The sequence below is a fragment of the Elaeis guineensis genome, chromosome 7 (genome assembly GCF_000442705.2).
Source record: "Elaeis guineensis isolate ETL-2024a chromosome 7, EG11, whole genome shotgun sequence".
NCBI classification, from domain to species: Eukaryota; Viridiplantae; Streptophyta; class Magnoliopsida; order Arecales; family Arecaceae; genus Elaeis; species Elaeis guineensis.
The window spans coordinates 8099786-8171874 of record NC_025999.2 but is presented as its reverse complement, the minus strand read 5'-3'; the positions used below and the strand labels follow the sequence as shown (position 1 = coordinate 8171874).

The following is a 72089-nucleotide window of genomic DNA, read 5'->3' as shown; positions in this document are numbered from 1 at the left end:
ATAAATTATATAATTTTATAAATTTATACTACTCTATAAGTATCAAAATTATATACATATCAAAAGAAAAAAAAATCACGTGAGATCCTCCTCATCTTACTCCTACTCCTGTACGTCTTCTTCAGTAAGTGGATGAGAGCTAGATATCCTAGCATTCTGTAATAAAAAAATAAAATATTATTAATAAATTTTGATACGAAAGTGTATATGTCGATATGGAGATGTGTGTTTCGATATACTACTTCGATTCTTGAACAGATTATTCCTACATATTTTATTTGATGATACGAAGCTATAGATATTCCTAGCCTATCAATTGGATGGTTAGATTAAATTTTTATCTTCTAGGTCTCCTTCCTGGACTTAAGTCTAAACATGTGAAGCTTCTAAATATAAAAATTTAAAATAAATAAAAAAAATTATTAATAGATTTATCTGCTGTGATGACTATGACAACGAGCCAACTGATCACATAGATGTAGATCCCGAAGAATCTCAACGACCATATCACGGACAGCGTCTCTAAAGCTCTGAGATCGCTGGCTCCAAATCCTCTGCACGACCTCCTCCACATATGCATCACCCCATGTCTGGATCGTCGAAATCTAAAGGAAGGACATCGAAGAGTATCGAGCTACTGAAGAGTCGAAGCTCTGACCGAATCCTATAACTCGGCTCCTACTCACCCCTTTGGTAGCCCTGAGCCATCCCTCGAGGTCAAGAAGGGGCTGAGAGGATGGATCCTCATCATACCACGATATGAAAAACTCCTCATAATTCGTCTATACAGTTTAAAAATTCATTAGTCCATACATATCCATATATATAAAAATTTAATAAATAATATTTTAAGTTATTACCACGATCTGTCGAGATCTAGGTTTTAAGTAATCACCAGTTCTCCTACACTAGTATATGGCCTTCCATATCTACAGCTATTTTGGTATACGACCTAGCTGCCATATCTATAATAAATAAATAATAAAATTAAATTAATTAATATATATATATTTTTAATTAAATATAAAATTTATTTAAGCATAAAATTTTTATCAATCTATCGGCTACAATATGTGTGTCAATAGATCCGTCGGTGTGTTTGATCGGATCCTACTAGCCAGTTCGATTCTATCGTACCCTCTGTTGCCTATCAAAGTACTCCTCAGTGCTACACCGATCATAGAGGGCCTCCCATGTCTCCTTTCGCATCCAATGATTTGTATAAGACTTCTAATTCGATGATGACTCAGAACTAAAGTGCTCTATGGCAGACTGCCTAAGACTGTACAGCCTGTCCCGAAGCCTACATGTGACCATCTCCTCAAAGGTCCGTTGGTTAGTCTTCTCATCCTGAGGAGTCTCGAATCGATAGTACTCCTACAAGTAGAAATAAGCATATATTAATAAATAGAATATAAATCTATCGAGAATTTAAAAATTAAACACCTTTGACTTACTAGGAACATCTCCTAGGCTGCCTCACGAGCCCCTGACGATCAACTGGAGAACTCATTCACCGACCCTGACATCAATCATCAGATGATCTCGATAATCACACAAGGCACCCCAAGCTCTCTAAATGTATTGCAAAATTAATTTTGAATAATAAATATTAGACTCTAAAATGATTAAATTTTAAATATATTCATTGAAGATATAATACTTACGAGTGACTCTAAATGTGGACGAGCTCTCTATCCTTCGATCGAGTCAGAGATGTCATGAGTTGGATGGATCCTCTACCACACCACTGACTCTGAGAGCCGGATGTTGCTCCATGTGACTATGGGGTCACTGGTGACCCCACATCGTCCGAACCTGAGAGTCTCAAGACATCATAAAGAATGTTATATTAGATAATAAAAAATAAAATAATATAAAAAAAATATCTAAAGTATTAAAATTTATCATATGGTATGTGTGTCGTAGAACCATGAGAGCTGGCTATATGAGAGCTCTCGAGGCGAGAGCTCTCTCCTCAGCTATAACGGCTCTGGCCTCTAGAAGATATGATCTATAATCTCTAAAAATAAAAATAAATAGATTTATATATTAATTATATAATTATGGATGGCAATATAAGATTTAAAGTGATGCAAGATAAGTATTTAAAATGATTCAAAGCAATGCAAGAAATAAAATGATACCTGAAGGTCGTGGTGATTCTGAGTTCGTGAGAGAAATCCTTCAAGACCATTGCTGAGAGGTGCTTGGACTTAGAAGAGAAGTCCAAGAAAGAAGAGATGGGGCTTCGAAGAAGAGTCTCTGAGCTAGAGCAGAAGCTTCACGAGGAGAGGCACAGGAGTGCTTCGCTGGAGGCAAAGTATAGGGAGTTAGGGATCTAAAAGTCCAATCACAAGCGAGGAGCACTACTCATTAGCCTCTTCAAATGTTTGGTATCCTTTAGATTCTTTATTTCATTCATTTTTTTCTTCTACTTCTTCATCTTCTTCCTCTTCTTGGATAGGATTGTCTTTTAAAACAAACTGAGAATGATCCACCTCCTCATGTTGGCCATCACGTAGGAGAAAATCTAGAGCATCCAACTCTACATCTATGAAAGACTGATTAACTCCAGATGTTTCATTCTCCTGAAAGTATTCTGATAAATGGATCTCTTCTTCTTCTTCAAGTGCATAGTGAACAGTTTGAGACTTAATTTTACATGCAGCCCACCATTCTTTCCTTCCTCTTTTTCTTGATGGAAAAGGAGTATAATAAACTTGAACAGCCTGTTGAGCTAGCACAAATGGCTTGTTGACATATGCTTTTGATCCATATTTGATTTCAATAAGCCTGTGCCGTGGATCAACCTTCATACCATGCTTATCAAACCATTGGTACTTAAATAGAATGATACTATTACCTTCAATGTAAGTCAACTTGATTACTTTTTCAAAGATTTCATAGTAGTCACTCTCTGCCTCTTCCCACCAGCTGCCCTTTATACATACACCATTGTTCATTATGCTCTTATGATATCCATATCGCTAGGTATAAAATTTAAAATCATTTATGTTACAGCCATTATAACATATAACATATTTTGTTGGCCCATAACCCAATGGTCTTAACTTCTTAGGTATGGATTCGCTCTCTTGCATGACCTACATATTATAAAAAAAAATAAATTGAAAAAAATTAAAATATATGTAATGATAATGGATGCTTACCAATTTATGAAACCAATCTACAAAGTTCTGTGAGCACTGTGCAAAAATTTCTTCCTCACTTATCCTCGGGTTGTCTCGTTTCAGTATCCCATCATATTGCCTAAATATGCATAAGATAAATATACTATAATAAGTGATTGAATAGTTGGGATTGTGATGGATACTTACCAATATATGCATCGACCTCCTTGTAGTTTAGTAGAATATATGCCTCTGCCTATCGCAATTCAGTATCAGTTAAAACCCAAGGAACCTCGTGCCCAAATTCATGAGCGGGATAGGCAAATATTGATATCTTTTGCTCTGATCCCTCACTACCAGCATCATCATTTTAGCTCACTTGAGTCAGCTTTATCTGCACATTAGGATTAAAGTAGTATTAGCTGAAATTTGAGATTTCTTCTATTATGTAACCCTCCACAATAGAATCTTCGACTCTAACTTTATTTTTCATTTTTTTCTTGAGACTATGCATATATCTTTCAAATGGATATATCCACTTGTACTGTACTGATCCCTCCATTCTAACTTCATACGCTAGTTGAAATACGAGATGCTCCATTGAGTCGAAGAAGCTAGGAGAAAATATCTTCTCCAACTTGTATATGGTCTCTACACTGTTGACCTCAAGATTGAAGATGTAGTCGATGGATAGTTTGGTAGCACAAATGTCTCTAAAGAAAAGACTAAATTTGATCAAAAAACTCTATATGAAGTTAGGAAGAAGATCACGCCAAGTCAATGGAGTAATCGTTGCATAAAGATATAGCAGTCATGACCCTTTAGTCCATAGAACCTGTAATCTTTGACATTGACGCATCCAACTGATTACTTGCATAACCATCTAAAAATTTAAGATTTTTACACCATTCATATATATCTTTTAACTACTCCCTTGTTAAGGTGTAAGATGCTTTTGGTTTCAAAAATTTCTCAAGTGACACCTCAACCAGCTCTGATAGAGGATGCTTGCATATGTTCTTCATATCTGCTCGAGCCTTGAAGTTATCCTTTACTTTATCCTTGACATCCATAATAGTGTAGAAAATATTATTGAATATATTCTTCTTAATATGCATGATGTCAAGGTTATGACGGATCAAATTGGTGGACCAGTATGATAATTTTCAGAATATGCTGCGCTTCACCCAGTTATGAGTTCTATCGAACTCTCGAGATTTCTGCTTGTCAAATAGTATGCTAAACTAAACTTTATCCATTTGGAATACCCTCTGAAATACTTATATACTATTGAGATGCGGGGGTGCACAGTCCTTCTCTATCTTATTTCTTCTAAAACTATCCCGCTGCTTTCGAAAATGATGATTCTCGAGGAGAAATTGATGATGACAATCAATCCAGCAAGGCTTACGACCATGCTCAAGTTGAACTGATTTTATATTCTTCATGCAATAGCAATATGCTAGCTTTCCATGAGTGCTCCATCCCGACAACATCCCATAAGTAAAAAAATCACTAATGATCCACATTAATACAATTTTTATTACAAAATTTTACTTCTTCGATACATCAAATATACATGTGCCATCGGACCATAAGAATTTTAACTCATTAACAAGAGATCTTAGATATGCATCAATGCTTCTATCAGGATGTCGTGGTTCAGGAATGACTAATGTAAGAAAGATTTTATGTTCTTTCATGCACATCCCAGATGGCAAATTGTGTGAAGTAATAAAGATTGATCAATATGAATAAGGGGTCTTTACATGACTGAACGGTGTAAACTTATCCGTAGACAAACTTAGTTGGATATTATGTGATTTTTGAACAAATAAAGGATGGCAAGCATCAAATTTCTTCCATGTCTCACAGTTCGACAAATGACTCATCATATCGGTGTGCTTATGAATTTTTTTTTTGTGCCATCTCATCTGCTCAGTAGTACTTTTGGACAAGTAAAGCCTTTGAAGCCTAAGAGTAAGAGGAAGGTATCGAAGAACCTTATATTGTATGTCCTTTTGAAATTTATCCTCTTGCCTCGACTTAAATTGGCTTTCACCACATACGTCACATGAGCTCTTCAGTTGATCCTCCTTGTAGAAAAGTATACAATCATTACAGCATACATCTATCTTCTTGTATCTCATGTCTATCCCTTTCATCATGTTCTTTGAAGCATAGAAGCTCCCAATAAGCTTCTTATCCTTCAGTAGCATCTTCTTTATGATTGCTCCATCCTATTACAATAGTTAATCGTCATATTAAATTCAATCTTCAAGTTCAATAACTCTGACACAGTCGATAATATAGTATGTGTTTCACATCTCGATCATAGTGGTTCATCAGTATCTTTCAGTATACGATAGAAATCATCACTGTCAGCTTCTGGATCATCCTCCACATCCCAATCAAAGGATCAAAGCATCTATAACCATGTCTATCATTCTATCTGTATCCATATCCTACTGACTTCTAACTCTTACAATTATCTCCCACATCTTCTTATGCAGGTACTAATACTTATAGTGTGGCATAAATCCACTTCTATATAAATGAGCAATTATTGTATCCCTATCAAATATTTCTCTATTGCCACATCTCTTTCAAGGACAACAAATCCATCCTTAATGTAAGAGTACCATATTTTTAAAAATATACTCACAGAATTAGTACTCTACACCTTCCTTATATTTAGTAGAAATCACTCCATCGACTATTCGACAGTCCATCTAACTATGGTTCATGGTGCACTATCTAAGGATTCTGTATATACAAATAAAAGATAATTGCTAAATAATTATTTTAATATTTTGAATGGTTTATATAATAGTTACATCCTACCATCAACTAATAGGTATAGAAGGTCCTATCTTATTCAAGAATTATATTAATTCTATAAGTCAAGCACAGTAATCAAACGATATGCAATATAGGTCGAAAAAAATTTCAACAGCATCTTTCCTTAATTTTCTCTACATAGCATAAGATGTGCGAGGAGAATTAAAGAAAAATACTATATAAAATTTTTTTCAAACCCTCACCATATCATTTGATTACTTTAATGATCTATAGAATTAATTATATTTTTCAAACTATCCATACTAGATAATCTATTGATCAATGTATATAATTATCCCATCCATATAAAAATATATAAATATACAGATACCGTAGAATATGTGCATTAATCAAAAGATGGGTCTATGATTATATACAATATAATATTTTTAAAATTTTTAAATTAGTGGGTTTCAAAGTACAGAGCATCATTACAAATGGAGATAGTCGGGACACGCATCCCATGCATGTGGACTTAAAGCATGCCATATGACTAGATCACATGAGTACACCAGTATGGCATCTAGGCAAATCCTAATTTGAAGTTCTAAGATACCAAGCAGCATTACAAATAGGATTGAAAATAGGTCAAGATGGGCCAGGCCACATCCCTCTTTGAGTCCGATTCAAAATTTTTTTCAGACTTCAGACCGAGCATAAGGTCTAGAATTCGATTGTCGAGCTGTTCCGACCGCTACCAGAATAGATGAGCAAGACAAAGCTGGTTTGATGGTTGTCCGACCTCGAACCCCTACCATCAAAGGTAATAGGACTACTCTCGTCGGAGAGCTTTACAGAGTGGTCCCATCTTTCGAGAATAATATTGATTTGAATAATATTATTAATAATATTATTTAAATTAATAATATTATTTATTTAAATATTTTTAATATTTAAATTAATAATATTTAAATTTAAATATTATTAATTTATGATAATCGAATAAATCTAATTTTAAATATTTAAAATTTAAAAAGATGAAAATGGGGTGTAGCGACGGCGATGGAGCCATCACCGTCACTAATACTCACAATGCGATGGTGGTGCGGGTTCGACAGTGTAGATCTGGCGGTGCGGTGCTTCGATGGCTGGGTGCTCCAAAGGAGGGAGGTGGGGCCACAGGTCCGATCTGATAAGGAGAGGGATGGGGGGAGAAGGGGGAGATTGCGGAGAGTCCGATCCAACAAAGGGAGGGGTGAGGGGAGAAGGGAGGACCATCACAGGTTCGGTCCAGCAAGGGGAGGGGTGGGGGGAGAAAGGGGAGGTGGCAGAGGGTTCGATCCAACAAGAAGAAGGGTGCGGGGAGAACAGGGAGGCGACAGGTGGTCCAATCCGACAAAGAGAGCGACGGGGAGAAAACGGGGAGGTAGTAGGGGTCTAATCCAACAAGGGGAGGGGCGGGGAAGGAAAAGGGAGATCGGGTGGCAGAACGTCGACTCCGGGAGGCGATCGGGAAGAAGGGGGGAGCTCAGGGACGTAGGCTCGGGACCACATGATCTAGCGGGGGACGTCGGATCTGAGGTTGCTCCAATGGTGTGGGGGCTGGTGGGAGGAGTTTGGGGGCTTCGATAATGGGGTAGGGGAGAATGGGAACCGGAGGCAGCAGATGAGGAACAGAGCGATTGGGGATCCAAGGGGTTTTTATGGCACATTATTAACGACGGCTAGCTTTCATCGCTAAAGTTGTCGCTAATAGCTATAAATTTATAGTGACGGCTTTACCGTTGCTAATAAGTATTAAAAACGTCGCTCATAATTCATCGACCTTTTAACGATAAAAAACTTTTTTTATCATAACATTCAGTTGGTAAAGTATGGTATTAGCGACAGCGGGATTGCCGTCACTAATACTTGATTTTCATAGTGGATGGTGAGGATAAGACGAATAGAGGCAAACCTAACTACTGGAGAACCCAGGGTCATAAATTACTTAGGTTCGGTTTCTTAACTGTCCATAGTACATAAAGTGTGAAAGGGACCGATTTGAAGGGTACAGGATTAAGTATATAGACAACAGTCAAAAGAGCATCTCTCCAATATAAAATAGGAAGATTTGCTTGCACCATCATTGACCTCACCATCTCTAGAAGTGTTCTATTCCTTCTTTTTGCAGCACCATTTTGTTACGGAGTTTAAGAAATAGTCAATTGTCGATGTATCCCTTTCTCATCATAGAGCATCCTAAACTGCTCAGACAGATATTCACGTCTACGGTCAGTTCTTAGTATTTTAACTGTTTTAGCTAATTGATTCTCAACCAAACTTAAATATCGTCTAAAACAATCTAATACTTCTGACTTATGGGAGATCAAATAAATATGACCAAAGCTCATAAAGTCATCTATAAATGTGATGAAATATGAGGTCTCATGCCTCACCCTCACATTTATTGGATCACAAATATCAGAGTGGATTAATTGCAATGGAGTTTCTGCTCTGGTTTCTTTATGAAATGATTTTCTAGTTATTTTTTCTGCTAGATAATGCTCCCAAGTAGATAATTCTATTTTAAGTAGATAATTCTATTTTAGCGAGTGAGCCTAATAGGCCTTCTTGAGCAAATATGTTCATTCTCTCATTCACATTGCTTAAAGAAGCAATCAATTTGAGAAAAACAACTATCATCATAATTAATATGAGTACTATATGTAATCAACATCCTGTACCAAATTTATTCACATCATCATTCACATTGCTTGAAGAAGCAATCAATGAAAAATAACTATCATCATAATTAATACAAATACTGTAATCAACATCCAATACCATAAAACTATCTAATAAATATCCTGAGCCATAATAAGTTATTCTTAAATACACATCAACACGAATACTATGAAAATTCAAGCTATATCCTAAGCCAAAAAGAACAATAATAAAAATCAAGTTCCATCGAATATCTGGTGCATATAAGACCGCCATTTAGCATTAACTTGCAGGTGCCAATACCTCTCATTCCAACTTTAGAATTATCCCCTACATATATCCATCTGGTGCTAGGATTGATTCGATGATACTCCACAAAAACTCCTCTATCTCTAGCTATATGATCTATGGCTTCTGAGTCTACAATCTAGATAGGACGATATTTAGTAAGCAAACAACAACTAGAAACATAAGTATAATTTAACATAATGGAGTAAGGGCATACTTTCTTCGGCTCAGTGCACTCACGAGCGAAGTGACCCTGTTTGCCATAGTTGTAGTAGCACATTTTGATCTTGTCCTTCTTTTTACTACCGTGCTTACCTCTCTTGCGCTGGTTAGCCTTACCAAGTTTGAATACTTGCCTTTTTTTCTTATCCATTTTGGAGAATTTCCAATCCTTTTTACGCTTGAAGTCAGGAGCCTTGTGTGAGTTAGATTCAGCCACGTAAGCAAATCTAGAAGATTTAGCTACCTCGAGGCGCTTATCTTCTAGTTTTAAATGACGTGCTATATTATCAAAATTCTTTACATTATCATTATGTGTCATAGTTATTATCATATGCTCCTAGCTCTTAGGTAAGGATCTGATTACAGCCTGAACCTGTTATTTATCTGTAAGGGTATGGCCAACTGCCTTCAACTCCCTTATCATATTCGACATTTCCCTAAGATGCTGCCTCATAGTGTTATTTGGGAGCTTCTTATAAGAGTCAAACTTGATAGTTAGTCTTCTCAGCTTTGTAACTGAAGTACTCCCAAACTTCTCTTTCAAAGCAAACCATATTTTCTGAGCTATATCATATTCCTCGAACTCACACATATGATCATCTTGTATATTGCTCAGCAACGAGCAATGCTGTTCTTCCTTTTTCAAGCTAAGTAAGCCTCCTGATCTCTCTTATATTAAGCTGAAGTATCCTGCTCAGGCTCAGCAATGGTATGGTTGAGTGTCTCTAGAACCTCTTATTCCTCAAGGATGTACTGAATTTTTTTGTGCCAAATATCATAATTGTCATCGTTCAACTTATCACCCTTGTTTAACTCAGCCACAATATTTTTTTATGCAGATGCCATATTGAATACTACTACATAGATATAAGTACACAATAAATACTAGCACAAAATTTCTAACATAATAGATGCACACACAAATATATTATGATCAAGCAAAAATGAACTAAATTAATGATAACTTAACATAAAACACAAAATTAAAAGTTTGCTAGGCTCCCAATAATCTTCTATGTTTAAATGTCTAGTTATCATTGACTTAGAACTATTTGCTCAAAAAATTTTAAGTTCTAGATGAGAACTTTCTTCAAGTTCTACTAACCTTAGAACTCCCACTCCACAATATATTTAAATATGTTATAACAGCAATGAATAAACAAATTAACAAAAAATACATAGCATGGCATTAATGAACAACAAATTAAGATCATATAATGTCAAATACATAAGAGATTATCTACTTGAGCAGGAATCTGAATAAACAAGTTTAAGATACATAGTTTACAATCAAACAAGGCATAATACTAGTAAAGCCTTCTTTTCAAAATATAATTCCTGCTAAATCTTTTATGCTCTAGGTATGACAAAGCATTCCCTATGTCGAAAATAAATTGATCTAGGATAATATTCGGTCCCACTCTACCTAACCATGGATCCCCAGGATCCTTATTGTGTCCGCAATAGCCCAAGTGCCTTGCACTGTGAAGATTTGGAAACTGAGATAATAGTATAATTCATCTAATTCCAGATAATATATAGCGTTCTTCAGCTAACTCAAGCTCACAAGCTATTTTGTAGAAAGATTTAATTTCACCCTTCTTACATTTTTTCCACAGAGCGAAAGCTACAGTTTCTCATTCTGCTGGTAGAGAGTTGAGTAGAGTAACAATTTATTCTTGAACAGACGCATTGATCCCATGACATCTAAAAGATCTAATTAAATGATCCAAAATTTCTATATTCATTTGTATAGTATATTTGAAATCCATCTTATAATTTTTGAATTCTTCATAAAAGGTTTGTGACCCATCACCCATTTTGCACTACATGCATAAAAAGATATATAGTGATAAAGAATAATACATGATGAATATTATATTAACATCAATATAAATCACACTACAACAAAACAGGTTATTAGTGATGAAAAATTTTCGTCGCTAATAATCGATTTTCGTCGCTAATAATATTAGCGATAATTTTTTTATCGCTAATATTTCATCGCAAATAATCTCGTTGTTCATAATATTTTATGAAGAAAAAAAATTTATCGCTAATAAAAGATTTTTGTGATGAATATTTTTTATCATTAAAAAAAATTGATGAAAAAATTTAATCTAAAAAAAGATATTTACGATGAAAAATTTTCATCGCTATTATTTGCTAAAGTTTTAGCGACAAAAATTTTCATCGCAAAAAATTATTTTTACAATGAAAATAATTCATCGCTATTAATTTAATAAAAAAAATTATTTAAAAAAATTAAATAATATTAGTGATGAAAAAAATTTATCATAAATAATATTATTTGTGATGAATTTTTTTTCATCATTGTTAATTATATATGTATTGATAAATTAAATTGTGTTAGTAAAATATTTTTAGCGATGAATATTTCATCAAGAATAATTCTGTCGTTAATAATTTAATCATATTTTTTAAAAAAATTTATGAATATATATTTTACATTTATATATATAATATTTTTTTCATAAATTAAAATAAAAATTTACACAATAAATTGATAAATAAATTTTATTATTTTATTATATTAAATTAAAATTATAAGATATTTAAAATTAAAAAAAAGTACATCAGTACGCCGTCAAATATTGGCATCTGGAGAACAAGCTGGGGATGGAGAGTGCTCAACGGAGCTCAGACCGACAATGGAGCTCGGATCGACCTGCTGCTGCCTCATCAGCTATATTGTCTACTCCATCTGCACCATCCACTCCATCATCTAGATTTGAAAGCACTGATAATCGTCGACGCGTGCAGCCAACTCCTGAGCTCGCTATCAATCCTCGACAGTCTGCTGTCGATCCTCGGCAGCCTGCCTCTGCACCTCTATCAGTCGAGCTTCGCACGCAGAATGGATGTCTGTCCTAGATGTACGTGAGGATGAAGGAGCAATGATCCTATACCCTAAACCCCTAACATAACAGGATCTTGTACCGAGCACCCGATCACAAATCTCATCATCTGTGGGTGCAGTCGAGCCCTCAGGGGGATGCTGGGATCTATTCTCTGTCATACAATCCTAAAAATTAAAATTATAGTTATTTTAATTTTATAATAAAAATCAGATTGTGAATGAAAAATAATTGAAAAAACTTACAAAGATCTCCTGACTCTCCGTCATCCATTTCTCCGACCGTCGCTGGTGGGTCCGCTGGTAGATATCGATCCTACCAGGAAGCTTGCCACTCTCAGCATCTCTCTGCAATTTGAGAATTAATTTAAAAAAATTTAAATAACTAAAAAATTATATGCTAATTAAAAATTAAAAATTACTTATAATGTGCTCCATATGATGAGCAAACGATCTCGAACCCCCACAATGCGGCACGGTCTGTCTCGTCCGGTTCGCCGCATTCTGGGCACATCATCTCTGTAAAATTATCTGAAAAATTAGTAGATAAAAAAATTAATTTAAGAATAAATGATTAAGTCATTAAACTATAAAAAAAAATTTAGATGTGTAACCTGATATGCCGAATCCTTGTACTGCCGACATATAGTAGTCCAATCATCTATGGTGATGCTGTCATAAAGCTGCTGCCGTGCTAGCTCCTCTCCATGATCCTATGCCATCCGATACCAATGCTGATGCATGTGATGGCGATAGTTCTTGAAATGCAACGATAACTGAATGTCGATGGCTCGCCTCACACGATCCTCCTCAAAATCAACGATATCAAATACACCCTGCCAATAACAAATATTAAAAGAATACTATGCAAATTAAATATTTATAATATAATTTATTTTATCTATAAGTAGGTATAGAAAATCTCTCTCTGAGCTGGTAGAACGTGACGCCAATCGAAGAGCGTCACGGGGGCATAACTGCGGCATATGATGCCCAGCTCAGTCTGCCATGGGTCACACCATCCCCTAATGGGTCTGGTGTAGCCGGCTGGTATCTCGATCCGGAGATGCTGTCCCGAATGCTCGCATCTCCAATGCTCCAAAGCGAGGTTCTTCAATGGACCTCGCCTTCACCTCACCACCGATGAGGACTCACCTGAAACAATAATAAATATATGATCCAAATAAAATAATCAAATTTTATTATATATAAAATGTAATAGTTAATACCACTGGAACCCACCTCATTGGGACTTGTCGGTGCAGGACCCTCTGACAGTGAAGCCAGTGCGGCATCGAAGATCGGTGGAGGTGCCTCAACCTCTGAGGCATCTGCAGGGAGCTGTGAATGCGAACGTCGTCATCTGTTTCCTGGTGCCATATCTGCAGGAATTGAGATATAAATAAATATAATATTGAATAATAATAGTAGAAATCAAAAAAATAATAATTTTATTATTGTTATTAGTGGATATTTCATCTCATTTTTCTAAAAATTTCGACAGCATCTCCCCATGGTTCTTCAAGTATATGATGTGGATATGGTGCCTACGCACCCTATTCACCATATACCCAGAGAACAATGGACAGATAACTACTGAATACCACATAATAAAATAAAATATCAATGATTAACAATAATAATATTATTATTTTTTCAAAAAGCTCGAATACGGACATTCAAGTTTCGATCTCGATGAAGATCGAAACTTGAATGAGAATCTACGGCTCAATATAATTTAAGTACCATCTTTGAACGTGCATTCGAAGATGTATTTTTAATTTATCAAAAAGAATAACTTCATATTGAAATTTTTTTATTAAAAATTTCAATAAATTTTTTTCTAAAATAAAAATATTTTTTTATTTATAATTTCAGTAGCATACAGAATAGCACATAAAATAATTTAATTATAACAAATAACAGTAATGTGCATTGTATTAGTGAAAAATAATTAGTTAAATAATTAAATAATTTCAGCAGTAACACTAAAAAATAATATGCAATAATTATTATAATTTCAGTCCGGCCCGACCAGGCCCGACCCGACCTACTCCATCTCGGCCCCATCCCCAGACACATCCCCGAAGGCCCCGGCCCGAACCCTACCAGACCCGACCCACCCCATCCCGGCCCGACCCAGACCCGACCTGCCCCGGCTCCACCCGACCCGCCCCAACCTGACCCGACCCGACCCGCACCAATCAGGCCCGGCCCAACCAGCCCCAAAAACGACCAGGCCCGGCCCGTCCCTGTCACGGACATAGCCCAGATAGGCCCGGACCCGACCCGACCCGACCCATACCGAACCCGACCCTACCCGGCCCGATCGCCCCGCCCCGACCCGACCCGACCCGGCCCAGTCACGAACCCGACCCACCCCAGCCCAACCCGACCCGACCCGGCCCGTACCCGACCTAACCCGAACCCGACCCGGCCCAGCCCAGCCTACCCTGCCCTGACCCGGCCTCAACCCGACCCGGACTGGACCCGACCCAATCCGGCTCAGTCACGAACCCGACCCACTCCAGCCCGACCCGACCCGAGCCACACCAACCCAGCCCAGCCCAGCACGACCCAAAAATGACCAGTCCCGGCCCGGCCCCATCACGGACCCTGCTCGATCGAGTCACGGACCCGACCCGGCCCCACCCCACCCCAAACCCGGACCCAGCCACGGCCACGGCCCGACCCTGCAGAACCCCATCTCCATCCCACCGACGTCAGACCGCCGTCCCCGTCCCCGTCCCCGGCCCTGGCCCGCAGTCCTAGCTAGTAGGCCTCGCGGCCCAGGCTAGCAGGCCCCGCTGCCTTGGACCATAGGCCCCGCGACCCCGGACCGCCGCCCTCAGCCCCAGCCAGCCGTCCCCGACCTCGACTCGCAAGCCCCGTCCCCGGTCCGATCACCGTCCCAATCCCCAACCCCAACCCGAATCCCCCCCAAAAAAAGGAAAAAGCTCACCTCGATGGTGGCGCTGGCGACAGCTCTGCGGACAGTGACGGCGGAGCAAATGGTGACGGCGGTTGGACACGGGGAGAGATGCGGGATGCCAGGGGGGAACGCGTGAGAGAGAATGTCGAATGAGGACGGGGGAAAAATGGGTTTTAGATGGGACATAACGGGACGCAGGATATTAGCGACGAAAATTTTCGTCGCTAATAATTTATTTTCATCGTAAATAATTTAAATGAAAAAAAATTTTGCAATGAAAATCAGCTTTTCGTCGCTAATAACCTACTAGCGATAAATAACTTTTCATCGCTAATATTTTCTATCAAAAAAAAAATCTTGCTGAAAAATTTTTTTTTTCAAAAATTATCATCGCTAATAATTTATTTTCATGATAAATAATTTAAACGGTAAAAAAATTTTGTGACAAAAATAAGCTTTTCGTCACTAATAACAACGTTTCGTCGCTAATATTTTTCGACAAAAAAAATTTTTGCTGAAAATTTTTTTTTCAAATATATTATTTACGATGAAAATATATTATTTCGTCACTAATAGTGCCAAAGTTTTATTTACAATGATTATTTTCATCACTAATTACGTTATTAGCGATGAAAATTTTCTTCCGTCGCTAATAATTACTAAAAAGAAGTTTCTCATTTATAAATTTTTAATAAGTAATTATATGATGCTCGCATGATAAAATTTTTTCAGATCCAACTGACAAGATAGACGGCAAGACCATATTGATTCACTGAAAGCAAGTTCAAAGATTTAACTGTAAATTTTTTAACTCAGAACTTTCTGCGAAAAATAATAATATTTGAGAGATCAAAAAATAGAAATAGGCCTCTTTAGCACCAGAGCCCAGATATGAGGTGCAAAATTTTCCCTTGATCTACTGCCATATCATCTTTTTTATTTTTTTTCTTTTATTTATTAAGTAAAATGGATAGAAGACTAACCAAAATCGAGCAAAAGCATGATTCAAACTAGGGGTGTCAATGGATTAAATTATGTTTGGTTTACATATAGGTTGAAGTAGGTTCGACCCATACCCCACATATACTTTTCCTTCATCCATATCAGCTCATCAACTTTTTCAAATTTTTATTCATTACTTATGTGTATAACTAAGAAATAAAACAAAATGAGATTTTCAAAGATCACAAACAACAAAATCAAGATCTTTAAATATATCATTATCAATATAATAAATATAAAATTTAGTATATATGATAATTATGAACTAACTAATGATAAAATTAGATAAAATAGATATTCTAAAATATTAGCGATGAAATTTTTTTTATCGTAAATAGTAATTATTTATGACAGAAATATACTTTTCATCGTAAATACATATTATTTACGATGGCAATAGAGCCTTCGTCGTAAATAATTTATAATTTTTGAATTTTTAAATTTTTAAATTTTTTTATTTATTAGCGATGAAAGGATTACATCATAAATACTGAAGTATTTGTGACAGAAAATTAATTTTCATCATAAATATATAAGTATTTATGACGTAATATTTTCATCGCAAATAATTTATAATTTTTAAATTTTTAAATTTTTTTTTGCATATATTAACGACGAAAAATTTTCATCGTAAATAAAATATATTTATGATGAAAATTTTATTTTCATCGTAAATAATGATCATTTACAATGTATTATTTTTATCATCAATAATCTATAATTTTTGAATTTTTAAAATTTTTTATTTTTTTTAAATATTAACGACAAAATTTTTTTATCGTAAATACTTAAGTGTTTGCAACAGAAAATAAATTTTCGTCAGAAATACGCCTGTATTTGTGACGTAATATATTCGTTACAAATAATCTATAATTTTAAAATTTTTAAAATTTTTTATTTTTTCACATATTAACGATGAAAAATTTTTATTGTAAATAATATTAATTTACGACAAAAATTTAGTTTTCATCATCAATATTCTATTATTTACGACGTATTATTTCATCGCAAATAATATTTAATTGTTGAATTTTTTAAATTTTTTATTTTTTTTCAAATATTAGTGACGAAAAATTTTCATCGTAAATAACATATATTTGCGATGAAAATTTAATTTTTGTTGTAAATACTTTCATTATTTTTGATGAAACTATTTTCGTAGCTAATATTTAAAAATTTAAAACTAAAATAAATATTTTATTATTTATGATGATTAATTTCATCGTAAATAATTTTTTTTTACGATATTTTTTTTTAATCATAAATATAAAGATATTTATGATAAAAAATTAATTTCATCGTAAATAAATAATTATTAGCGATGAATTCTGATTTTCATCGTAAATATCATTATTTGTGATGAAATATATTTTCATCGTAAATAAATTCGTTACAAAAAAAATGATATTTTTTTATAATATTTAATATTATTTATTTTTTATTATTAAAATAATAAATATTTGGGCTACATGCGTCATGCGCATGCTCAGCACTCAGGCACGCATGCGCCCCGTCGCATACGATTGGAGCATCTAGCCTACTGCTCCATGACCACAGTCTGCACCGAACCGGATGCATGCAATCTCATGTACGGATATACTATTGCACACCTTCTCTTTTATATTTTAATTTTGGGAGACATGGACTACTAGACTTCATGCTCCCACCAGCAAGCATGCGGAAAACATGGAAACATGATGTGCCACAGAGCAAGCCCTTCTGCTTGGGAGACGTACGTGCTTAACCATCCCATCCAAAACAAGGCAGTTTCCCATTTAAACAAAACAGCATCAGTTTTCAAGGAAAAAGACACGGTTATATTTATTTCAAAAAAAAAAAAAAACTTACATGCAGGACAAAGACATGTGGCAACGCAATTCCCCCTTCTTCAATGATTTTTGAACAACAGAGTTTTTTTTTTTTTTTTTTTAAGGGAGAAAACTCTTCATAAATAACACCAAAAATTACATATAGTATATCATTTATATTTTAAAACTTATCCCGAGAGCTTTCAACAAAAACTAATATTCAAATAAAATATCGACCATATGAGAGGATATATCTTGAACTCATGAAAACTATAAACTCACCAATTCAATCTTCAAGGACTCTGATACCAATGTTAAATTAAACTCAATGTAAATTTAAATTTCAAAAATTATTTTTGAAAATCTATAAAAATTTAAAGATTTAAGATCCGTAAGTTAAATCATGCATTTTTCACTTTTAAAAAATCTTTCAGATCGTATGTACAATCACAGTGGAAAGCACACAAACAAATCTACAATTCAAACGCTTTGATACAAGAATGAGATGAAAATAAATAGAGAGTTATTTTTTTCAATTTTTTTTTAATTTTTTAATGTCTAACTCTCTCGGAGAAAAAATTAGATAATACGAGGGAGGGAAACGATCCCATAGTTTTTTTCTCCTCTAACTAATTTTTTTAATATTTAAATTTAGATCTTGGTTGGACCAGCCCATCATGAGTGGCCCAACTACATCAAAAAAACCCAATATGCACCATCAACTATTTAAATGATCCGTTATTATCAAAAAATATATTTAAATAAATTAAATAGATTTTAAATAGGATCTTGAACAAATTAAATAGGTTGGATTGTTGACCACTAAAAAAGTGGCGGTGTTTGGCTGAAAATTTGTATTGCTACGAGACTCCAATCGAGTGATGATTTGATTAGAGTCGGACACCATCCAAGATCTTAGATTCCGAAGGAAATTTATAAGAGAAGTCCATATTTATCCAGGGTTTTTGATGGAGGACCTTCTAATGCCTAGGTTAACCTAGAGCTCGAGAACAATAGAGGGAAAAGAGGAGAATAGTGAGAGAGAGGTAGCTTTTTCATTTGAAGGTTGTCTCTTCCTTGAGAATCCCTTTTATACCTCTTTTATAAAGAGGTGGAGTAGTAGATTATTAGCCAAAATCTATAAGTTATTAGGTCTGATTTTTTAGACTGTTACACCATACTTTGATAGTTTATTAGGGAGAAAAATCTGTTTATTAATTTTTGAATCAAGATTGTTAGTCGTGGATGTCAACCATGGACTTTATCCATATGGACAATTATATTGGCGGCCTGAAATGGATATAAAGTTGAAGTTTCGAGCCTGATGTGATTTCGTTGAGTTACTCTGGATGCACCCCAAATAGAGGGGTTATTCCAACGTGCAGGATATCTTCGCAACAAGTTGCATTTTTATATAATGCGAGCTCTTGTTACATTATGCAAAGGGTATGTCTAACCATGTTCATTTCCCCATCGCACCTTTCCCATCCGCTTGTTTCCTATCCTCCGTTGTCTTACACCTTAACTACAAGGTCGAATAATTCAAATATTTCTTGTAGCATTATTTATTATTTTTATAAAAAATATATTTAAATAAGAAATAATATAATATGTGTGTCGCACATGTCACATTCTTGCGTGCATGGTATCTGGTATTTAAAACACGGCCTAAAAGAAGCCCCGAAATAGTGGGCCCAGTCCGTCAGTCTCGGCCCGGCCTCTCTCCATTTGCGGGCCGGCCCGTGAACAACTCAAGCGGAGGCATCAGCTCAGTAGCGTGTCACATCCTCATTGGTCGGAAGAATACGGACGGAGTCAAAACCGGGCCATTCCCAGGATCCGTGTCGCGGGAAGGGGGAAACTGGCGAACTTTGGATCGAGAGCTAGGGTTTCTCCCAGAATGGGATCGATCGATCTCCGCCGGATGATGCTTTTTTCCGCCGCGCTGAGGCTCCTCCTGGTGGTCTACGGGGAATGGCAGGACGCCCACATGAAGGTCCGCTACACCGACATCGACTACCTCGTCTTCTCCGATGCTGCCGCAATGGTGGCCGCCGGGAGGTCGCCGTTCGAGCGCTCGACGTACCGCTACTCTCCTCTCCTGGCCTTCTTGCTCGTCCCCAATTCCACCTTCCATCGATCCTGGGGGAAGCTTCTCTTCTCGGCTGCAGGCATGGAAGAAAAGTGCTATCTTTCTTCGTTCTTCGTCTTCTTTCTTATCCTTGCTGCCTTTTGATCCTCTCTGCTTTCGAGTTTGATTTATCAAGAAAATTATTATTAACTTCATATTTATTTGTTTATGGATCTAGAAGAAGCATGACAGGTGCTGCCACTATGAAAAGTTGATTTCTTTAAGTAACACTCTGATATATAGCTTTTCAAATTGCACTGAATGTTGGGAACTGGATTCAGGTTCTAAGTTTGATCTAATGTTGATAATGGCGAATTGATATTGGGATTTGGCGCTCGATTAAGCAAGAATTAGGTTGTTCGAGATCGTGAATCTAGGTTATGACTTAAAAAGTAGTGAACTTACCACAAAGGAATGTGCAGAAACTAAGAAATGCATGTACACTGCTTATTAATTTTTTTAAAAAAATTACTTTTGAGGTAAATTTCTTTTTTTTTTTCGTTGTGATATATAATAACAGTACCTATAAAATTAAAAAAAAAATTCTACTGTTAGCATGCGATGTTGTTTTTGCTGTTATAGGTGATGCAATCGTTTGCTTTGGGGCCTTGTCTGGGTGGCAATTTGAAGCCTTGGTATCTGATAGCTTCATCTGCTTTGATTAGCTTCATGTTGGCACCTTTCATTGGAAGGAAGCTTCTATGTGAGTGAGTGAGTGAGTGAGAGAGAGAGAGAGAGAGAGAGAGAGAGAGAGTAGGGGTTAATTTATATAGTGCATTTTCAAGCATCTTGCCATGTGCACTCTATGGGTATTGCAATCTGATGTCAATTCAGGTTTATAAATAAGACTGTATGGTTAGACGAATACTTAGATTTTCTTGGATTAGATGACTTCACCATCCAGAGGGAGGGAGGGGGAGGGAGGTGGAATCAATTTAGTGATTAATTTCTATTGGCAGTTTCAACTATCTTACCACATTCACTTTATGGGTATTGAAATTTGATGTCAATTCAGGTTAATAAATAAGAATAGTTCTCAACAATGCTTTCTGTATGGTTAAGAAACACTTAAATTTTTTTTTGGCTGGATGAAGTTTTGTCTGGCAGGTTCACTTGTGGTCTTTTTGGTCGAGGATATTCAAAAGCCAAATAATGTGCCTGAAAGGAGGAGAGAAGATTGATGATAACAGGAATGGTAGTTCTTAGCACTTAAAAAGCTCAAAGTAACATCTAACATGAGAGGTTGCTCTTAACAGGAATCATTGGTGAATGAGGATTCATCAAGTGAGCCCCACATAGTTAGGTCATTGCTTGATGGTTATGGTTTTAGTTATAGAAGTGCAGACTCCGTAGTTGGAAAATGCATTTATTAAAATTAATATGCAGTTAAACTTTAAAAAGTTGCTGCTTTGCCTTATGATCGGTAACTACTATAACCTTGAAAGGTCCGAAAATTCCAAGAGAACTTTATTTTCATCTAAATTTTTTTAAAAATGTGACCATATGAAAATACAGTTACAATAGGTAGAATATTTGGATTATTAAAAGTCACTTGGTTTGTTATCTGTGACATTTGACAGTAAACTACCTGAAATGAACCGTTTTCTGTTTTCTAGATTTGCTTGTGGGATTATTTATAGATACTATTCTGAAGCTGCGTGGTGTGCCTGAGAATCTGCGTCTTTGGTCTGTGGCTGCTTGGCTCTTCAATCCATTCACTTTCACCATTGGCACCAGAGGAAACTGTGAGCCTGTTGTTTGTGTGATTATTCTGTGGATAATCCTTTGTCTTATGAATGGTGTAAGTTCTGCCTCCTTATGCATGTGATTAGTTTTATGTGCAAAAATTGTTTGGGATATAACTTTAAAGATTTGGCGGGCCTAAATCTGTAATTCCTTTATGATGAATATAAACCTTGGTTTTGAAACTAAGTGATAAGCAGTTTTACCATTGTTGAAACTAAAACTTTTGCATTTTATCGTAAGCATCTTTGTTGATACTGGCTGCTCTCATTTACAGGTAAGGTGGTTCAAGCAGCATTCTGGTATGGGCTTATCGTCCATTTCAGGATCTACCCTATCATATATTCCCTTCCTTTAGTTCTTGTTCTCAGTAAACAAAATATAAGTCCTGCTGGGAAACCTTACCTTTGGCAGTGGAGTTTTAGTCAAACCACATCTAGTCAAAGTTCTGATATTAGAGCTGCAAAAACATCTGTATCTTGGACTGGTCCTTGGGTTTTCATCAGGGGCATTATAACAAGGGACACAGTACTGTTTGGTTTTTTGTCTGGATGCATGTTCTTCCTCTGGACTGCTATTTTCTTTCTTCTCTATGGATGGGACTTTTTAAATGAAGCACTGCTCTATCATCTCACACGTACCGATCCAAGGCACAACTTCTCGATATATTTCTATCACATCTATCTTCATCACCAGCAGGGGTTCTCAGCAATAGAGAAGCTCATTTCTTTTCTTCCTCAGCTGATGGTGCAATTTGCGTTGATCTTGTTCTTCGCAGGAGACCTTCCATTTTGCCTTTTCCTGCAGACAGTTGCATTTGTTGCTTTCAACAAGGTTAGTGTGTTGATCCCTTTGATTTTACAATTAAGGAAGCCTGAATCATGAAGCCATAGAAAATGCTATTGGCCCTAATGTAAACTGATTAGCATAGGAATTGATAATGAGTTTCTAACAAGTTCTTATTACTTTAATGTGTTCCCTTTCTCAATGAAAACTCATGGATATTTTCTAGATTAGTCTCTGATCCCTTTTCTTGTCCAGTGTGATTTCCCATTTGTGTTGACTGCTGTTCTGTTAATTGGACAGGTTATGACTGCACAGTATTTTGTGTGGTTTTTCTGCTTGTTGCCTTTGATTCTTCCATGGAGCAATATGAGACTGAAATGGAAAGGTTTGATCTGTATTTCTGTGTGGATGGGGTCTCAACTTCATTGGTTAATGTGGGGTTACCTGCTGGAGTTCAAGGGGTGGAGCGTCTTCATACAATTGTGGTTGGCAAGCTTACTCTTCCTGGTTGCAAACACCTTTGTTCTACTTATGGTAATTAAACATCATAGGTACTCTCCAATTTTCATGCCGTTAGCGAAATCTGGTATGGCTCATGCTAGGAAACTGGAGTGATGTTTTTTATCCTATTGTTTCATTAAGGTTTATGTTAATGTTGCAAGTTCTGTTTCTGCTAATTCTAGAAAAATGTTAGATTTTTCTTTTCTTTTTTCCTGGTCTCATGGAGATCATATTTATGTTTCCGTTTTCCTTTTAAATAGGAAGCCAGCACATCTATTTATTAAAATTGGCACATTCAGTATTTGTTTCACTGTGAGTGCAGATCACATGTTTACTCCTAAAATACATTCCACTATTGGACAAACAATTTTAAGGTAAGTTGTAGCAGCTGACACCGTAAACATCTAAAAAACTTGTGTGGGGTCATCTCCTGTTTGTGAGAAGTGGAAAGAACCAGTATCCAATGACCAGCCCTTAATGTAATACAAAAGAGAGTGATTTGAATGGATCCAATGTTGCTATAATCTAGCTCCATGGAACTCAGCTTAATCAATTGGTTGCAGTCCAAGTAGTGTTTGAATAATTTGCTTTTTTTATTTTCTGTTCTCATTTCTTTTCTTGGCATGAAAAAGAACATAGTGCTGGAGTATACTCGGTGGATAACTTAACTGGGCATCCAAAAAACATCCTTACCCTTGTTATAACACAAACTTATGAAGGTCCTTCTTTCCTTTTTTTTCTTTTTATAAGTACTTGGACAGCAAATCTCTGGCTGAAATTGATGTAAGGATACTTGGTGCCAACCTTCAAAAATTTTACCATTCACACTAGTTGATACTGTCCTGTCGTACATAGCATGGCGCATTGCCAATTATCTTCATGCCAACTTATTTATTGCTTTTGTTTTCTATTCTTGTTTTCAAATTTTAAGAAGAAAATTGTGATAAAGCGAAAAAGATAGAGTAATATGGAACCCACTTGTTTTTCGAATAATCTATAAAACCTTTAAAGCTTTGGGCAGCAAAGACTTATCGCTTTCAGAAAAATTGAAAATGTAAGGAATAACATAAGCAAGCATAAGAAATATGTACTTTTTATTGATTTAAAAAAATTAGACAATGTAAATAAGGAATGACACAAGCAAGCATAACAAACGCATTTGTTATTCAGATCACCAAAAAAAAAAAAAAAATTTAAAGCTTTTGACCGCAAAACTTTACCACTTTCAGAAAATTTGAAAATATAAGTAAAGAATGGCACAAGGTCCCGGCAAATGTGGTCCCAATCCCAATCACCAATTTTTTTTTTAAAACTTGTTTAGAGGGAACAGGAACACAAAAACTTCAATAATGTCAACCAGGCCTAATGTTTTATGATTCTTTCTATGCCATCTATCTTATGTAAATGCAGTTTTTTTTTAAGAATTCAAATTCCAACAAAACGTTCCGTAAGATATCAGGATGGGTATCATCCCATATATTGAGACAGGACATTTCGTTAGTGTCTCAACGTCCTGATTGGGATGGCTTAGGATATCATCTATCCAAAGTGTTGAGATTAGGTGGGATGTTCATTTGCATAAAAAAATCGAGACAATCTTTTTTCATAAGATTTAAAATTTTGATTTTTTTACTAATTTATATATTTTTCTTTCATATTGGCTGGGTCCACCTACTCTTATGAGGTTCTAAGTTCATCTTATTTATGTTCCTACATCTCCTTTCGTTGGACGTCCATATAAATTCTACACAGCGTAAAAAGTGATCGTGAAACACTTTGTTTATGACAAGGTCATTTTATTATCCATGGATGGGGGATTACATATACATAAGTAGTTAAACTTTCCTAGTGCAAGAGGTGGTAATCCCTTTATTCATCTGAAACATTCAGCGTCTCCTACGTTCCACATGCTCCCTGGTTCAATTGATCCTGCATGACAAAAATAAACATATACAAATGATCAGCAAGCATAAAATAAAAAAGCCCTTTCAGAGACAGCTGAAAACTAAATAAATAATTAATTTTTCATTGGGATGTTTAGTTTTCTTAAGGATTGCCTGGATATCCTTTGATGTATTCTTTAGTTTTCTTAAGGGTGTTTTTGGTGCTTAAAAATGCTTTTTAAAGCAAAAAGGTACTTCATCAAAAAAAAATAAGTATTTGGAGCATTGCCTTGAAAGTACTCTACAAGAAGAAAAAGATGCAAAAACAGTTGTAGGAGAAGCTACAAAAACTATCTTCTGGCTTTGCTCTTCTTATGTATCCAAAGCAACACCAAATGCACCTCACTCCTTGTATTGCTTCTTCAGAGAAATATAAAAAAAAGCTAGAAGCTGGGCTTCATAGCTCTGACTTTTTTCTTGTAGAAGTACTTTTTAGATGATGCTACGAAACACTTATTTCTATTGGAAAGTGTTTTTTAGCTTGAGAAGTTACAAAATTACTTTATTTAGACAATATCGAACAGGTTTGGCTTTTACTAATTCTCTGACTTTATGTTGATGAAATGATAGAAGTGGATCGCTCAGCATATGAAGCAGTAGGAAAAGAGAAATTCTTTATGCACTACATGCACCAAGAAGCATTAGGAAAATATAAATTCTTTATGCACGGCATGCGGTTCAATAACAGTGCACCATCCCTTTCTATTGATCTATGTAGCTACTATTTTTAATACTCATTAAATACATTCATTAAATACTTGCAGATTTTTAATTTTTAATGAAAAAAATATTTCTTCACAAAAATTATGACACTCATATAAAAAATATTAAATTTATCAGGAGTGTCATAATTTATGCGAAAAGATGTCATAATTTTTGGAAAGGATATTTTTATCATTCAAATTTCAAACGAAAAAATGGAACCGTGGACATTAAATATACGTTGGAAAGCGGTGGCTACGTGGATCAATCGGGTAATACGGTGCGATTCACATCGAATTTTCTACATTGCAAGTTTGTTACCCATGCAAATTTGCTACTCATAGTCAGCAGTTTTGTTGGATCACAAAGTATGCTACATGTTATAAAAGATGGTTAAATTAAAGAAAGGGAAAGATTCTCACTTCACCTTCTCCTCAATAGGAAATTAACCAGGCAAGCCAATCCACCGAATAAGAATGGCCACGTAATAAAGAAAATGAAATAAGCCACCATGGCTATGCCAAGGACTTTCTGTGACGATATATATATAGAGAGAGAGAGGACGATCATGTGTTTGACACTGTTCTCGTTTAAAAATATAAATTTGATTTTTATTTTCTTTAGATTTCTGGCAACAAAAAATATGTTTGGTTCTCCTTCGCTCGTGGTTGAAGATAAGGAAGAGTCCGATGTCGAGCTAAAAGGTAGTCGAGAAAATGGTAGAGGGAAAGAAAATGAAGATGGTGCCAACATTGTGGCTGAGGATGAGAGATAGTTCAGAATTGGCAAAGAGATGGTTGGCAAGACTTGAAGAGCCGGTGTAATTGAGTAGGGGCTGAGGGTGAGATTGGACAGAAAAAAGAAGTTGGGAGGAGAAGAATGGAGATCCACTTTTAAAAAAAGTGGAAGTAAAAATTATATGTTTTCACCTTTTTTTTTTTTTTTCATAACTAATAAAAGTTGTTTAAAAAACCTAGCAACAGCAAGATAATTCTGGTTTGGATTCCATATTTCTGTTAAAAAAAGGTAATTGGAAAAGAAAATACAATACAAAACAAGCCTTAAAATGTATATAAAAATTGTACAGTGTACTAAAGTTAATTATCCACAAAATAAAAACTCAAGCTCCTGTTTCTTGCGCTCACCTATCACAATTGGTGTTGAGGGAAACTGGAAAGCTAAGTTTGATGTGGCAGGCGGTGGGGATTTGGCTGAGCAGCCTGTCTTGGACGCCGGAGAATCGCTTCACACTGTTCTCCAAGCAATGGCAAGTGGCCCTCCGGTCGGCGACCGTGACCGCCTGACGGGCAAGCTGCTGCAGCCCACCGCAGCATGCCGCAGGAGGCCCCGGGACTTTGCCCGTCACGAAGCTTAGGCATGGAGCTGCCTTGGCTGCAACAACAGCACAGTTCACGGTGGCCGTTGCCTCCCTTGGGAGGAGGAGGAGGAGGAGGGAGGAGAGGAGGAGGAGGGAGCACAAGGTGGTGGTGGCCTTCATCATGTGTTGTCAATGTAACTGGACGTTGTTGCAGGACAAGGCTGTATGGTATTGTTGTTGAGTTGGGGCTTATATCAGGTGGTAGGGTGGAATGGGCTTTATATAGAGGCGGACATGCGCTTTGGGCTTTGTACTTTTTATCGTTCCAATGTTAAATCTTGGCTGCGCTTGTGAGATCGAGTCTCTTGCATTGAGAGGGCCTTGGGAAAGATGAATGGATATGTTGGGAAATGTTTGAAGGAAGCAGGCGTTGGCATTGGGAAAAGTGAATGGATAACGCCAGCATTATGCATAATATAGCAAATTTGTGGGATTTTTTCTTAAATTTTATTTTTTTTAAATTTAATTTTAAATCTATCTCAAATTTCTACTTATTTTTCAAAATACAGCTAACTGGACTGCTCCGTGACGAAATCACATATGAGCTAGGCTTGAAATCACATGTTTAACATATAAAATTTTAAAATTCAAAATTTAAATTAAAATTATATATCGGGCATGCGGTTTCAAGTTGAAATCACATTGAAACTGCATATTGAACATGCGATTTCAACTTGAAATGCATGTTGCGGTTTCATTCTTTTTTTTTTTTTTTCTCTCCTAAATATATGGTTTTAAGTTGAAATCACATTTAAATCACATGTTGGACATGCAATTTTAACTTGAAATCGCATGTTGTGGTTCCATTCTACTTTTTTTTTTTTTTCTCCCTTTGTACCGAGGGACGAGGGCAGAAGATGCAAGGGGGTGCAAGGTGGGGGGTGGGGAGGGACTGCGAGGGGCATGGAGTGTGACCACCGGGTTCGAAGGAGGGCAGGAGGGTCGCACGGAGCTGCAGGGGGTGTAGGGTGCGGGCTTTGCCTGAGCTGAAGGGAGGAAGGGGGGTTGGTTGGGGGGTGTTGCGTGGAGCCGGGGGGCATGGGATGCGGCACGGGGAAACCGCAAGGGGGTGTAGGGGGCTGCGGAGGAACGATGGACGGGGGCCTGCGGGGGTGTGGCGCAGACGGTGACGACGATGGCCTGGACATCGTGTGGGGAGAGGGAGGCAGCGAGGAGGGGAGGTCCATGGCAGACGGGAGGTCTGGGCATGGGGCCGAGGAGGGAGAGCGCGGAGGATGGGCAACCGAGCGGAGGAGCCGCGGGTGGCTCGTCGGAGGGGATGGGTGCGGGTCGGTCATAGGCAGAGGAAGGCAGAGGATCAGGGGAGAAAGAAAAAATGAAGTGATATTATTTTATTAATGATAAAATATTATTATTATTAAAAATAAAAATAAAAATAGAAGGTATTAATAATAAAAATATTATTTTATTATGAAAATTTATGTTGAGGATTTTTTGTAATTTAGAAATAGAACGTATTTATGTAATATAATATAATGTATTAAAATTAATAAAAGTGGTGTATTAATAAAATAAAATTTATATTGATAAAATAATATATTAATGCATTAATAATATAATATTTTATTAAAAAGTAAGAAATATATTTATCACTAAAATAAATATTTTATATAATAATAAAATATATATTATTTTAAATAATTATATAATAAATAAAAATATTATTTTAAAATGATATATTTACTAAATAAAAAAATATATATTTATTAAATAAAAAAGTATCCTATGCATCGTGTGAGTGATATGCTAGTAGTAATAATAATAATAATACAACACGGCATTGAAGGGGGTATGGAGCAGCGGTAGATGGGTGGAGGAGCCGCAAATGATGCCGGAGGGGGCTAACCGTAGAAAACAAAAATTTTATTTGAATATATTCTATATTTTAATATTTGATTAGGTTTGATTTGAATCATAATTATATTCAAAAGTCTATTTTAGATAATATCATTCATTTCAGATCCAACAAAACTCACACAATAATGATGGAGTGGTTATAGTTGTTTTATCTATTTCATAGTCAGCTATGTGGAGCGGTTATCGAATTTTAAAAGATTTTCATATCAGGCTAAGTCTAGCAGGTGAGCTTCAGATCAGCAGACATAAAGATCGGTGAAGATAGATTATCGAAGTAAAGATCGGTGAAAATAGATTATCGAAGTAAAGATCGAGAATCGGATTGGTAGTAGGGATAGGATCGGATCGATAATGATATATTTTTTTATTTAGTAAATATATCATTTTAAAATAATATTTTTATTTATTATATAATTATTTTAAAATAATATATATTTTATTATATAAAATATTTATTTTAGTGATAAATATATTTATTAATTTTTAATAAAATATTATATTATTAATGTATTAATATATTATTTTATCAATATAAATTTTATTTTATTAATATATTATTAATATATCACTTTTATTAATTTTAATATATTATATCTGTTGGTGTAGAATTTCGTCGAAGTCGGAGTTGCTGGAGTCGAGATGACCGCGGCCACCGTCGGGACCTGCAAGGGAAGTCTAAATCGGAGTTGGGGGTGCTCCGGCAAGACCCTCCGACGCTCAAGTCAGTATTCTGCTTCAACAGAAATGGAATGCTCGAGTGAAAATTTTAGCAGAGTTTCGAGATAGAGTTAGAGCTTAGAGAAAAACGTATCTAGGGATCCCTTTTTATAGACGGAGAGCGTAACTGATTGACAGCGACGTCTGTAACCGCTTGGCAGTGGGCCGTTCAGAGCCGCACGGAGTTTGTTACGGAGAGTAGTGGCGTCGGAGGTCGTTCAGGGCCATGTGGAGTTTGTTACGGAGAGTAGAGTGATGTCCGTTGTTGCGACTTGCCAGAGAGTGGTAGAGCCCGGAGAGTGGAGTGGTGTCCGTTGTCATGACTTGCCAGAGAGTGGTGGAGCCACGCGGAATTCGTTGCAGAGAGTGGAGTAGGGTAGTGGCCATTGTCGTGATTTGTCAGAGATTTTGGATCTATCGACTGGAGCTCGACTGGGATGTCTGATGAAGCGGAATGGCTCTCTATCCCATCGATCTAGGAGAAGCTCGGATATTTTCGAGGTTGCTGACGAGTCTACTGTCGTCGGATGCCTCAGGCGCTGATGCTACAGACGGGAGTCATCTGCTATAGAAGCTCGGATGGAGACTTTCTATTGGTGAAGTCCGGTAGGAGTCCGATTGCTAGAGAAGTCCGTCTGTGATTTACCTGATGCGGAAGCTCGTCTGAAGATTATCCGCTGGAGAAGTCCGATTTCATGGAGAATCTGGCAGAGGGTTGGCCGATGGTGGGCCTCAGATGGCGTTGGGGAGGTTCGGCAGACACTGGAGGCGATCGGCCGTTGTAGAGATCCAGCTGCTGGAGCCCGTCCATTGTAGAAGCTCGTCCGATATCCATCCACTATGAAAGTTCAGACGGAGTCTGGTTCTTGTAGAAGGCTGAAAGGAGACTGTTTATTGTAGAAGCTCGGTCGAAGATCGGTTGTCGTGGGAGCTCGAAGTAGTGACCTCGCCGGTGGAATCCGGAAGACGGTCGACCACCGTAGAAACTTGGATGGAGTCCAGTTACTGTAGAAATCTCGCTGTCAGAGAAGCTCGGATATTGACGAAGTCCGAAAGAAGTTCGGAGTAGGGTCGTCCGTGGCCGGAAGAAGTCCGGAAGGGATTCGGAGAATAGTCGATCACTGTAGAGGGTCGGCTGATAGTGAGGCCCAGAGAGCCCTTGGAGCGGCCCGATAGATGAATGGAGAAGCTCATTGTCGGAGAAGTTCGGAGGTCGAGGGGGCTCAGAGAGACGACACACAAGGTCGGAAGCTAGAAAAGTCCTGGAAGGATGGGTCTTTTACAAACTTCGGCCGAGGGGTATTTTATACCCAACACCAGTCCCCCTACTTTCGAGTTCGGGTTTCGAATGAAGGAAGTACAGAGAAATTCTCACGGCCGAAGTTGCCCCCTTCGATTTTCGCACTCGATGGTTGCCAGATATTTTGACGCTTGGCGTGCTGGTGCCGGGGTCTTTTCAAATCAAAGCGATCCGAAAAGATTTTTTTGGAATTCCCGCTGGGGCATGGCTCTAGGTATAGCGCAATAATGATTTTGTTAGCTGTCAGTCGTTTTCAGCCGCCTGTCATGGTGAGTGGGACACGCGACGAGCGTAGGTCGGCCAGAGAAGATCCGCAATCATTATTGCGTCGGACCCCGGGGTCTATTTAAACACGTCCTCTTCCTTCAGGGGTTTCACTTTGCCTGAGAGAATCCCCCGGTCCCCTCCTCTTCCCCGAGAGCTTCAGCCTCCTTTAGCATCCTTCTCGGCCTTAGGCATCCTCCGGGTCGACTTCCATCATCCTTGCCGTCTTCCTGCACTCCTCGGACCAACCTAGGTTAGTTCCGGAACTTCTTGCCGTTTTTCTGTTCTTTCTTTTTCGTATTTCGTTAGTTTAGCTTCCTCGAGAGCCTGTTTGCTGTTTTTCCCAATTTTTTTTTTTGAAATTTCTTGTGGCTTCCATTTGATCCAAAATGTCTTCCGATATCTCCTCTTCTAGCGGTTTTAGGAGTTCGTCAGCCCCAGTTCCTCAAAATCCTTGTACCGTAGATGAACCCGTAGTTAGGACCGAACCTCGTCTGGTCTTTGCGCCGGACACCATCCCCAACTCCTTGACTCCGGATGAACTCTCACTGATAAGGATTCAGTATGGAGTTCCTCCGGAGTACAAACTGGAGCTTTCCGGGTCAACTGATCGGGCTAGCGCCCCTCCTCCCAGCCGCTTCTGTCTGTACCAGGAGGCCTTCCGTGCCAGACTTCGGCTTCCACTTCCACCTTTTGTCGTCACTCTCTTTCGTTTTCTGAACATTTTTCTAGTCTCAGTAGCGTCGAACTCTTTTAGGTTTTTGATAGGATTTCTTTCTCTTTATAGTTTAGCTGAAGTTCGACCGACTCTTCCTTTGTTTAGGAACTTCTACACCTTCAAACGTCATCCCTCGGCAAAGGACTGGTGGTACTTCTTCCCTCAGTTCGGTAAAAAGGGATTGCTGAAAGATGCCCCCTCTTCTATCCACAACTGGAAGGAGAGGTTCTTCTATGTCCGATGCCCGATCTTGGAGCTAGGATTACCCCCTTGGGGTTCTCTGAGGGATTCCGTCCATCGGGCTTCTAGCCTGGAAAGGGACGACCTCGAAGCCTTCAAAAAGCTCGAGGCCTATCAAGCCCCCCTCCGCTGTATGATCTTGAAAAAGTTTCAAGATCTAACCCAGAAACCCTAGATCGGGTTCCTACAATTGGTATCAGAGCCAGGTTCTTTATTACATGATTATTTATACATGATCAGATCTATTACCTTGCAAGTTAGATGCTCTAACCTCGCTGATCCGGGCTTAAGGATGATGTTGCAAGCCGCACACGCGTCCGGCCTCTAGGAGTCGTCCACACGAGCCCACGAATCTCGATCAGAAGTCCTGCTTCAGGAAATCAGCACAGTATGCTAGTACTGCGCTGATCCTTCTTTGATGGTTGATCAGGTGCCTCCTTCTTCTTGATTTGGACTCTTCCAAAGATGGAAAGTAGAAGGAGGAGTTTCAGATCTGAGACGCTCTCAGGAAACTCAAGATGGAAGGAGGAAAGATATGAAAATAAAAAAAACTAGAAGAAGACCCTCTTCTTCTTCACGTTTTTCTCTCTAAACGCCCAAACTTTCGTCTTTTATATCTCCACGACCCAAAGGTATTTCTCTCTAATTTTTGGATGGCAGAAAGGTATCTCAAATATCTATCTTTTCTTAAAATTTCACGAAGAAACTCATCTTATATAGAGAGATATGATAGAGTCCTTGTCTAGGTCAAACACCTAGTCAAGGCTTATCCAAACATGGCAAGTAAAGGGACGCCCAACTCTTGAGCACCTCCTCCATATTTTCGTGGATGGATCAACAGAAAAGGGTGCACAATATAAACCCTAAAAGCCACAAAAATTCCAAAATAAATTTGGATAAATTCGGTGCAAAATTGAAAGAGTTTTGGATTTCTAAAACTCTATCTCATAGAATTCGAAATCCAAACTTATTCCTTATAGATTTGATCCAAATCACCTTCCATGTAAGAAAGAAGAGAGGAGACCTTTTGTGAACGTGGGAGAGATCTGGGAGAGGACTTTTGTCGCACAAAATAAGTGGAGATTGGCGTTGAATAAGAGAGAGGGCGTGGAGAAGGTTTATGTGGTGCAAGGTGGAATCCTAGTCCTACTAGGATTCTGTCTCATAACTTGTTTTAATTTGGTTTTCCAAACCAAATCAAATCAAAATTAGATCAACCCAATTAAAATAGGTCTTAACCTAATTAAGAACCTAATTTAATCAGATTAAATTAGATTTAAATCTGATTTAATTTTTTAATCAAATTAGAAATTAGATTGACCCAAGTCCTAGTTGAACTAGGACTAGTCTTTCCTTGCACTTGGCTTATCCAATAAACCAATTGGACTTGATCCAATCAAGCCCAAATCAAATCTAATTAAATCATATTTAATTAGACTTAATCTCAGCCCATTGGCTTAATCAAATTAAGCTAATTAGCAATCGAATTGCTAATCGATCCTCCTGCAACACTTGCACTGGGTTAAATATCAATCGTATTGATTATTTAACCCTATAATGATTCTTAATCGTTGATCAACCATCCGATCGGATCATGAACTCTAATGTGTGTGACCTCATAGGTCCGAACCTAAGCCGGTAGTATAGGAACAAATTCCTATACCAATCGAAGTGACCATCTAGCAATGATACCCGACGACCGGATAGGTCGAATGTGTAGAACAACATCCTTAGAACCCATGCGGATATAGTTTTCATATAATTCATCCCCTTGACCAAAATGATCATAGGACACCCCAGAGCTCAACTGTCAACTCTGATCAGGTTGTCCACATTGTATTTCAAAATATCAAATCCATCTGATGGATTACCCTGGCCAAGGTTTTGCTAAATTGAAATACAGCGACTCATTCTTCTCCAACTCTTGGAGTGGTCAATCCCATCTCGATCACACTCTGACTTCGCAAGTACTTGACTGTGCTCAGAAGCCTTCCGTCCCTGAATTAGAAATTCAGTTAGTCCAGTACCAAAGCACAGTGAGTTGCTTGCAAGTCACTGAGGCGATCTCAAGTCTAAGGGACACTTATACCTATATCCCATCAGAGACATTCTCGACAGCAGAATGCTCTGGAGTTGGTCACGTTCAATGACGATGTACCCTTACATCTCACCTGTATGCCATACCAGTGTCTCCACACTCCTTGGTTAAGAGGACAACCAACCCATATGGCCTACAGCGACCTATGCTCGATAGAAGCTGTCGTCCTTATTAACAGCCTATCATTTGGTCGTGAACAGTTTTAAGGACTAATCGATAAATCCTCTCTTTATCGAACTTAAATAGTCCTAAGGACTTCATCATAACAACGGAGTTCATTAGAAGATGAAAGCTTATGATGAAGATGCCAAATATATTTTATTTATTAACAAATCAATTACAATACTTGGTCGCTCAACCGTCAACAACTTGACGATTGGCTTTTTGGGACACATTTTCCAACAACTCCCACTTGTCCTAAAGCCACTCGGCACAGTATCTAATACCCACCTTCGACTTATGGTTGTCGAACTCCTTTATTGCCAGGGCCTTAGTGAAGGGGTCGGCTAGGTTCTCTTTTCTGTCGATCTTCTGAAGGTCGACGTCACCTCGATCCACGATCTCTCAGATTGAGTGGAAGCGGTGTAAAATATGCTTCATCCGCTGGTGTACTTTAGATTCCTTCACCTGAGTTATGGCACCAGTGCTGTCGCAGTAGAGCAGGACTGGACCATCGAGGGAGGGTGCTACTCCGAGCTCAGTGATGGATTTTCTCAGCCACACAGCTTCTTTCGCGGCATCCGATGCTGCGATGTACTCCGCTTCACAAACAGAGTCCGCCACAGTATGCTGCTTGGAACTCTTCCAGCAGATGGCTCCACCATTCAGAGTAAAGATATAACCCGACACACTCCTGCTATCATCATGGTCAGATTGAAAGCTGGAGTCTGTGAACCCCACAAGTTTCAGATCTGACTCGCCATAAACCAACCATTGGTCCTTAGTATTTCTCAAATACTTAAGGATGGCTTTAACCACTTTCCAGTGATCTTCTCCAGGATCAGATTGGTATCTACTCACTACTCCTAGTGAGTATGCCACATCTGGTCTTGTACATATCATGGTGTACATGATAGATCCCACGGCTGAAGCATATGGGACTCTACTCATACGCTCTCTCTCTTCAGGAGTTGTCGGACAATCCTTCTTAGAGAGAGAAATTCCATGGCCTATCGGTAGATAGCCCTTCTTGGAATTTTCCATGCTGAACTTCTTCAGCACAGTGTCTATGTACATGGACTGAGATAACCCAAGCATCCTTTTAGATCTATCTCTATAGATCTTCATCCCTAGGATGTAGGATGCTTCACCCAAGTCCTTCATGGAGAACTGTGATGACAACCAAACTTTTATTCCCTGTAGTACGGGGATGTCATTCTCGATTAAGAGAATGTCATCCACGTACAAGACAAGGAATACCACAACTGGACCATTTGCCCATTTATAGATGCAGGGCTCTTCTCCATTCTTAATGAAGCCATACATTTTGATCACCTTATCAAAATGCATGTTCCAACTCCGAGAAGCTTGCTTCAATCCATAAATGGATCTCTGAAGCTTGCACACCTTGGACTCATCTGTGGATGTAAACCCCTCAGGTTGTATCATATACACCTCTTCAGTCAGCTCTCCATTCAGAAAAGCTGTCTTTACATCCATCTGCCAGATCTCATAATCCAGATGGGCAGCTATTGCAAGCATTATCCGAATGGATTTGAGTATTGCCACAGGAGAAAACATCTCGTCATAGTCAATACCATAACATTGACGATACCCCTTGGCAACCAGACGGACTTTATAGGTCTCCACCTTTCCGTCTGCGCCCCTCTTCCTTTTGAAGACCTATTTACACCCAATGGGTTTAACCCCTTTAGGTGGGTCAACCAATGTCCATACATCGTTGACCTTCATGGACTCCATTTCGGATTTCATGGCTTCAAGCCATTTCTCGGAATCAGATCTCTACATAGCATCCATATAGGTGATCGGATCCTCATTATTCTCATCAAGTTCGATGGGATCACCGTCCCGGACTAAGAAACCGTAGTATCTGTCCGGCTGACGCGGTACTCTACCGGATCGCCTTAATGGTACAGGTATATTGGGCTCCGGATCTGATCTAATCATATCCGACTCAGGTTCAGCTATTGGTGTCGGTCCTTCTACCTGTTGAACTTCATCAAGTTCAACCTTAGAGGCAATGGTTCCTTCACCAAGGAACTCCTTTTCTAAAAAGATTGCCTTAAGGCTGACGAACACCTTTTGTTCATCAGCATGGTAGAAAAAATATCTTTTTGTCTCTTTGGGGTACCCTATGAATGAGCATTTGTCAGACCTAGGTCCAAGTTTGTCTGTGACTAATCGTTTGACATAGGCCGGGCACCCCCAGACCCTAAGGTGTGAAAGTGCTGGCTTACATCCCGTCCATATCTCATATGGAGTCTTAATTACAGACTTACTTGGAATCCTATTTAACAGATAACAGGCCGATTTGAGTACATATCCCCAGAAGGATATCAGCAAGCTAGCAAAAAATCCATCATGGATCGGACTATGTCTAACAGAGTCCGATTCCTCCTTTCAAACACACCATTATGCTGTGGTGTTCCTAGAGGAGTCCATTGGGAGAGAATCTCATTCTCTCTTAGATATGTGAGAAACTCACTAGAAAGGTATTCTCCTCCTCGATCAAATCGAAGAGTTTTAATACTCTTTCCAGTTTATTTTTCTACTTCACTTCAGAATCGTTTGAACATTTCAAATGAATCCGACTTATGTTTCATCAGATAGACATATCCATATAGGTATAGGTCATCCGTGAAAGCTATGAAGTAGAAATATCCACCTCTAGCACTGGTGCTCATGGGCCCACATACATCAGTATGTACTAGGCCCAAGAGCTCAATAGCTCTCTCACCTTTTCAGTAAAAGGTGACTTGGTCATTTTACCAAGAAGACAGAACTCACAGGTTGGAAGTGATTCACAATCACTGACTTTGAGGATTCCCTCTTGAGTCAACCTGTTTATTCTGTTCTTATTTATATGACCTAGCCTCCAATGCCATAAGTAGATATTTGACACACTATCTAATCTAGGGTGCTTGCCAGTAGAATAGACTCTTATCAGGCTTGATCTTTTTGGTCTGGCTCTGCACAGATGTCCCAGCCTGAACTTGCACCTTCTTGACTTTCTTCTTCTTGTTCTTCTTTCCTTTCTCAAAGGGTCGAGAACCAGAAGATGAACCTCCCACTGAGTTCACTGAGTTCACCGACTCCTTGAGGAGTTGGTGATCCTTCTCAAAGTTCTGAAGCAACCCCATTAACCCATGGTAGTTTACTTCAGGCTTTGTCATTCTATAATGAGTGAGGAATGGGAGACAAGACTTGGGCAGCGAGTTCAGTATTGCATCTTTCCCAAACTGCTCATGCAAGAAAAAGCCGAGCTTGCTCAATTGTTCCATCAGCTCGATCATGTACAATACATGATCAGTGATAGAGACTCCATCCCGTATTTTGGCGTTGAAGATGGCACAACTAGTCTTGTGCCTCTCTACGTCATCGGGTGTGCCAAAGGTATCCTCCAACACTTGAAGCATGTCCTTTGGCTGAGCCATCTCGAATCTGCGACTGAACTCGTCGCTCATGATAGCAGCCAGCATGATACAGCGCACCGTGGTCCGGTCACTGAGCCACTTCTGGTAAGTGTCTCTAACTGTTCCACGTGCATTGACAGCTGGCTCCTCAGGTGCAGGATCCATTATCACATATAGGATCCGTTCATGCTCCAGGACTATCTTCAACTTTCGGTACCAGCTACCGAAGTTGGGTCCCACCAACTTATCATTGTCCAACAATGATCGGAGCGATAGGGAAGTGACCATATTTGCACAAAGGAGAACCATAACCTAATTAGTAATTGATTCATTAAACCTAAAGATTTGGACTTTAATCAAAAGGTTTCTCCCACTATTTTATTCGAATTGGTAGCCTCTACCTCCAATTCGAGGAATTAACCTAATTCCTTAGCGGGTACTAGAATCCACTTAGACTGCACACAAGCCCAACTTTGGTTGGCCAACCCATGTACATCTAAGGGTAGGTTCATAACCAATTGTTTCTCTAAACAATTTCTAGTAATTTTAATTTTGCCCCAGAAACCTAATCAGTAGGCTTTGGCCTCCACTGTAAGGATCCGGTTAGGTCCAACCATTAACATGATCATACTTGGTGTATCCAACCAACGAATGATTAAGCCCAACTTTGGTTGGCTCACCTAACCACCATTAGAGAGACACTTCCAAGTCATCATATGATGAGTGATAATTCCATTAGTCAACAAGCACCAGGCCTTTGGGTCTGCAATGATTATTAAGTTCATGGACTCATTATCAAACACCTTAATGGGAGGCTATGACTCAGTTATCTCCATAACTTTATCATTTTAAGGACCTAATAATTTTAGAGGATTTAATTAATATAGAGGATGAGGTTAGATGAACCAGCTTATCATGATCCTCCCACTGGCTTCACCAAGTCAGCTTAAGGGAGACCAGGGCTGGTCTAGGAGCATCTAAATCAGTCACACTGATTTACCTAGCTGACATGGGTCAGCTCGAATAGTCAAGTGATCCGATCAAAACATAATTTCACCAAGAGGCCAGGTAAGTTCGATCAGTGAGAGGGTCTGCCAAAGCTTGCCTTAGACACCATCATGAATGGCCAGGTAAGCGGGCTCCCAATTAAAAACCACCGGTCTGGTTTACCTTAGACACCAACTGGTTTAATTAGTTTCGATTAGATCAACCTAACAGTTCGTGCTAGACCGCTTAGCCAAGAATCAAGTCCATTTGGTTCTCGTTAAAGACATGGACTTGACCAACTACAACTATTGTAATTGATCTAGAAAATCCTTGACCTAATCTAAGACAACAATTGATTAGATTTAGTTAATTTTCTAATTAAGTCCATCTTTAATCTAACCATAGGTCTAACCCAATTAATGGACCTAATTTCCACTAACCCATTAACCCAATGTGTTATGATTTGTGTCTTAGGTTCTTCAATTCACAATCCTAGAACCTAATCAAACAACTTCTTAATTCTTAATTAAGTTTTGGGCTGAGGGTTGGGTTCGGCTTTTCAAAAAAAATTTATTTTCATATTTGTAAAATAATTTTACAATATGATTCTACCAATCATATTGCATGTTTGATTCATAATCAAGATGCAAGTGAAATAAACATGAAACTACTTTAGATCTAATCTGAACAGGTTCACGTAATTGAAACAATTTCAACTTTAAATAATTTCTTTGCATAAAAATTATTAACAAAGAGATTTTATTTCAGATTTAAACATCTTTTAAATCTAATAAATCATAAATTTAATCTAGATCATATCTAACAAATTTATGATTAAAGATAGATCTACACAAACTAGGACAACCTTTGCACTGTAAGGGGTAAACCTTACAGCAGGACAACCTTGCAGTTTGTGATTGATCTAAAATTTTAATTTCAGATTTAATAATCAGATTATAAATTAGATATAATCTAAAAAATAATCTAAGCATGTATAAATAATCATGTAATAAAGAACCTGGCTCTGATACCAATTGTAGGAACCAGATCTAGGGTTTCAGGGTTAGATCTTGAAACTTTTTCAAGATCATACAGCGGAAGACTAAAATAAATCAAAATTTATTTTCTAAGATCAGAAAATCCCTAGATCTAAGATCCTATTACATGATTATTACATAGCATTAAATCAAAAATTAAAATATATATAAATATAGTATGAACTACATGTTGATCATATCAACATGTTTCTATACTAGCTACATCTAATGTATGTATTAAATAATAGATCAGATCTATTACCTTGCAAGTTAGATGCTCTAACCTCGCTGATCCGGGCTTAAGGATGATGTTGCAAGCCGCACATGCGTCCGGCCTCTAGGAGTCGTCCACACGAGCCCACGAATCTCGATCAGAAGTCCTGCTTCAGGAAATCAGCACAGTATGCTAGTACTGTGCTGATCCTTCTTTGATGGTTGATCAGGTGCCTCCTTCTTCTTGATTTGGACTCTTCCAAAGATGGAAAGTAGAAGGAGGAGTTTCAGATCTAAGACGCTCTCAGGAAACTCAAGATGGAAGGAGGAAAGATATGAAAATAAAAAAAACTAGAAGAAGACCCTCTTCTTCTTCACGTTTTTCTCTCTAAACGCCCAAACTTTCGTCTTTTAAATCTCCACGACCCAAAGGTATTTCTCTCTAATTTTTGGATGGCAGAAAGGTATCTCAAATATCTATCTTCCCTTAAAATTTCACGAAGAAACTCATCTTATATAGAGAGATATGATAGAGTCCTTGTCTAGGTCAAACACCTAGTCAAGGCTTATCCAAACATGGCAAGTAAAGGGACGCCCAACTCTTGAGCACCTCCTCCATATTTTCGTGGATGGATCAACAGAAAAGGGTGCACAATGTAAACCCTAAAAGCCACGAAAATTTCAAAACAAATTTGGATAAATTCGGTGCAAAATTGAAAGAGTTTTGGATTTCTAAAACTCTATCTCATAGAATTCGAAATCCAAACTTATTCCTTATAGATTTGATCCAAATCACCTTCCATGTAAGAAAGAAGAGAGGAGACCTTTTGTGAACGTGGGAGAGATCTGGGAGAGGGCTTTTGTCGCACAAAATAAGTGGAGATTGGCGTTGAATAAGAGAGAGGGCGTGGAGAAGGTTTATGTGGTGCAAGGTGGAATCCTAGTCCTACTAGGATTCTGTCTCATAACTTGTTTTAATTTGGTTTTCCAAACCAAATCAAATCAAAATTAGATCAATCTAATTAAAATAGGTCTTAACCTAATTAAGAACCTAATTTAATCAGATTAAATTAGATTTAAATCTGATTTAATTTTCTAATCAAATTAGAAATTAGATTGATCCAAGTCCTAGTTGAACTAGGACTAGTCTTTCCTTGCACTTGGCTTATCCAATAAACCAATTGGACTTGATCCAATCAAGCCCAAATCAAATCTAATTAAATCATATTTAATTAGACTTAATCTCAGCCCATTGGCTTAATCAAATTAAGCTAATTAGCAATCGAATTGTTAATCGATCCTCCTGCAACACTTGCACTGGGTTAAATGTCAATCGTATTGATTATTTAACCCTATAATGATTCTTAATCGTTGATCAACCATCCGATCGGATCATGAACTCTAATGTGTGTGACCTCATAGGTCCGAACCTAAGCCGGTAGTATAGGAACAAATTCCTATACCAATCGAAGTGACCATCTAGCAATGATACCCGACGACCGGATAGGTCGAATGTGTAGAACAACATCCTTAGAACCCATGCGGATATAGTTTTCATATAATTCATCCCCTTGACCAAAATGATCATAGGACACCCCAGAGCTCAACTGTCAACTCTGATCAGGTTGTCCACATTGTATTTCAAAATATCAAATCCATCTGATGGATTACCCTGGCCAAAGTTTTGCTAAATTGAAATACAGCGACTCATTCTTCTCCAACTCTTGGAGTGGTCAATCCCATCTCGATCACACTCTGACTTCGCAAGTACTTGACTGTGCCCAGAAGCCTTCCGTCCCTGAATTAGAAATTCAGTTAGTCCAGTACCAAAGCACAGTGAGTTGCTTGCAAGTCATTGAGGCGATCTCAAGTCTAAGGGACACTTATACCTATATCCCATCAGAGACATTCTCGACAGCAGAATGCTCTGGAGTTGGTCACGTTCAATGACGATGTACCCTTACATCTCACCTGTATGCCATACCAGTGTCTCCACACTCCTTGGTTAAGAGGACAACCAACCCATATGGCCTACAGCGACCTATGCTCGATAGAAGCTGTCGTCCTTATTAACAGCCTATCATTTGGTCGTGAACAGTTTTAAGGACTAATCGATAAATCCTCTCTTTATCGAACTTAAATAGTCCTAAGGACTTCATCATAACAACGGAGTTCATTAGAAGATGAAAGCTTATGATGAAGATGCCAAATATATTTTATTTATTAACAAATCAATTACAATACTTGGTCGCTCAACCGTCAACAACTTGACGATTGGCTTTTTGGGACACATTTCCCAACAGAAGCTCGGATGGAGATTTTCTGTTGGTGAAGTCCGGTAGGAGTCCGATTGCTAGAGAAGTTCGTTTGGGATTTGCCTGATGCGGAAGCTCGTCTGAAGATTATCCGCTGGAGAAGTCCGATTTCATGGAGAATCTGGCGGAGGGTCGGCCAACGGTGGACCTCGAATGGCGTTAGGGAGGTTCGGCAGACACCAGAGGCGATCGACCGTTGTAGAGATCCGACTGCTGGAGTCCGTCCGTTGTAGAAGTTCGTTCGATATCCATCTGCTATGGAAGTTCAGACGGAGTCTGGTTCTTATAGAAGGCTGAAAAGAGACCGCCTATTGTAGAAGCTCGATCGAAGATCGACTATCGTGGGAGCTCGGAGTAGTGACCTGGCCAGTGGAATCCGAAAGACGGTTGACCGCCGTAGAAACTTGGATGGAGTCCGGTTACTGTAGAAATCACGCTGTCGGAGAAGCTCGGATATTGACGAAGTCCGAAAGAAGTTCGAAGTAGGGTCGTCCGCGGTCGGAAGAAGTCCGGAAGGGATTCGGAGAATAGTCGATCACTGTAGAGGGTCGGCTAATAGTGAGGCCCAAAGAGCCCTTGGAGCGGCCCGGTAGATGAATGGAGAAGCTCATTGTCGGAGAAGTCTGGACAGTCGAGGGGGCTCAGAGAGACGACACACAGGGTCGGAAGCTGGAAAAGTCCTGGAAGGGTCGGTCTTTTACAAACTTCGATCGGGGGGTATTTTATACCCAACAATATCATATTGCATAAATACCTTCTACCTTCTATTTCTAAATTGCAAAAAGATCCTCAACATAAATTTTCACAATAAAATAATATTTTATCATTAATATCTTCTACTTCTATTTTTAATAATAATAATAATATTTTATCATTAATAAAATAATATCACTTCATTTCTCCCTTCCTCTCAGATCCTCCACCTTTCTTTATCCATGGCTGACTCGCACCCACCCCCTTCGACGCGCCACTCGCAGCTCCTCTTGGCCATCGATCCTCCACACCCTCCCTCTGGGTCCCACGCCCAGACCTCCCCTCCTTGCCGCCTCCCTCTCCCCACATGATGTCAAGGCCGCCTCCATCCACGCCGCACCCACCCGCAGCCCCCGCCCGTCATTCCTCCACGGCCCCCGCCCATCGTTCCTTCACAACCCCTCATGCCCCCCCCACGACTCCCCTGCGCCGCACCTCATACCCCCTCGGCTCCATGCAACACCCCCCACCTAATGCCCCCCTCCTCCCCCCAGCCCCGGTGAAGCTTGCGCCCCTTATGGCTCCATGCAACCCCTCTTGCCCTCCCCCGACCCCAACACTCACACTCCATGCCCACCGCGGTTCCTCTCCATTCCCCACCCCACCCCCCCTTACATCTTCCGTCCTCACCCCACGGTATGAAGGGAGAAAAAAAAGCAGAATGAAACGGCATGTTGAACATGCGATTTCAAATTGAAATTGCATGTCCCATGTGCGATTTTAATTCAAAATTTAAATTTTAAAATTTTAATTGTGGCAGGCCATGACGACTTGAAATCACATGTTGAGCTCATTTTGAAATCGCATGTTGAACATGCGATTTCGCCATGTCACAGCTCAGTCAGCCCATGTGCTGTATTTTGAGAAATAAGTTGGGATGAGGGTTAGATTTGGAATTAAGTTTTTAAAAAAATAATATTAAAAAAAATCCCAAATTTGTGCTTGATAATTCTCATGCACCATTTTGATCCCCCAAAATGTTGGAGATTATTATATGCTATTGAGGAAAATGTTTACTATAGTTAGAACCGGCCTAGTAACTTGGAAATCTTGTTGGGAAAAAAATGACTTGATTAAGGGCTTGTTTAGGAATATCTTGCCGTGTCTACTAGATTCAATAATAGGAGTTGTTGCAGCATATCTCCGACGAGATAGTCAGTCGGGAGCCGAGCTATTGCGTCTGAACAGTGAATGATAGAAAATCTGCAAAAAAAGTTCACTTATCGAAAGTTGTCCGATGAGGAATCCTCCGATGCTTAAGTTTATATCAAAAAAGCTTACCAGATCCTTCATTGCTTATTGGTATTTACAGGATAGGTGATGTTGTTACTGTGTAACTCTTGTTTTTGAATGTTCGGAACGTGAGAGTTATGGTATTTAGTGAGCAGTTATCTCATTAACGGTCATTAAGGATGAGTAATGGACCACTCATAGACGACAATTATGCTACACATTTGTGTGTAGTTAATATCCATGTTGAATAACTATCGTCGATTCAGATCATCAGTACAGAATCGAGGAAGTAGTCGGTTAGATGTCGAATATCATCAACTAGTCATAGGTTGCATATCGAACCAAGTCGATTAGGTGCTGACTTGATTATATCCATCGTCCTTAGTCAGACGAATGTCGATTAGGTCCAGACTCGTTGATCCAAGTCAGGTTGAATTATAGCAACTTAGTCGATACAGAGATGAGAAAAAATCAATAGTAGCACACTTGATCGGTTGGAAGATGAGGAAGAGAGATAGTCGGCTAAGTGACGAGAATCTACCCCAACACTTGCCCCTCAACTCCTGAGTCCGATTATTCAGTCTTAATCAGATGAAAGGAGATAAGTTGTCGTGCCAATCTGAGTTGCTTTATTTTACAATTCTTCATTTAATGTTGCCCTGAAAGATGTATATCACCATCCTATTATTTTAGGGTATGAGTCGTCACTTTGTCATTTCGTGAAATGTGTGGCAGCTCTATCGCATCACAGGTCATGCAGCAATTACTGCTGTGAATCGCTCGAGACAATCTTTCATAATGATTATGGAAGATCGGACGATTGAGTAATAATTTGTTGAGCAGTCTGAGTCATCCATATGTTAGTCGTCCATTAGCCTGACTTGTTGTCATGTGGATTTGGCTGATTTGGCACGATCTCAGTGGTGGTGCGTTAAAAAATCGAGAAAATGGTCAGTTGAGACTACTGCCATATGTCGAAATCTCCAAAGATGTTATAGTTTTCTGCATCAATTATGATCGTCGAAGGAGTCTATAAATAGGGGTCATCTCCCTATCAGTTCTTCTTTCGATTCCAGTGCCTTCATTCTCCAGCCCCTGAGTTTCTATCCTTCAATAGAGTTTAGGATCCCTGGGTGGTTTAGGCTCCATCACCATCGGCCATCTCCTTCCCCATCAGTCTTCATCATCGTCGGTCTTTCTTCTTCCTCGTCGGTCTTCCCATCATTGTTCCCCTCTTGAGGTTATACTTCTCTATCTTCTCTTTTTGAGTTTTTGCCTTGATTTTTAATAGCTTCTTCTAGTAAAGAGTTTGGAGACAAGAACCTAGTGGGAGACAAAGTTCTTGGACTCCAACTGTATGAAGGGAGACCGAGGAAGTTCCTCGGAATGATCATGAAGATGCTTCTTCTCGACAGAGTCATCCTAATCTTAAAGAGTCAGATGAACAGTCGGCTCTTGAGAATCATTTTAGGCCTCTTGTCGAGAGGTCCAAATTATCTGAGGTCGATATTGAACGGCTAAGGGATCACTATCATATCCCTAGTTAATATCGACTGATGGCACTTGCCGAAGAAGGCCGGATTGTTCGTCCTCTTGTCAACTATATTACCGTCTATGAGGAGTTCCTCTGTTTGGGACTTTGATTCTCTCTTCATCCCTTTTCGTCAATATTTTTAACTTGTATGATGTAGTTCCTATCCAACTGACCACCAATTCTTTTAGGATTTTATCTTCTTTTGTAATTCTTTATCATCTTCTCCATTTTGAGCGATAAATTTCACTCTTTTGGGCTCTTTTTATGTTGAAAAGACATCCATGGGAATGAAGATGGTGGTTCTTCAGTCTCTAGCATAAACGCAAGTTTATCATTGGACTTCCCTTTTTTATCCATGGATGAAAGAATAAGTTTTTCTTTCTAACTACCGACCATCCCTGGAAGAAGATCGAAAACTGTACGATCGATTGTTTGGCATCCAGGTTCCTCTGCAATGGGAGCTCCTCGAGGAGCAATTATTGTATGATGTCGGGTAAGCCCGACTAGCCACTTGGGTAGCTTTCCTTTCATAGATTTTCGTGGTTCTTTTTTTCATTATTTTCTTTTTGTAGACTAACTCATTTTTTTATTGTTGTCTTGCAGGCATGTGGATCTCGGCTGAATCCCTCCGACATGCTATCAAGAAGCCAGGATCTGGACCTGACAGACCTTCTAGGCCATCGAAGAAGTCGACAGAAGGGTCTCCTCCTCGGGTCCCGAGGAGTACACAGCCTCCGTTGCAGCCCCAACCACCATCGGAGCAACCCTTATTGCCACCTCTTGTCAAAGTCATCCCTGTCGATGATGACGTCATCATTGTTGAGGCCCCGACTAGGCCAACCAGTGCGGTCCAAGCCCTACTGGCCCAAGTCGGAATGGATGGTGATCGAGTATCTGGTCGGGGGGATGCCAACAAGGAGAAGGCTCTGATGCCCCCGCTTCACCGCCAACTACGGTCCAGATACTTCTTTCGAGGAGGCCACCATCACTCTTGGGATGCGCATCAAGGCCACCAACCAAATACTCCAAGATTGTCGACTCATCGAGGAGTTGATGAAGATGGTGATGCTGTCCACAAACTGAAAAGTTAGGAAGGCCCGCATAGTCCGAAGATCATATCGGGCTCCTACTCATCGTTGTTGTCGGTAAGTCTTCGACCTTTCCTCCTTTGATATTGAATCAGTAATTGTCGAATAGTTGTTGGTCGAGTAAATGACTTAACCAATTTTTTGATTCTTTTTTATGGTTGGCACATGACACAACAGTTTTGTATGAAGGGTTGATCACCTTTGTACGACTCAACTCCCAGCTTGAAGACAAGGCCCAGACTGCTCATACTCGGATCGAAGTCACCAAGAAACTTCTCCATACTGTCAAGAAGCAGGAGAAGAAGTATCAAGAGATGATCGCTCTACTGGAGGCCGAGTTGGCATCTTCAGAGACCTAACAGAAGAAAGACAAAGAAAAGTTTGGAAAGCTGAGGGCCGACTACCACAAGGAGATGGAGTTGGTAGAATCCGCCCTCAATGACGAAAGAGGCAAGCGGTAGGAAGCCGAAAAGTTTGTCCAAGGTTGAATGGCAAACTATCAATGACAGAAACTCGGGCTCAGAGGGTAGCTTCGCAGACACTAATTGAATTTCAAAAGTCGAAGGAGTATGAAGATGAGCTTGTCGAAGGCTCTGCTGATGCGTACCAACTCGAATTCGAGGACTGCAAGCAGATGATCAACCGGCTGCAGCCCAAGTTGGATCTAAGCGGGCTTCGAGTGGACAACATCCTAGATGAGGAAGGCTTTAAGAATGATAGGAAAGCAGACGTCGCAGAAGATCATCCACCATCTTCTTAGATTTTTTGCTTTTTGTACTTTTCTCTTGTACTTTTCTTTTCTCGATTTTGTAATGGACTTTTCCTTGTAATGAACTTCTTTGTTAATGAAATGATCTTCCTTTCAATTCCAATTATGTTTATTTCTACGTTTGCATATCTTCCTTGCTGATTTACTTGTCTTTCTACAAAATGACTAAGTAATATAGTTGGTAAGGCTAAGATAGTCGGTAGGAAGTTGCAATCACATAATCGAGTAGTTAGACTTAAAACATTTTTTAAGTCAAATAGTTGATTTTTATAAAGAACTTAATCCGACTCAAGTCATAGTCGTAGATCACTTCATCAAAGAGGAACATAGTCGAAGATTGTTCTATAGAATGCCTCATCAAGCTAGGATGTAGTCGATTTTAGAGAAATTTTTTTCTAATTTATTTTGGATCAATCGATCCTTAGTCGGTCGAGAGAAAGCCGACTAACTATATTTTTATCTGCTTTGGCCTACATACATACCGTAACTTATACGCTTGCGTTTTTAGACCGTAGCTGATATGCTTGCGGTTGTCGGACCCTATTGCTTATTATTTTGCTTTTTCATTAATTGGATGTCTGTCAAATAATGTTTCATCGGGTACTAACCAACGGTGCAATTGTTTGGTCAGATGTCAAGCAACCATTTTATTTGGTAAATTATCGAGTATTTGAACTATTCGGTATAGAATTATAGAAAAAAATAATTTTATTTATAAGATATTTTTATTGATAGTACATCCATGGATTATCAATATTTTAGGTCCAAAAATTTTTTGTACTATCTAAGTTCTCAATTTTATATGCCCCTGATCGTAGAACAGTCGAAATTTTTTAGGGGCCCTCCCAATTCGAAGATAATTTTTTTTTACTCAGTCAGTTTGGAGATTTCGACTCTTCTAAGGACTAAGTCTCTTACTTAGAAGATTTAGGCTTGACTTAGAAGTTATAGTACCGAACTATCCTTATTGATAGGAAGCCATCCTTAGTTGAGCTTGTCTCCGTGTTTTATTGAGTAAATTCAGATCAGCTCATCATTTGTCTGAGTTGATCGATTCATCATAATGCTCCATCCGAGTCAAAATAAGCTAATTTCTACTAAGATCATGCCTTCTATCCTGAATGCCAATTTGAAAGGAGTCTCTCCAGTCGAGATCTGAAGAGTTGTTCGATAAGATTATAGGATACTGTAGAGTTCGTCGGCCCAATTTTCTTTGGCTTGATCAATTCTTGCTTTTAGGCCTTGTAGTATTATCCTATTGATCACCTCAGCTTCTCCATTAGATTACAGGTGTCCGACCAAAGTGGGTTTGTGGATGATATGATATTTAGCACAAAACTTTTCAAACTTGGCGTTGTTGAATTATGACCGTTGTCAATGATGATCATTCAGAGCAAACCAAATCGACGGATAATTGATTCCCATAAGAAGTTAGTAGTCTTCCTTTCTATTATTTGTGCCAATGGTTCAATCTCCACCCACTTTATGAAGTAGTCGATGGCTATGATGATAAACTTTATTTGTCTACTGGCAGGCAGGAAAGGACCGAGTATGTCAACCCCCTATTGATCAAATGACCAAGATATTGAAATGGTTATAAGATGACTTGACGGAAGTCTCCGAATATTAGCAAACATCTGACACTGGTCACACTTCTGTACTAAATCAATAACATCCTTCTGCATGGTTGGCCAATAAAATTTTTGTTGGAGATCTTGTAGGATAGCAACTTACCCCCCAAGTGATTACCATAGATGCCCTCGTGCATCTTCCGAAGAGCATAGTCAATGTCAGAAGGTCGAAGATACTTGAGCAGGGGTAAAGACGTCGATCTCTGATAAAGCTGATCGTCAATGATCATGTACTGAGCCACCAGTCTCTTCATTTGCATGCCTCAGAGGGATCAGTTGGCAAGATTCCATTAGTCAAAAATTAATGAATGGATCGATCCAGCTTGGTTCATGACCGACCTGGATCGGATGCATTTCTTCTTCAGAGTCAATGCTAGGATTCTCAAGATACTCGATGAAGATCCTTCCTAATTCGTCACAGCCAGAAGTGGCAAGTTGAGACAAAGAATTAACTCGTACATTCTTCGAGCGAGGGACATGGAAGATCTCAAAATAGTCAAAATTTGTTTGCAGAGGTCTAATCTTCTTTAAATATCTGAGAAGAGTAGGATGTCGAGCCTCATATTCTCCTTAAGATTGGCCGACAATGAGTGAGAACTGGTGAACACCTTTAGGCATTTTCATTAAGATCTTTAACGATCTTCAATCCAACTATCAGAGCTTCATACTCAGCTTGATTGTTTGAAGCTTTAAAATAAATCGAAGAGCATACTTAGTCACCATCCCGTCAATATTGGTTAAAATGAGACCCACACCACATCTTTAGATGTTGAAGCTCCATCCACATGTAGAATCCATGCAGACTCCGAAGTCTCTTCTTGCATTGATCTTCAACTTGACTATCGTTAGTTAGCATGCACTTGATAATAAAGTCGCGAGTATTTGAGCCTTCATCGAAAATCGAAGAATATAAGAAAGATCAAATTCACTGAGTTCACCACCTATTTGGTCATTTTTTTTGAAGTGTCTAACTATTAAAGTAGAGTTCTCAAGGGAAAATCGATCAAAATTTTTACTGAGTGAGCTTGAAAATAAGGTCGTAGTCGTCGCGTGATGATCATGAAGATAATCTTTTCGATCTGAGAGTATCTTATTTCGGCCCCATGCAACACCCGACTTACATAGTAAATAAGTTTTTGCACTTTATTTTCTTTCCGAATCAGTACCAAACTGACAGCTTCAGAAGTCATAGCCAAATACTAAACAATTCATTGTCGATATTTGGCTTCGTTAGAAGTGGAGAGTTTAGGTACTGCTTCAGGTCATCGAAAGTCTTCTGGCACTCTTTCACCAAGTGAAATCTTTCATTTGCCCAAGGATTTTGAAGAAGGGGAGGCACCGCTCTGCAGACTTGGAGATGAATCAGCTCAAAGATGCAATACGTCCTACCAATTTTTAAATATCCCACCAAAAAGTTGGAGGCTTCATGTCAAGAACAGTCTTGATCTTTTCGAGGTTGGCCTCGATGCCTCTCTTGTCACCATGAAATCAAAAAAAATTTCTGACGTGATGCTGAAGGCACACTTAATTGGGTTCAGTTTCATCTGATGTTGCCTCAAAGTATTAAAGTTTCTGCAGGTCATCGATATGGAGAGAAGCTTCATTGCTTTTTACGAGCATATCATCGGCGTAGACTCTATGTTACAGTCGATCTGATTCTTGAAGATTTTGTTGACCAGTCTCTGATATGTAGCCTCAATATTTTTGAGATCGAAAGGTATGACTTTGTAGCAGTGCAAGCCTTTGTCGGTAATGAATGCCGTCTTCTCTTCATCTTCAAATGCCATCTGGATCTGATTGTAGCCAAAGAAGACGTCCATAAAATTGAGTAGCTGATAGCCTGATATAGCATCAACTAACTGATCAATCTGAGAAAATGAAAAGCTATCCTTTGGACAGACTTTATTCAAATTAGTGTAGTCAATGTATATCCGTTATTTGTCATTAGCTTTTTTTACCACCACAATATTCGCGAGCCAATTAGGGTAGGTTGCCTCATGAATGAAGTCGACTATCAGTAACTTATCGACTTCTTCATCGATGGCCTTTTATCACTCGAGAATAAATTTTTTTTTTATCTCATCGACTTGTGCTTGGTGTCGACATTTAGTCGATGGACAATCACATCAAGAGGGATGCCCGAGATGTCTGAGGCAGATCAGGCGAAGATATCTGCATTTTTCCTCAGAAAGGTGACAAGCTTCTCTCGTAGTTTATCGCTCATTGAAGATCCGACCTGCATGGTTTTAGTCAAGTCTTCATCATTGAGAGGTACTGAGATGAGTTGCTCTATGGGTTCTCCTCAACTTTCTTCTTTTCTCTGGTCCAGTTCGTTGATGGAAAGAGCTTCAATTGGCTTCTTTCCTTTAATTATAATTAAGTAATATTCTTGAGCTATCTATTGATCTTCTCTCATTTCATCTGTCTCATTTCTCGTCGGGAAGTATACGAGCAAGTGGTAAGTTGAGCCGTTGCTTGGAGTGCATTCAATCTAGGTCATCCTAAAATAACATTGTAGGCAGAAGGAACTCGGACTACGAGGAAGTTGAGTTGCATGGTCGATTGTCGAGGTGATTGTTCGATAGTAATAGGGAGTTCAATCTCTCCTTCTATTTTGATTAAGTCACCAATGAATCCAATTAGAGGAATGTTGACTGATTTTAGTTAGTTGGTAGAAAGCCGCATTTGCAAGAAACAGTCATAGAAAATCACATTAGCGGTGCTTCCATTATCAACAAGATATCATTTTACATTATAATTAACTATTATCATAGATACAACAACAACATTATTATGAGAAGTTTGGACTCCTCGTAGATCTTTCTCAAAGAAAATATATTGTCGTTTGCCCGTTGACGTTTGGACGAGCTTTTCGAGTCATTTGCCCTCCATTATCTCGGTGCTGTTGAGATCATATTGATCACGCCCACCATAGGTTAAGCGTGAGGTTCTTCCTTGGGACACGGCTATGGTGGAGGATCGACAGGCAGTTGTACAGGTTAATCCTGCAAGTATTTCTCGAGATATCCCTTATCAAGATTTCTATCTCGTCCTTCAACTGGATGCACTATTCGGTATCATGACCGTGATCATGATAGAACCGATAGTAAGACTTCGTGTTGCGAGATGTCGGCTATGATTTTATCGACTAGGGTCATGGAAGGTAACTCTCTTCTTCTATCTCCATGAGAATCTACACACAAGAAGTACTTGGAGGGGTGTAAGATTCATGCATGCCATCGAAGTTTTTGGGCTTCAAACTCAGTCGAAAAGATGGAGCCTTCCTTTCAATGTGCGTTCGATTGGATCCTGTGGAGGTTCTTTCCTTCTTTGTCATTTTCTTCTGACCTTTGCTCTCGGATTGACGTCGCTCAGTTGCACCCTCCTCGATGCGAATATACTTCTGTGCGTGTTTAAGGAGTTTGGCAAAAGATCGGAGAAGGGTCTTGTGCAGGGAGTAGGTGAATCTGGAGCTTCACAATCCCCGCTTAATGGCTGTGATGGTCGTTGACTCATTGAGGTCTCGGACCTCTAAAGTGGTAGTATTGAAATGCACCATAAAGTCTCGTAAAGATTCTCTATCTTGCTTCCTGATGAAGAAAATACTGCCAGAGATTCGTGGCATCCTTCAGTTGATGCCAAAGTGCGCCATGAAGAGCTATTCGAACTCCTCAAATGAATGGATACTCTTCAATTAAAGTTTGAAGTACCATATTTGGGCAGTTTTTTGGAGAGTAACTGGAAAGACTATACAAAGAAGGGCATGGGATGTCCTCTGAAGAAGTATGAGAGCTTTGTAGCTCTCAAATTAGTCGAGTGGGTCAGTAGAGCCATCATACAGCTCCATCTATGGCATCTTGAACTGACTAAGAATCGATTCATCAAGAATCTATCGAGAGAAAGATGGATAGGTGCTAATGTCGAGCTCGTCGGTGGGATCCCAATTACTTATTTGAAACTGATCCAGACGGTGATCAAGCTTCCTCAACTTACGATCGTATTCATCCAACCATCACTGAGACTCTTTAGGATGTTGAGAATATCTTAGGGTTGAACCTTTCCTAAAAGAATTTGACAGAGATTGTGGCCTCTTCTCCTTGTGTAAAACTTGTCGAGGGGAAGGAGACCAATGATCACCGAAATCGATATGCGAGGCAAGTCAGGAGTCAGGATGAGAAGAATGTCGGATGGATCGATGACTCATCCAATGAGAGTGTCAAGTCAAGTGGCAGGATGGAGAACGAGGCAAGCGGCTATGCCTGGAGGGCACATCCCGCGGCATCGGATCCTCCTGCCACCGTTGCTGTTGCTGCTGCTACTCCGCAGTCTGCTGGAGACTATAAACAGCCTCCGTCAAAATTTTTACCTACTGTATTAAGGCAGCAAATTGATATTGGCCTACAGTCACCATCGATCATGAAGCACTGGACTCTCCAAGGGTCACTGGAGGTGTATCATGCTGCAATGAGCATCGAGCGAAACTTGTAGAAGCATTTTACGCTCTTGTTTTGGCCATTGAGGTTTTTGGAAGAATACTTCTTTTCTTCTCTTTCTTGACGTGCCAAACAGTTGCAGCCTATCTTCGACGAGATAGTGGATCTAGAGCCGAGCTATTGCACCTGAACAGTGGACGACAGAAAACTTGCAAAAAAAATCTACTTACCAGAAGTCCGATGGGGGATCTCCAATGTTTAAGTTAATCAAAGAAAGGGAACAATCAGAGAGCAAAAATCGAGAGCAAAAGCTTATATCAAGGAAGCTTACGAGGTCTCCCATTGCTTATCGATATTTATAGGATAGGTGATGCCATTGCTGTGTAACTTTCGTCTCTAAATGTTCGAAACATGGGAGTTATAGTATTTAGTGGGTGATTACCTCATTAACGATCATTAAGGATAAGTAATGGACCACTCGTGGGCGACAATTACGCTACATGTTCATATGTAGTTAATGTCCATATCGAATAATCATCATTGATTCAGATCGTCGGTACAGAATCAAGGAAGTAGTCGGCTAGATGCTGAATATCATCAGCTAGTCGTAGGTTGCATGTCGAACCCTTAATATAAGATTTATATATATTTACAAGTATGGAAATCAATCAATCAATCGTGTACACATGGTAGGTCCTTAATTTTTCTAATTATATTTAGAGGATTCTTCATAATCAACCAATCTTCAATTAAGCCTTCAATCATCATCAATTATCAATTCTATCTTCCTAATATATCTTAGAGAAGTTACCAAATATTCAATGGTTTTTCCAAAGAGCCTTTCTATTGTTGCTTCTAAATGTGTATCACATAATGCAAGAGAAATTTAAGCATGGAAAAACTGACACAAAAACCGACACAGCTATGCACGTAGGTGGATACACAGTAATAAAGTAGAGCTTGTAAATTATGAATCAATTACAATGACCAGTGAAGAAATTTTAAGTTGTTGCAATTTTCTTATATCTGTATTCTATATAGATTAGTTACATATTAAATCATAAGAGGGAAGAAAAGTTTGCATACTTTCTGGATAATAGCATTGTTCGAAAGCACCCATGATATGTTATATAGTTACGTTAACTGTTTAAAATGAATGAAAAGGGAGGGAAGTGGAAGTAGTGGTACTAGTTGGCAAAACTATCTCTAACTTCCTAGCATCATAAATATGCAGAAAAGGAAACTACCAAATGGGAGAATCTTTGCAGCTTCTTCTTTCCTTTATATGTGGGCATTAGTAAAAAAAAAAAAAAAACTAATAAAATGTAAGAGAATTCTTATTGTGATATTGCAAGATATTTAGATTGTAAAAATTACGTATTTTCCTCTATAATTACACACTTGACCAGCAATTAATTGTAGTACAAATCACTTTGGTCCAAGCAAATCTACTGAAAATTCTGTCTTCATCATTTCGAAGTATTTTAATTGATCCTTCCTATTTAATTTATATTGGTATCAGAGCATGTATGATTTAAATCCTAGTGAATTAGAATGGTTTAAGTTAATTTGAACAAAGCCGGGATGATGAATTTATGATTATTTTGCAATTTTGACCATGGAGTGTTTTTTTTTTTTATTCTCTGCATATACTGCATTTTGAGGCATGATTTTACTACATTACATAGACATGGATGAGTATATATGATCTGAAAAATTTGGTGTTAATCGGACTTGAGAATGTTGAGTTATTAATGTTTGAATTTTAAAAAAATATGGCGATGTAGTGTATTTTGTGTCTGATTACTTTGAGTATGGTGACTGTTACTATTCAGTGGTTCCATCTTTGAAAAATAGACTTCTCATGCTTTCAATTGATATATTATATATTGGATTTGGTGTTATATGATGAAATTTTAATCCACTGAAATTGATCAGATAAGCAAGTATTGTGATTCTGTATTTTGGTTCTCTTAAAATACTGTTCATACGTTAAGTTGGAGAAGAAAAAGATTGGAACAGTCTACGGTGCCTTTGGGTATGGGTACCATACTGTTAAGAATTTTCAGATTGGTTTTCTTTTTGAAATTCATAAAAAATCATGTATAACTTCAAAAATTATGAATTTTTTATTTTAAATTTCAGTCTACTGAAATAGAATATTAGAATATGTGTTTCAGAGTATATTGATCATTACATGATTTTATTTGAGAGAATAATTTGTAAATAGACATAATAATGCATGTTGTATGCCATTGTTGGATAATGTGCTACATATGTATTATGTAATAGCATATGATTTTATGAGATTAAATAATTTGGGTTATGGCATATTTTGATATATATCTTGGAATTAGAAATATGGTCATAATCATCCATACAAAAGGAAAATTATCACGTGACAAACTTCAGTGTATAGTAAAGGAGAGGAAGCCAATTTTTTGATCTATGCAAAAACATATCTTCTGGTTAGACATGTTATTTCAAGATTTAGAGGATGAGTTTGCCATTCTAAGATAGGGAGAGAGCTCAAGTCCTAAGGCATACAATTCTAGAATATTGAGCTCATGTTTGATATAATATACATAGAACTAACACCTTGCAGATTGGCTATAAGATATTGCTAATGAGGTTCGGATGTGTATACAACCATCACTATATGATGAGACATATGAGAATGATTGGCACTAAGGTTGCAAGCATTGATGTTAGTACCCTAGATGGTATTGCTCCCTTTAAGTTTGATGGCGCTCCAGAGCCGTGGGCTTTCCTGTATTGAGTTGGCATCTTTGTTTAGTCGTGGATGTGTTTAGGATATTAAATGTTAAGACCATGCATTGTTTTATGATTAGTTTATACATTTGATGATCATGTGTAGTTTTTGATCATTTATGTAAATATTTTATTTTCTTCGAGTGTATGAACATATTGGACATGTGTGTTTTTTATTAATGATAAATGTCATATTTTCTTTTATTACACTTGAATATGATATACATATATGCTTTTATGAATATATGAAACATGCGTTGAGATGCTTAATTGATTGGGAGTTCTAAAGTTAGTAGGAATCATTGGATTACTTACTTAGAACTATATTCTAAGTGCAATTAGATTTTATTAATAATGATTGGTTATTAGAAAGTGAGAGCTGAGAATATAGTGAACTTTCATTTCTACATCTGATGTTTGATTATTATTGATTTAGCTTGCAATTGGTTGATCGATAGATATGAGATGTGATGACAATGTGTATCATATTTAATGAATGCATGCATGTGTTTTGTATAATAGATCTGATCATGAACAGTGCTTTGAAAAGCATTGTGGCTAAACAAGGGTGAGAAATTGGATAGTAAGAATTATGGCATTTGGCATCGTAAGATCCAGTATGTCCTTGAATCACAAGGTGTAAAGGAAGTTATCTTTTATGTCATAAATGAGCCCAAACGGGGCCACACTGCTCAGCACCAAAGGGATGGTGAGGCATGATTATGCATGGAAAAAGAATAATATGACTGCTCGCATCATGTTGCTAAGTAGTATGAAGAATGACATCATGTACGAGTATCAGAAATATGAGATGGCCTTTAAAATGTGAAATGCTCTCAAGGATGGTTTTGGTGGGACTTCAACTACCAAGCTAAAGAGACTTACTATTAAGTTTGATACATACAAGATGCCTCCTAATGTGACAATGAAACAGCATATAAAATAAATATCGAATGTGATAAGAGAGCTTAAGGCTGTTGGAAATGATTTTACTAATGAGCAAAAAGTGCAAGTTGTAATTTGTTTCTTACCCAAGAGTTGAAACATATGGTCATTCAGATGATGCATGATGAGAACATTAAGATATTTGACGACATTAGGTATCACCTAGAGCTAGAAGAAGAGCGACTTGGGGCTATAAAATATTCTGAGCAAGTTCTTATTATTGAGGTTGGGCCTAGCAAAGCTCCTAAGAACAAGTAAAAGGGATGACACTATAAGAGTTGGCGCGATAATAAGAAGGGAAAGGGAATTGGTGGCAATGCAGCCATGAAAGCTAAGAACTACAAGTACAAAAGAGGAAAGCATGATGGAAAGAATGGAAAGGCCAAGTTGACATACTTTATTTGTCACAAATTGGGTCATTTTGCTTGTGAGTGCACTGAGCGAAAAAAGGTATCATTATACTCAACTAATTTTTGTTATGTTTTTAGCTGTGTTCAATTATTTGAAGCTCATCTTTTGTGGACTGTAGACTCAGGTGCCACCAACCATATAGCTGGAGAATGTGGAGCCTTCATGGAATATCATCGAATAAGTCCTAGTGCGAGATGGATCTATGTAGGAAACAACTCTCGTGTAGAGGTTAAGGGCATTGGTACTTGCAAATTGGTGATGCAAGGAGGATGCACTTTATTCCTACATGATGTACTTTATGCTCCAAACATTCAACAAAACTTGATCTCTGTTGTTGCTCTCCTTAATTTAGGATTTAATCTTAGCTTTCATAGTAATGGTATGGACCTGTATTTAGGAAAGACCTGTTATAGTTAATGGTTGTGTTAGATAACTTTGTTGTACTTGATGTGGATGATCATAGCTATGTTAATTATATGGATTGTTGTTTTCCTTCTAATTCATCTATTCTTGATGTAATGAAGATATGAATGTGAATGGATGGTATGCTGGACTGGGTCATATTAGACAAGATAGAATGAATAGACTGGCTAAAGAAGATCTTTTAGGATCTTTGAATAAAATTGAATTGCCTACATGTAAGCATTGCCTTAAAAGGAAAATAACTAGAAAGCCTTTTGGCAAAGAGAGCAGAGCCAAGAATCTATTGCAACTTATCCATTCTGACATCTATGGTCTAATGATATAAGAGCAAGATATATAGCTGTCTATTTTATAACTTTCATAGATGATTATATATATTACGGTCATATCTTTTTTAATATCATATAAATTTGAGGCATTGGATTGCTTTATACGATATGTGAATTTAGTAGAAAATGAGTTAGACAAAATAGTTAAAGTCTTGAGAACAAATCGAGGATGCAAATACCTTTCAGAATAATTCAAATCATTTTGTGAAAAGAAAGATATTATAAGATAACTGACAATTCCAGAAACTCCACAACAAAATGATGTTGCTGAGAGAAGGAATAGGATTTTGTTGTAAATGATCCGTTTAATGATGGCACAAGTGAATCTGTCCATTTCATATTGGGGCAATGCATTGTTAACTACTGCCTATATATTAAATCGTGTGCCAACAAAATTAGTTTCACTAATACCATATGAGTTATGGATAGGTAGGAAGCTTGACTTGACAAACTTGCGGCCCTGGCAATCAGCAGCTTATGTTCATGATTCCTTTTACAAACATAGTAAATGGGGTCCAAGAGGGAAACAATATATCTTTATATGATATCCATAACACTCCAAAAGGTATGTGTTCATAGGTGAACATCAAGATGGTGATTGGACCGAAATAGATTCATGAGATGTCATTTTTTTAGAGAATGATTTTTCAAGTAAAGATGATATAAATAAGGACACTCAAATAAGCGAATTGAAAGTTCATGATAGTGATATTGCTCCAAACCAATTGAGTAACACAATCAAGGATTCACCTCAAATAATTGATCCTAGTGGGAGCAATACTCATGTCGAAGAGACACAAGTGCATAGAAGCTCACACAAAAGCATACCCCATCGACATTGAAATAGAAGGGAAAGCATTTATGGTAGTTCCGCATGATGAAGCAAAGCCAAAGACAGTAAGTGAGGTTTTGTCTAGTTCTGTGAAAGAACAATGGAAGAAGAAATGGAGTCTATGAATATAAAGCAAGTTTGGGAATTGGTTGACCTTCCACCTGATTGTAAAGCCATTGGAAAAAAATGGGTTCTCAAAATTAAATAAAAAGCTGATGGTACTGTTAAGCAATACAAGACACGTCTAGTGGCTAAAGGCTATATCCAATAAAAGGGAATGGACTACGAAGAGATATTTTCTCCAATTATAAGATTTGTCTCGATTTATTTGATTCTAGTTTTGGTTGCAAGCTTAGACCTTGAGTTGCATCAAATAGATGTTAAAATGGCTTTCCTAAATAGAGAGGTGGACGAAAAAATTTACATGAAACAATCAACAAGTTTTATTGAAGAAGGGCAAGAGCACAAAGTTTGCAAGCTCAAACATTCAATATATTGCCTCAAGCAATCATCCAGATAATGGTACCTCAAGTTTCACCGGACAATAATATCATATGATTTTGAGATGATAGAGGAGGACCATTGTGTCTATGTCAAGCATCAGGAGAATAAGCTCACAATATTGTCTCTATATGTAGATGATATTTTATTAGCTAGAAATGATTTGGAGTATCTATAAAGCATTGGTTGTCATCTGACTTTGAAATAAAAGATATGAGTGAAGCTATTTATATATTTGGTGTTAAGATTCAAAGAGATCATTCAAGAGGCCTGATGGCTCTGTCGTAAGAGTTTTATATTAAGAAGATACTTGAACAATTTAAAATAAAAGATTGCAACCCCATAGATACTTCAATAAGTAAAAATGAAGCCTTAAACCATGATATGTGCCCAAGAACTCTAGATGAAAAGAAAGAAATGGAAAGGGTTCCGTATTCCAATATGGTTGGGAGTTTGATGTATGCCACAATATGTATAAGGTCAGATATCTCTTATACAGTGGGTTTGGCAAGTCATTATAAATCGAATCCTAAAAAGGAGCACTAGAAAGCAATTAAGAGGATCCTACGATATGTGAAAGGAACTACGGACTATTCCTTATATTATAAAGGAAAATATTTGTGAATAGTTAGATATTCAAATGCTGATTGGACAGGAGATCTTGATGAATGTAAATCAACATCTGGTTATATTTTCTTGTTAAATAATGGTGCCATTTTATGAAGAAGCAAGAAATAAACTTGCATTACATTATCAACCATAGAAGCTGAATTTACTACTTGTTCAGTCGTAGTGCACAAGAAGCCATGTGGCTTAAGAGACTTTTATAAATTTTGAAAGTTATTGAAAATGATGCTGACCCAATGACTATTATTATGATAATCAGACGGCTATCGCATATATAAAGAATCTGAAGTATCATGGAAGAATAAAGCATATTGACATAAAGAACAACTTCATAAGAGATATGACTGCATGCAAGGAAGTAGTTCTAGAATACCTTCGACATGCTAAATGGTGGCTGATCCACTTACTAAACCCATAGCTAAGGATGTATTTGTTACACTTGTAGAGTCTATGGATTTCCACAAATTGTAAATGTTAAGTGATCTGTTCTCTTTTATCTTATATCATATTTTTTGATTATGTAAATATCTATCTTAGCATGAACACATTTGTCAAGAGTATGTCGTCAGGTTGAAAAGATTGGCTCTCTCACACAAGCAACTACCTTAGGTGTTGAGAGAAAAGCAAGCTAAGATGAGGCACAGTTGTACTCAAAGTTGTGGTGATGGATTTGATGATAAAGTACACTTGAATATTATTAAAGTGCTGCCTTGATGAGTCTTCAAGATGAAATCATTATTATTATTATTGAACATGATCGAACATGATATACCCATAATCATATAAACCTGATCAAGCCAAATATGAGTTTTCATGCGTGAGTTAGGCGCTGAGGGAGACTTTAAATTTGAGCAATGAGTAGCGATCAAATTGAGATCTGTATAATTCTTAATGCTTATTTTATTAATAGACATACCTCTCTAAGTGGGAGGAAAAGAATCGTAACGTGTTTCATACCACATGTGCTATGGCAACCAATAAGAAAAATGGGTGATTTTAATCCCTGCTCCTCATTGTGTGAGTTGCTCAAGACATGATAATTAACTAGCCTCATTACGCCCTTAGTCACTATCGACAATGCTTTCGATATGAGGGATCAACGCAACTGCTTTAGAGTGTTTCTAACGGCAATGAAATAATACAGTCTTATGGATCATGTCTAGGAAAGCAGTTGGTCTTGAATTAAAGAGGTGTGAGGGTGGAAAGGAAGATGTCCTTAATTATGTTAATGACCAATTGACTGATTATGCAGAGCTCATTTGAAGGCATAATTATCATACTTTAGATAAGAATGTTTGGCATATTTTGAGGGATTTTATATGCCTCATATTACATAATTTGAAGGATATCTAGGGCACAATGAAGCATGTCATCATTATTAGTATTTTATTTTTTAGGGTAGTAGCTGCCATGTTTGAACCTAACAAGCACATGGATTAGGCTCCTAAGTGCAGGTGTGTTTGTAGGTCACACAACCCTTGTCTATATGAAGCGAATGAGAATTTTGAAATATCTCATATCCCATCATGTGTAAGTGAGAGATGTTGGAAAGCACCCATGATGTGCTACACAATTATGTTAGCTATTTAAAATAAATGAAAAGGGAGGGAAGTGGAAGTAGTGGTGCAAGTTGGAAAAACCGTCTCTAACTTTCTAGCACCATAAATATGCAGAAAAGGAAACTATCAATTGGGAGAATCTCTGCAACTTTTTCTTCCTTTTATATGTGGACATTAGTAAAAAAAAACTAGGGAAATGTGAGAGAATTCTCATTGTAATATTGCAAGGCATTTGGATTGTGAAAATTTTATATTTTCCTCTATGATTACTGATCCGACTAGCAATTAATTGTGGTGCAAATCATTTCAGTCCAAGCAAGTCTGCTGGAAATTCTGTCTTCATCATTTCGAGGTATTTCAATTGATCCTTCCTATTTAGTTTACAAGCATTAAAGTGGATAATGGAAAGAAAATCTACAAAGAATATTAAGACAATAGAAACTGAAACTAATTTGGAAGGTCGTGTACAGCAGCTCCCCATTAGAGGGTTTCTGAGGGCTCGAGAGATGGATATTCTGTCTACTTGCCTAGGTTGCAATTTGGAGGAGATGCTGAAGCATACTTTATTTTACTACCCTAAAGTTGCACATGTCTGACGACTGTCCACTGCTCTTTTCGGGATGACCTAACCAGCTGAGATAGTTCAAGACTTTTTGAAAATAGTGTGGCAAAGCATGATGACTGGAGGTGGTAATTGGCTGGTATCCGAACTGTCTACATCGTCTATCATATTTGAGTGGCCCAAAATAGTAGCATCTTTGAGGCAAGATGGATGTCAACGAGGTTTATCATGGAGAGGGCCATGATCCAGATTACAAAGATTACCGACCTATCATCTACCAGTTCGATCTTTATCACCCAGGGCATCTGGGACTCCTATTTTGTCATTGTAGTGCCTCAATGAGTCTTCATCACTTGGGAGCCCCTATCCTTAGGTTTTATTAAGATCGTCTTCAATGGCAATGTCATTGGAAGTAAAGGCAAAGTCAAGTTCATGATTTAGGGACCAGACTCTAGATTGATTGTGGTTGGCGGGACTCACTTCTATGAGCCCTCTATGCTAAGTGCGGAGTTGCAGGCGGCTTGGGAGGATATTGTATACGTGAGGTGGGTCCTAAGAGCTGACCAATTGGAGATAGAGGAGGATTCAACCATGGTTGTTGGTTGGATGTGAAGATCGAGTGGCGGTGCAGCACTATACCCTCTAATTCATGATGTTTGGGGGCTTCTAGGAGGGTATAGCTTTATTGCCATCCGATATATCTATCGAGAGGCAAATAGTGCCACAGATTGGGTAGTCAACTTCATTGCTCAGCATTTAGGAAGGGGCTTATGGACTGTTTCTTCTGTTTTACCTGATCTATCCCCTAGGGATTTTTTTTTTATCTGATCTTTTGGGTTGTATTCATATATGTGTTGTATGAATTATCCGTCTTTTTCCCAAAAATCTAATTTATATAATTTTTCTAGTTTGTAGTATGGAAAGGAGTTAAATTTTGCACTATTGTACATTTTGTTACTATATGAGAAATAATTTAGGCTAGTGGTCACAATATGATGATGCTTCTAACCATTTCATAATTGTATCAAATTAAACCATACAAACCAATGTTTTCTTTCAATCAAATCATGTAAGCAAATATTTATGCATTGAATCTTGCTTTAAGCTTTACCTCTAACATATAGGAATAGTTGTGGTTAGGCTTTGGCTTTCTTTGATGGACTATAAGTAGGGAGTAATCTCCTATTTTCTTTCTAATCCTACTATAAGTAGGCTCATCTGAAATATTTTAGGCTCAAGTAGTTTGGCAAGCCATCCAGCTGGTAAATAGATCCAATCTACCTTTTTAAGTATGTAAAAAGTGGGAAGATAATTTTGTCCCTACAATAAAATCTAAAGTATTATGAAATCTAATGTATATTACATGTACTCTAGGCCCTCACCTTATTCTCTCTTACCTTTTCCTCCAATTAAGGGCTAAAAGCACCATTATCTCACGCAAAATAAACTCATCCCTTCTATAGTACCTATATAATTTTTTTCTTATTCCCTTCAAATTTATGTTCTCCAGATCCATTACATAATCGAAAAGCAACCTAAAGCTTAAAAACTTTTAGACCTATTCCATATTCCCCGTCCAAAAAGATAAAAACAAAAGGCAATCCCATCATTGTCGCTATATCTTATGGTTTCCTTGCATTGCCCACACCGCCTCTAAAATATGAGCAAATGCATGGGCCTATTTAGATGCAAACAATTTTTATAATTAGAGATGGAATGGATTGAATATAGGTCGGATCGGTCAATACTCATATTTACCCCATTATTAAAAATTCCATACTCATACCCACCCTATACTTGCCTCCAGTCGAGTTGGATTGAATACATCAGAGGTATGGATCGGATTGGATCAGATAGATAAAAGGAGTTGGGTCGAATATATATAAATATTATAAAATAATGATAATTTTGAAAGAAAAATTAAATTAAGATTATATCAAGTTGGATTCAGGATGGAGAAAAATCATTAAATTCAATCCAACCCGTTTTGGGTATTTTTCTAGAACCCATATCTGTTCTGAGTTCTAATTAGATTGGGTAAAACCCACCTTATTTAGATCAGATCGAATCAGATACCAAAAAGGTCAGCTAATATTGCCATCTCTATTTATAATTTTTTATAAAAATAAGATATTTTTGGATAATCTTCTGATAATCTGAAAGAATATGAGATTTTATAAAAAAAATTATTGAGAAAAGAAAATCCAACCACTTTGAATTTTTACCCATCTTTTATACTGTTTGGAGCCCAACTGTGCTACAAGTCATATACAGCTTAACTTCCAATAATTAACTTATTAAAATGTTAACAACTTATATTAAAAAGAGAGTTTTGAAATAGATGGGCATCTTTGATAGACATTTTGTCAAATATCTAGATATTAGCAAATATTAGGTCAAAGTATTTAATGTACATAAAGATAAGAATGGGATCCTCTGTGGTACTTTAAAAATACCACAAGATGCTGTGCATGTTGGGTGCCATCTATCTACATTTTGTCAAATATCTTATTAGTAAATATTAGGTCAAAATACTCAATGCATGTAAAGATAGGAATGAGATCTTCTACGGTATTAAAAAAGTACCACAGGATGCTGTGCATATTGGCCGCCATCCATCATAAGATGAACGACCACGCGTGTTCTATCCAAACTATCTAAATACCCTTAGGATTTATAAATTCCTTCTTGTTTAGTATTCTAATGTGCATGCGTGAGCACATGCGGTCGTCCATCATAGTCCATCTTACGATGGACGACATCCAACCATACATGACATCCTACCTAGGCATGGACCTGATTACTCATGGGAAGGAAGTAAATGGTGGTGCAACCCTTGAGGGTGGAAAAGACGAGGGAAAGGGGTGGATAGGGAGCTAAAGGTGGCACACAATGGTGTAGAGACAGAGATGGTAGGCGAAAGATGGTGGAGAAAGAGAAGACAAAAGTTAAGAGAGGAAGAAAAGAGAAGAAAAAAAACTCCCTCTCTTTTTTTTTTTTTAATTAAGATATTTACTCTAACTGCTATATTTAGTCTTGCCACCATTTGGATTCTAAATTGACCTAATCCAAAATTGTCCAGGGATGCAATTTGAGTTGCAAGAATCCAAATAAGCAGTCTGGCTTGCACCAGTAAACAAAAAAAAATTAAGGTGCTCTTGCTCCTGACTCTTCCAGAGCTACCTCTTTGATTTATCCGGACCGCTCTGTATTCCTTCCACTTTCCAGTCTCCAATCCACTGAACCATGGAGCATAATTCTTTTCAACTCCCAGCTTCCTCATGCTCCAGAGATAAGACTCTTTTCCTTCAAAAATATTGGATGAATGTCTGATCAGAACATCATCTTCTAAGATCTTTTCAGCACCATGTAATACAGTAGAAAGAAAAAAATAAATAAAATAAAATAATCAAAATACATAGATCAGCCACAAAAGAGTTCGTCTCCACGGAACATGCAAACTTCACTATGAAAAAAAAATTTACAAGAGGAGATCTCACCCTCAATCCTTATACACCCAATTCTCTCTTACCTGAAGTTTTCCTCTCAAAAGCTCTCTCTCTCTTGGAAGATCCCCTGAACCTCTGAAGTGACCGACGTCTGCTGTCCAGGAGCCCTGCTCCTTTTCTCACAGCGGCCTCATGCCTTTCTCTCCTTCTCTTCTCGGATTCCACGCGATTTCCTCTGCAAAAACCGAATCCCCGCTCTTCACTGTTCGTCACAGGCCCTTTTAAATGGCTTAAACCCAATTAGATTAGGTTTAAGAGTCTTTAATCAACCCAAATCAAGTCTCTGAACCGTCGGATCAAGATCGGGAGCTCTCTGAGCCCTCCGATCACGATCGATCCATAGAATAGTACTGTGGACCACATGAAACGCGTGGAAAATGTCCACGCGGTCCACAGGCCCAGCCGTGGACCGGGGTAAAGGGCTCAGGCAGGGTGCCTGGGCCTAGGTCGGCCCGCGCCCACGGGTGGGCCCGCGCACGAGCTGGGCCGTGCGCCCGACTGGGCAGCCCGCCCGCCTGGGCCGCGCGCCTGGGTCGCGCTTCCCGTGCCCACCGCCTGCGGCCGCACCGCTACCGCCCGCCGCCAGCCGCCGGCGGTCCTCCGTCGCCTCGAATCTCGTGCCAACTTTAAAAGCTCGTATCTTTTCCGTCCGAGCTTCGTTTGGGATGATCTTGGTCTCGTTGGACTCCATTTTTCATCGCGAACCTCGTTGTGGGATCAATATGGGCTGAATCTCAAGGTGTCAAATCCTAACAATCTCCATCTCGACTCGATATTCGGCCTCCTCCAAACTTCGAGAGCCTCTGGATCTCTTCGCCCCCATGCCCTGGAGCAATCGCCTGCTGATCATGGATGGGCAAACATGGGAGTGGAGCCAGACTGCTTGATCCCATCTCCATCGTATGCTGTGCTCCTCCTGACCTGAAATCTGCTCGGGGCATCATCCTGCGGCAATAGGAATCTCACCTTGTGACGTCGCCTCTCGTCCTCCCGAGTCTCCTGTCTCGTGTCCGATCCACCTCCTGAAGCTCTACATCACTCTGGGCTCTTCCTGGCTCCCGAAGCTCCACCTCGCACTGGGCTCTCCGCTAGATAATAATGTCCTCTGCTCTCCTTCTTCCCCTCCAGCATAATCCTATCGCCGCGTAGCACCCTCAGGATTTCTCCACCAGCTACTATCCTGTAGCCTCTCGAATCAAGTCTGCTAAGTGAGATAAGATTCTGCCTGAAATTGGATATATATCGGACCTCCCCCAATCTCCTCACTGCACCGTCATGTGTCCTCCAGCTGACCGTCCCAATGCCTCTGATCGCACAGCTCGATCCATCCGGCAGATATACAGTACCCTCACTATTCTTCAGGAAGTCAAACTACTCCTCTCTACAACAAATATGATAGGGGCATGTAGAATCTAATATCCACTGCTGGAAAGAAGTAGATATCTCGTCAGATATCTTCAGGACATCTCCATCTGAATCACTGTCGGCCGTCGTTACAGCAGCCACCGTCCGATTTTTGAGTTGAGGACAATCTCTGGCTAGATGCCCCAACTTCTCACACCGGTAACACCTGGTTTTGCTCAAGTCCCTCCTGGACTTGAACCACCCTCATTGCGATCTCCTATCACTCCGTCTACCACCTCCTGCTCCTCCAGAAGCCACCAAAGCTAAGCTACCGCCACCTGAGCTCGAAGCTGGGTTCTCCCTCCTAAGAACCTCGTTCTAGAGTATCGCTGCGGTGACCTCATCCATCTTGATGGTGCTCTTCTCTACTAGAAGAGCAGTCACCAAGGATTCGTACGAAGGGGGAAGCGATACCAGCAAAATTAGTGCCCTGGTCTTCTCCTCAACATTCTCGCCAACGCTGAGGATATCGATGAGGATCTTCTGGAAGTGGCTTAGATACTTATGCACGCTCTGTCCCTCAGTCATCTGCAGTTGGTAGAACCACCTCCAGAGAAAAAGAGTGTTGGTGAGAGACTTTGCCATGTACAACTCTTCGAGCTTCGACCACAGCACCGTTGGAGAAGCCTCGCTCAGCATATGGATGACCACCTCATCCGTCAGGTATATGCGGATGGTGCTCACCACCTGCATCTGTAGTCGTTTTCAATCTCGCACCTCCATGATGGTCGGTTTCTCATCGCACAAGAGAGTATCGATCAACCCCTGTTGGATGAGCACGTCCTTCACCCTTGCCTGCCACAAGGAGAAATTGCTCTTACTATCGAACTTGTTGATCTCCATCTTGATTGTTCCTGTCTTCTCCATCTTCAGTCTTGCTCACCACCGCTGCAATCTACGTTCTTGTACCATCTTGCTCTGATACCACTTGTTGGGTGGATGTCTGGCTAAGACACCACCTCCTAAGACCTTTTCAGTACCACGCGATGCAGCAGGAAGAAAGAAGAAACAAAACAAAACAATCAAAATATGTTAAACAACCACAAAAGGGCTTGCCTCCACGGGGCATGCAAACTTCACTATGAAAAAAAAAATTTATAAGAGGAGACCTCACCCTCAACCCTTGTACACCCAATTCTCTCTCACCTGAAGTTTCCCTCTCAAAAGCTCTCTCTCTCTTGGAAGACCTCTTGATCCCCTGAAGTGACCGACGTCCGCTGTCCAGGAGCCCTGCTCTTTCTCTCACAGCTGCCTCATGCCTCTCTCTCCTTCTCTTCTCGGGTTCCGCACAGCTTCCTCTGCAAAAATCGAATCTCCGCTCTTCACTGTTCATCACAGGCCCTTTTAAGGGGCTTAAATCCAATTAGATTAGGTTTAAGAGTCCTTAATCAACCCAAATCAAGTCTCTGAACTGTCGGATCAAGATCGGGAGCTCCCTGGGCCCTCCGATCATGATCGGTCCACAGAATATACCGTGGACCGCGTGAAATGCGTGGGAAACACCCATGCAGTTCACAGACCCAGCTGTGGACTAGGGTAAAGGGCCCAGGCAGGGCGCCTGGGCCTGGGCGAGCCCGCGCGTGGGGGCCTGGGCCGCGCCCGTGCACGGGCTGGGTCGTGCGCCCGGCTGGGCAGCCTGCCTGCCTGGGTCACGCTCCTGGGTTGCGCGTCCCGCATGCCGCCGCCTGCGCCTGCCGTCAGCTGCCGGCGGTCCTCTGCCGCCTCGAGTCTCGTACCGATTTCAAAAACTCGTATCTTCTCTGTCCGAGCTCCATTTGGGACAATTTTGATCTCGTTGGACTTCGTTTTTCGTCGCGAACCTCGCTGTGGGATCAATGTGGGCTGAATCTCGAGATGTCAAATCCTAACAAAAAACTTCTATATTTACTTTTGTGATTAACCTGAAGAATAGGTTTGGAGAAGAAGGGAGCCAGCAGGCTATCATCCTTCAAGGATTTTCCAATGTCAAGCACAACTTACCCCATTCCTTGCTCTTGAGATAATGTTATAATGTTGTTAATCCTCTACAACAGTTTTTCCTTATGGGGGCCTACCGGCCTAATCAGTGGTGGATCTATGTAGAAAAATGTGGGGTCAATTGACCACCCAACCACCCACCCACCCACAAAAAAAAAAAAACCTTATATATATAAGTAGCAAAAATCATATTAATTAATAAAAATATTAAAATTGACCCCACAACATTATATATATATATATATATATATATATATATATATATATATATATATATATATATTAGGAAAAGTCAAAATTGATCCACTAATTTTATGAATTGATCCATATCTCGTATAAAATTTTAAAGAAGTAAAAGATAAAAGGATCATATAAAAAAATAATTATGATCTATATTTTTTTCTTTAATGACTTACATGTTCTATCTCTATCTTTCTCTCTCTCTCTCACATCATTTTGATCTCTTTTTCTTTTTTTTTTATTAATTACTTCTTTATTTATCTTTAACCCAATGCTATGTGGTTCACTTGATATAAGCTCCTTGAAGCTATGCACAAATAATACATCATTATGGGGCCATTGGTGATAGGCACAGAGCCGGCTTAAGGGTAAGGCCATTAAAGCGCTTGCTTTAGGCCTCTACTTATTATAGGCCCCCAGGCCCCTCTGCCATCTATCTCCACCGCATTCAACCATCCAACCACGAGAAGATGAATGGTGCCAGAGATGGGAGACGGTGAGATGGGAATCGCAAGATGACGAGATGGGAGCTGGGAGACGCAAGACGGGAGCCGCCACCCCTAATATCTATCAGGGCCATCTTCTCGCTGGAGACGGTGAGACGGGAGTCACGGCCTCACGGGATTTGGGAGTGGTTCTTGGTGAGGAGGCGAAGGGCGGCGGCGGCAGAAAAGAATGGGTGCCCGTCGGAGCTGCGGGTGAAGAAGTCGGCAATTCGAACAGTGAGGTTGCCGAAGAGCTTGCAGAGGGAGGTCTCAAGGTGGGCGAGAGTGACACTAATGAGGAGGCCATCGGAGGCACTGGCAACACTACCGTCAATGGAGAAGATGTGGACCCATCCGACAATAGTAGTCTAGCTTGAGGGGGTCTCCCGATCTCCGGCGGCAAACATTCCATGCTTGAGGGGAGTCTCCGGTGGCGGTGGAGTTTCAGGCTTCCAACGGTAGGAGAGTTCCGGGCTTCTAATGGCTGAGCGGTGGCAAAAAAGATGGAAAGGTGCGATGATTAATTTTTAACTTTAGGCCACCCTATATGTTGAGCCGCCCCTGGATAGCAATCTATCCTTCATAAGAAGTGGAGAGACCATCGATGCCGAACGTGATAAAGTCTAAAAGACAGGCAGAAGGACCCCTCTAAGGCTCCACCAGTCTGTGGCTGATAATAGCCCAAGGTCCATCAATCAGCACCCTGTTCTCCTTTTGAGCTGCCCAAGTTTCAAAAGTAATTTATGCAATCCCATGCCATGAAAGAGGATGGGAGATCGGATTCATAGAGATTGCTAAATATAGATTAGTGGACAAGCTGCTTTAGATTATTATACAATTTTTTTTTTTTTTTTTTGATTCTGCATGATAGACAGGATTATGACACATTGAAAATTTCTAGCTTCCCCCAATTCATTGCTAAAAATGCAAAATAAATATGAGAAGACTGCTTTTTCCTATGGTGTAAATATTTTTCTTTGTTCTTATTGTTGTTTCCTCTCTTTTTCTTTCTTTTTTATCTCGAGACCTTTATTTTAATATTTTTTTAAAAAAATATAGTTCTAAGAGTCTTAAATTTTAATTTTTTTGAAAAAAATAAAGAGAAAATCATATGCCATTTTAAAACATGAGGATCCATTGAGAACAACAGTAACTTGTGACAAATTTATGGCCTAAAAGATTTTGGTGAAATGAAACGACCAATGTTACATTTATTTATAAAATTTTAAAGTTTTATATGTTCATTTCTGGAGAAAAATTTTTAAATCACCATTTAGTATAAGATGATGATTAAGGTACAGTCACTTGTTCATGAAAAAGATATTCCTATTGCATGATACTTTTGGCTCCACCTTAGAAAAGTTCTACCACCATATTATATAAGAATTTTTATGATAGAGGGTTGATAAAAGGGTGTGATTGTATACCAAGTTGTGAAGCTAGCCTAAGGAGTGTTGATAAGGCACAAGTACTTCAAATCATTTTCCATCAATCCAATTCCTTCAAATAGTTTTGTTTCAATAGAAGTGGTGCCAAGAGACCCGGGCTCATTATATATATTTGATAAAATCTTGAAATATACAAAGAAAATCAACGTAATCTTTTAGAAGGATGTCACACAAGCTAAGAAATAATTCAAAATTTTTCTGAACAAAATACTAAGCAGCTTCTATTTTGTTCAAAAAAAAGAAATCGTATGCCACGAGCTAAAAAGAGATTATTGTAAATAATAGAAATTAGTGTAATAAAAAATAAATATAATTGAATCTTAAGTTAT

General features: G+C 38.7%; 2 protein-coding genes across 3 annotated transcripts; one reads left to right on the top strand and one right to left on the bottom strand.

The window, feature by feature from the left end:
- The first annotated feature begins 19563 nt into the window (after nucleotides 1-19563).
- LOC105049053 (GPI mannosyltransferase 1) lies at nucleotides 19564-23222 on the top strand. 2 transcript variants are annotated; one of them, XM_010928588.3, is made up of 4 exons: nucleotides 19580-19922; nucleotides 21499-21681; nucleotides 21903-22459; nucleotides 22712-23222. In XM_010928588.3, the coding sequence occupies exons 1-4, from the start codon at nucleotides 19652-19654 to the stop codon at nucleotides 23024-23026; spliced, it is 1326 nt and encodes a 441-aa protein (XP_010926890.2). In that variant the 5' UTR covers nucleotides 19580-19651; the 3' UTR covers nucleotides 23027-23222. The 2 variants fall into 2 exon arrangements, with proteins under 2 accessions (XP_073116955.1, XP_010926890.2); XM_073260854.1 differs by lacking the exon at nucleotides 21499-21681 and having other exon boundaries at nucleotides 19564-19922.
- Nucleotides 23223-24673: 1451 nt separating this feature from the next.
- LOC105037102 (non-specific lipid-transfer protein A-like) lies at nucleotides 24674-27143 on the bottom strand. Its single transcript, XM_073260855.1, has 2 exons — nucleotides 26703-27143; nucleotides 24674-24841 (listed from the first exon to the last, which is right to left on the bottom strand). The coding sequence occupies exons 1-2, from the start codon at nucleotides 27056-27058 to the stop codon at nucleotides 24832-24834; spliced, it is 366 nt and encodes a 121-aa protein (XP_073116956.1). The 5' UTR covers nucleotides 27059-27143; the 3' UTR covers nucleotides 24674-24831.
- Between the last annotated feature and the right edge of the window lie 44946 nt (nucleotides 27144-72089).

Coding starts and splice junctions, on each gene's coding strand:
- LOC105049053 (XM_010928588.3), top strand. CDS start 19,652: ATGGGATCGATCGATCTCCGCCGGATGATGCTTTTTTCCGCCGCGCTG. Junction 21,682..21,902: donor AATCCTTTGTCTTATGAATG/GTGTAAGTTCTG, acceptor TCTCATTTACAG/GTAAGGTGGTTCAAGCAGCA. Junction 22,460..22,711: donor CATTTGTTGCTTTCAACAAG/GTTAGTGTGTTG, acceptor TTAATTGGACAG/GTTATGACTGCACAGTATTT.
- LOC105037102 (XM_073260855.1), bottom strand. CDS start 27,058: ATGATGAAGGCCACCACCACCTTGTGCTCCCTCCTCCTCCTCTCCTCC.